Raw genomic sequence first — 60,948 nt, forward strand, 5'->3', positions numbered from 1 at the left:
TTGCATTAGCCATTAGCTGCCCCCTATAGGTTATAACTTTACATTTTCAATAAAAAAAAATGGGTGTTTAAATTGTAGTTTCCTTTACCCCATGCAAATAAGGAGAATGATGAGGTCTATACACAAGTCACTTTATTTCCTCAACCAGAAGTATGTGTAATTCTTATGTTGGTTTATAATTTTTTAGTGTTATATAATTCTAAGTGAAATTCTGATGTTTTTCTTCTTGGTATTACTTTTATTAGTGAGTTTTATAATCCTTATTACGGTTTAGGTGACTTGAATGGATTTGAGTGTAGGAGTGAAGTCTTAAACTGTTTGGAGAGGTGGAATTTGAAGAAGAAGAAGGAATAACTTGGAGAAGAAGAGGTCGATTAACGGGAGTTTACTGACACATCAGCAAAAACTAACGGATGGTAATTATAGGGACAAAAATGAAAACGAACTAAAATTTCGATGATTGTATTGCGAGTTACAAAAGTTGTGTGACCAAAATGTAAGCGCCCTAAAAGTTTGGGGACTATTTATATACTTTACCCTTTTAAAAATTAAAAAAAAAAACTAAAATTCTATCATTGATCGGCCACCGTTAGTCTTTAGTTGTTACCGCTAACACCATTAGAACCATCTCGTCGCCGAGACCAAAATCCAGTCCCCTACCCACCGTGAAACTGTGTCGATCATCATGAAAAGCTCCGTGAAGGGTCATCAATTTTTTAGGTTTTCCTTCGTTGTTTTTCTAATGATTCCAAGGTATTGTTGTTCAATCATTTCACAGTTGTCACCATTTAATTCCTCACCCTACTCCGAATAAAACACATCCAGTGGTGACCCTTCATCCTTTTTGGAGGTGAAGGGATGGGAGGAAGAAGGACAACGCGATGAGGGTGATTTTTTTATTTTTTTACAAAATAATATTTTTGTTATTAAAAATCAAAAAATATGACGGTAAGCACCTAAAAGTGTAACGGAGGAAACGTTAGACACCTTCTTTTAACGAAAAATTATGTATGCAATAAAAGTCAATTTGAGGTGTAATTAGGCAACTAAAAGTGTATATTTTCAAATTTTTTAAAATTTATATGCGTGACATATGTCAGATAACGGTAAAATTTAACGGCAATTGCAGTCTAGGCACCAAAAAGTGTAATGTTGGAAATATTAGGCACCTATTTTAGCAAAAAAAAAATTAGGCACAAAAATCAATTTGAAGTATAGTTTAGGCAACTAAAAGTGTCTTAAGCATAATATTTTTTAGAATTTTGAACTATTATAAATTTTCATTAAATTTATTGAAATATTGCAAAATAAACATTAAATTTTATTTAAATGTTACAAAACAGTCATTACATTTTATGAAAATATTACAAAATGCTCATTAAATTATCAATTTATTATAATGTTCTGCTTTATATTTTTTGAAAGTATAAAGGTAAAAATGATAATCTAAACTTAATTTACTGACTTCAGATGTACTTTACCCAAAAAGTTTAAGGTTACACTTGTCAGCCCATTTCTTGTCTCATTCATTAGAAGAGAAGCAAAGAAAAAAAAATGATGGTCAACAAGATTCACAGTTGGGCATAGCCAACCCAATTAATTATGGTTTTTTTTTTGTTTTTTTGTGAGTTTGGATTTAACTGCATATTATTAAATGTTAAAGATTTAATTTTTTTAAAATTATTTAATTAAATAAATTTAATGTTTGGAATTAATTTTTTTAATTGGAAATAAGTAATTATTTTTTAATAGTTTTTCATATTTATTATTATTAATAGCAACCATTTATGTTTATTCATTCAACAATTCAAAAGTTTTATATTTTATCAAGAGATCTCTACATTTTTTATTAAGTATAGATGTATTGCATTCTAGAAATTTTTACCTTTTATACATACATACATGCATACATATATATATATATATATATATATATACATACATACATACATACATACATACATACATATATATATATATATATATATATATATATATATATATATATATATATATATGTAACATTCATTGATACAATGTCAAACTTTTAAGTATTATATATTAACATGTCACCAAATTAATTGTTGGTGTTAAAAAATTAGGCTAAACTATATATTTAGTAACTCATTTATTCTTGTAGTTTCGTTTTGGTCATCTAACTATTTTTTCAAAATATATTTAACATTACATTTCTATTATATTTTGGTCATTCATCTTTAAAAAATAAATAGAATACTGATGTGGTAATTTTTTTTTAATAATGATGTGGTATTAGGTTATGGTGACAAGTTATCATCATCGTTAATTTTTTAACAAAGAATAATTACTTGACCAATTAGTTGATTTCTATGATTACATTTATTTTTTTATTAAGTAAAAATATATTATATTATTAAGATAAATATTGAAATTCAAATTTACACACAAATCCTCTATCGCTCGTACAATAAATTCACATGATGCGATTGGAGGACTGGGAAACTTTCATTCAGTGGATTCCTAGGGAAGCAAACAGTGCTGCGGATGCTATGACAAAGAAGGCGGGTAGACATGTTTTTTCCACGACAGTGTTTGAAGTTTCCCTTTTATATATGATACCTTTGATTATTTGGGACATACATTGCCCTTTTTATTTGAAGCTCGCCTTGTAATTCCTTAGCACTCTCTATCAATTTAAAAAAAAAAAGTTGTACATAATAAAACAACATGCCTTAATCATTCGATAATTAGTTGATTTCTACGCCTACACTTATTATATACACTTGCACTTATTACATAATTTGAAATTAAATAATATTTTTATTCAAATTTAAATATAATTATATAAATTATTTTTTGAGTAAAAGTGTGAAATTTCAGTCCCAGGCAAAAGTTAGGCAAGCGTAAGCTATAGTATGTGCTAAAGCAAAATAAAACATAAGCTATGAAAACAAAGTAGCTTCGTCTGAGGCGAGCAAGGGGGCTGCAAACGGAGGACTGCCAAACCAGCACATAGGAGAGACTAGTGATAAGCCTTCACGCGCAAACATATCAGCGACCCTATTACTATCCCGACCCACATGTTGCTAGAGCCCAGATCTGATCAATAATGCAACCAGGGTTGGAAACAAACCGAGTCGAGCTCGAAGTATTGCTGAGCTCGATTCGAACTCGAAAACTGTAAGAGTAAACTCGACTCGACTCAAAAACTCGCGAGCTTAAAATTATTAAGCTCAGCCCGAACTCGAAATATATTATTGAAACTCTACTCGAACTCGAAAAAGCTTGAATTCAAAAAAAAAATCAGGAGCTCGATTAAAACTCGAGACTCGAGCTCGAATTTGAGCTCGATTCAAGCTCAATTTTGAGCTTGATTCAAGCTCAACAGATTTTATTTTCATTTGCTGAAACACATCCCCTTTTATACACTCCACTTTACCCCTTATTCTCCAATAACCAACGATGTGGGATATAACTCACTGGAGAAAACACCGAAGGCATTCCAGGTCAAAGTCTACTGAGGGAAAACATCGTTCTGTGGATAATAAGAGGGGTTAAGTTCTCTAAGCCACTCAAAGTTAATCAAAAAAGCCCCTATATTATTATACAAGAATTGAAGGTGAAAACCTTCTTTGGCTTCTGGTTTTGATCCCACTTTTACTTGTGGCGGAGTGCTCCGGGATCATCTTGGCAATTGGATATTGGGTTTCTCCAAAGCTATTGGAGTATGTTCAACCATTGATGCTGAATTATGGGGTATTTTTATAGGGATTGAAGATGGCTCGGTCTTTGAATGTTCAACGTGTTTTGGTTGAAAGTGATTGTAGAGAAGCTTTATCTTGGATTCACAGGCCTCCGACGATGGGTGGGGTTCCTCCTTGATGCCCCATATTCGAGAATTAATGAAGCAAGATTGGAATGTGCGGCTCGCTTATGCTCCACGAGAATGCAATAGAATTGCGGATGATTTAGCAAGATTAGTCGGACCAAGCGATATGCATTGCCGAGTTTTCCAGGTACCACTGATCGTTTTGAAGCCATAATTGTAGAAGAAAGCCAGGAGTCGACCAGTATTGATGTTTTGAACTAGGCATAGTGGGGGTAGCCCGTGTTTTAGAAATGGAGTATTAGCGTTTTAGGACCTGTTATATTTGTAATCTTCTAATTTCGTCATTAATCAAGGCTTACGTTTTTATGATTCGGGTTGTTAATTTATTTTTATTTTATGTTTTCATCACCGTTTGTTTTGATAATGAACCTATTGATTGATTTGACCAAGTGTGATTTATTAGTTTATTTACATATAAACCCTTGTTAATTTCATTAATTTTATTTTGCATAATTTGTATGTTACCTTCATGTGCATAACTTAACCCCTATTATATAATCAGATTTAGGGTTTAGGACTTAGGACTTAGGGTTTAGGGGTTAGGGTTTATAGTTTAAGGTTTAGGGTTTAGGGTTTAGGACTTAGAACTTAGGGTTTAGGGTTTAAGGTTTATGATTTAGGGCTTAGGGCTTATGACTTAGAGTTTAGGGTTCAGCATTTATATTTTAGGATTTAGGGTTTAGGGTGTAATCTAACATGTGCTTAATTAAATGGGCTTTTATTTTTCTTTTAGTGATATACAATGTAACAATTGGACTTGGGTTGCTTAATTTAAAAAAATTAAAATTAGAGGGTAGTTGTATTTTAGAATTTTTAATATATTTTTAAAATTTTATAATTATCAATAATGTAGTTTTAATAAATTTTTATAATGTAACTTAAAAAATCTAAAATTATAATATAACTTTTTTTCGAGCTGCTCACGAGCTTTTCGAGTCGAATATCGAGTAGCTCGTTTCGGCTCGTTAAAAACTCGAGTCGAGCTCGAGCTCGAGTCGAGTCCATTCAATCCGAGTATTTATCGAGCCTTGATCGAGTCGATCTCGAGTAGCTCGCGATCTGTCTCGTCTTATTTACAGCCCTAAATGCATCCACCATAGGAATAGTAAACATGTGATGAAACAACTCTTGATATAATAGAACGTGAATCTCCTTCGACAATTATACTCTTGTAACCCAGACTCAATGCCAGTTTTAATCATTTCAAACGTGCTAAAGATTCCACGTGAAAAACGTCTATTGCATGATGAATCTCTCGCGAACAGCCTTCTAAGAATTGACCACTTGAATCTCGGAAAACACAGTCGATACCTCTCTTACCCAGGCCTTTGTCATACGAGCCATCAACATTAGCCTTGATTAAACCAGTCAAACGAATTTAACAAAGTCAAACAATCGAGACAAAAACTACATTCGGGCGTATCGATTATGAAGAAAGCTCCACTACGTACTTAGTCACAAACCCATGGATCTCCACATCCGATGAAATGTGGCTTTGGTAAAATTGGTGGTTCTGAGCACCCCAGAGAGACCAAAGAAATAGAAATAACTTGTGTATTAGGTAAGAACATATGAGGCAACACTGAAAACATCCATTCCTGGAAGTCCATTCCATGACCCTGAGTGAATTGCACCCTATTGGATTTCTCTACTTAAAATAACAGTATATTATTCATACATTCAACTCTACATCATCTACATAGGTAAGTCACTCTTATACACAATCTGAGTGCATGTAGTTAGTTCTAACAGATGCAGTTAACCCTAACAGAATATAACTGCTTCATTAACAACTCAGCAACAGCTCAGCACCTTCTTCACAACGACAAACCGTCTTTGATACATAAGCTCCACGTGTCAAAAATAATTACTCTAATATTCTCCCTGCTTCTTCCCCTTATGGTGATTAACATTGTTGCACACAAAATTTACCTCAAAAATCTTCAAACGTAGCTTTATAAAAGGGCTTTGTTAAGCCATCAGCCACCTGGTGCATGGCAGGAACATAGTTAACGCATAGTTGTCCAGCTGCAACATTTTCTCGGACAAAGTGTATGTCAAGCTCAACATGCTTCGATTGAGCATGATATACAGGGTTGGTACTCATGGCCACTATGCTGGTGTTGTCACACCAGATAATGGGTGTACAACCTTGCTGAACACCAAGGTCATTCAAAAGTGCAGTCACCCAGGTTACATCTGCAGTATCATCTGTAACACTTTTGTACTCAGCTCCCATAGTAGATTGTGAGACTGTTCTTTGTTTCTTCGAAGACCATGCAACTAAACACGATCCTAAAAACACTCCATACCCCGAGATGGATCGACGATCATCAAGACTGGAGCCCCAGTCAGCATCAACAAATGCAACTACATCCAAACTAGCTGCAATGGAAGAAAAAACAAGACCAAAATCCAGAGTAACAGCCAAGTATCTAAGGATTCTCTTAACATCTATAAAATGAGATTTTCTAGGAGAATTCATGAACTGTGCAACTTGTCCAACACTGAAGGAGATATCAGGCCGTGTGTGACAAACATAAAGAAGTGAGCCAACAATGTTGTGATATTCAGTTGCGTTTTGAATTAGAGCACCCTCCTTGTGTGAAAGCTTAGAAGACATGATCATTGGGGTACTGCAGCCAACATCATTCTTCATACCAGTGTTTTCCAAAAGCTCCATAACAAATTTCTTTTGACTCAAGATAATAGCATTGTTAGAACGTTTTACCTCAATACCTAAAAAATAACTTAATTCCCCCAGATCTTTTAGTGAGAATCTGTCCTTGAGCATGGACACAACTTCTTCAACATCAGATAATAATTGACCTGTAATAACAATGTCATCAACATACACTAGTATGTAAATGAATCCATGAGTTGTGTTCTTATGAAACAATGATGGATCAACACGAGAGACAACAAAATCCATTTGTAGCAAATTTTCTTTCAATTTTACATGCCAATTCATAGGTGCTTGGCGAAGCCCATATAGAGCATTCTGAAGTTTACACACAAATGGTTTCCCATGCTCATCCACCTTTTCAAACCCTAGAGGTTGCTGCATGTAGACATCCTCGAGCAGATCCCCGTTGATAAAGGCATTATTTATGTCAACATGTCTGAGGGCCTAGCTGTTGTAGACAACAATAGTAAGAATTGTATTAAAGGGCACCCTTTTGCAGGTATTTGTTAGAACCCTTTTACAACTAAATGTGTCTTATATCGTTGCACAAAACCATATGGATTATGCTTTACTTTGAAAATCCATTTTCACCCAACTGGAGTTCGTTCTTTAGGGAGGCTAATTAGGGTCCAAGTGTCATTTTTCAACAAGGCATCATATTCTTCTTGAGATGCCTTTTTCCAGTGTGCCATCTGAAAAGCATCATGAATCGAATTAGTAACATCATTTGTTCATGTAGCAGTATAAGCTTTTGGTTTGAACACACCACATCGACTGCAAGTTATCATGTGATGAACACACTGAGGAGCAGAAGACACATCGTCAGAAACAGGAACAACAACTTCAGGTGCTGAATTCAACTCAGTAATGACCATATTATCCTTATTATGAACCAGGTCAAAAGTACCATTTTTAGACTGAGATAAATTCTCAGACTACCATGAAGCACGAGAACCACCATTGCTCGAAGACTCCAAGGGCACAAATACCTCGGCACCATTTCTCATAACATTCGATATAGATTCATGCATTGGTTCACACGTGGACTGAAATAAAGGTTGCTTGGGTTAGCCATTATACTCAGAGATGGTGACACAGTTGAAGACACATTCCAAACACGCCCATCACTATTGTCAGCACCTGAAAAGAGAAAAAACATATTCATTAAAAACTACATGACGAGAAATATATACTCGACCATCTGGAACCAAGCATTAATAGCCTTTATGTTTTGGACTAACACCTAGGAACACACATGCTTGAGACCAAAATGCAAGCTTATGATTCTGAAAATGTCTTAGGTGAGGAAAACATTGTCAGCCAAATGCTTTCATTATGTTATAATCTGGCACTCTTTGCATGAGCTTTTCAAATGGTGAAATCCCTTTAAGAACCTTTGTAGGTAACATATTAATCAAATAAACATCATATACAACTGCATAAGACCAATATTTAATTGGCATAGCAGCTTGAGCAAGTAACACAAGTGCAAGCTTGACAACATAACGGTGCTTTCGTTCAACTACACCGTTTTGTTCAGAGGTATGTGGACAATTCAACCAATGAACAATACCATGCTTGGCCAAGAAGGGAGACAGAATGTGAAATTCACATCCCCAGTTAGTTTGAACAGCCTTGATCGAACAACCAAATTGTCTATTAACAAGCCTTTGGAATAAATCAAAAGCTAGAATAACATCATCCTTACTCTTCAAGAGATAAAGCCACGTATGTATAGTAAGCACATCAACAAAAAAAACATAGAAGCCATTGAAGGCAATATGAGGATGCCCCCATAAATCAGTAAACACAAGCTCAAATGGAGAAGAAAACACATTATTTGATTCAACAAAGGCATTTTGTGGCTCTTGCCCATGTAACAGGCAATACATTCTTTATTTACATCAAATTTAAACTTGACACCAAGTTCATGAGACAAACTGGCTAAAATACGAGTTGCATGATGTTCAAGACGCCTTTTCCAAAGCTCATCTAAGGAACCTTTCATGGAGGCAGTATAAACCTCAACCACATTAACAGTAGAAACATTATTATCCATTGCAAAGGAATAAAGACCGTCATTCTCTTCACCTTGAAGTAAAATATTATTAGTCTTCTCATCACGAACACATCAACGATTAGCATGAAACTCTAGAAACACATCATTGTCCCTAGCAAGCTTGGAGACCGAAAGCAAGTTCTTAGTGATTTGAGGCACATGCAATAAATCATTCAACAAAAAAACTTGAGAGGAAGAAGAAACAGAAGACCAACCAACCATATTAACACTAAAAGGCATACTATTGCCAACAATCAATTTACCTAGACCATGGAAATCAGATTGATCCAGAACATTCGATGCTTCAGAGGTAACATGATGTGTTCCCCAGAATTTACCACCCACCGATCAGAGCCATTAGCAGCATTGACATCATTTGCTTGAGGCATCCCTGAGGAGGCAGAATGCCCTTTACCACAATAGTCACACGCATTGGCAGAAGAGGTATACTAGTCACCTCTATAAGGAACCCGATTATCAGATGTAACACAAGATAACTCTTTATCAAACATGTTCCAACAACGATCAACTATATGTCCAATCTTGCCACATAGTTGGCACTGAACACGCGATCGACCTCTACCTCTGCCACCACTTCGAGACTCGGTCAAATAATTTAACCACTAATCCGTACGAGTATTTGAGAATGAGGAACCACGCCCCTCTCCCTGAGCAACATGAGCACTCATAGGTAGCACCTCATTTTGCTCATCAAACCCAGCATCTGTGTTCCAAAAATCTACATTGTCTTTAAGGACTACAATTTAGGATACTAGCAATACACTTTAGGATAGTATATATGTTATCAAGAGTCAAGGTTTCTTTCATGGTGGTTATAACTGCCACAAAGGACTAATACTCCCGAGGCAGACCCTTTAGGATACTAGCAATACGTTTAACAGAAGAAACCGAGCTTCCTCACGACTCCAATGCATCACATACTTCTTTAACACGTGTAAGATAAACCCTCATAGTGTCACCACCTTTCTTTAAGGACTACAATTTGTAATGGAGGCTCATGACAACAGTCTTTGAACGAGCAGAGAAGAACTGCAAAACAATGTTCCAGACTGCGGACGCAGTCTCAACACCAACGAATTGAGAAAGGAGAGGAGCATTAATGGTGGAAATGAGCCAAGAAGCAAGTACACTGTCTTGCGTTACAAACTCCTCATAATCTTCATTAACTCGAATAGTACCGTTATCATCAACAATCGTTTCTGGTGGCGTGGGAACTGCACCAGTGAGCAGCCACTCCAACCGATGACTGCGAAGAGTCAACAACTCCAACTACTTCCAAAGAATGAAGTTCATTTAATCGAGCATAACATTGTCTTTGAACTATGCGTGGGAAACTCCATAACCATGAACCTTATACAGATGAAGCCAAACAAATGAGACCAGGACCACCAACGATTGATACCATATTGGATTTCTCTAATCAAAATAACAGTATATTATTGATACATTCAACTCTACATCATCTACACAGGTAAGTCACTCTTATACACAATCTGAGTGCATGTAGGTAGTTCTAACAGATGCAATTAACCCTAACAGAATATAACTGCTTCATCAATAACTCAACAACAGCTCAGCACCTTCTTCACAATGATAAACCGTCTTTGATACGTAAGCTCCACGTGTTACAAATAATTACTCTAATACTCCCAACCAAACAGCCCCCACGGTGAATGTAACTGAGAGCAACCATTGAGAGCATGCAAGAAAGACACTCGACTCCATACCGAAAGCAAAGAGGGTCAGAGACAACATGCTTCTGGTATAGGTTGACATAGCAAGGAAGTAGATTACAGAAAGCCCTCATATAAAAATCGAACCTTCTGAGAGAGGGATTGTTACCAAAATATTCTGTAGAAACCAATATCCCTAGCATCTGTGTTCGTTCGTTGTAAGTTTAAACGGATAAGGAAATTGTATACACTTATGACCGTGAAGCGTCCGTGAGGCTCTAACCTCTAAACCATACGATCTGACCAGCGATCTATAGGTAAGGGGATCGATAATATGACTATAGCCACTGATGCCTGAAAGAGAGCCCGAACCACTTCAACCCACCATATTCCCAAAAGAAGAGTCTATCAGATCAAAAACAATTGACAAGCTGCTAGGATCTACACAAGAGTTAAATGGTGAATATCGAGGGGCCTAATGCTCCATGAAGACTGGAATAGTAGTTTCATCTCCTCTTGTGCTCGTAGACAATGTTTTATCATCCCTTTAACTGACCAAATATTGTCCCAAGAAAATGACAGTTATGCCCTTAAGTCAGTTGTGAGGAAATACCTATTCGGATAATACTCGGCATTAAGCACCCGAGCAACCAAGGTATTAGAGTCATTAAGTAATCTCAACCCTTGTTTACACATAAATGCTTGATTGAAAACTTCCAAATCCCTGATACCTAAGCCTCTAATTGATTTTGGTAGTCGCATATTTGACATACAAATCTAATGGACCGCCCTCACGGATGCATCAGAACGCCAACATAACGTACGATGTCAGAATTCAAATCACGGTAAAGCGAGGTAGGGAGAGTATACAAACTTATTTGGTACGTTGGAAGAGACAGTAGTACAACTTTAATAAACACCAACATCCCACCCCTTGACAGAGTACACACCGAAGATTGGCTGATCTAAGACATCATTGATTCCTTCAGGAACCTGAAAGTGACTTGTCTATTTCTACTCAGGAACGATGGGAAGCCAAGATAACGTTCAAAGTTAGTCACTATTGGAACCCTAAAATAATATATCATAAAAGTACAACAATCAAAACGAGTGTTAGAGCTGAAAAAAATTCAACTTACTAAAGTTCACTCGTTACCCTAAATTGTTCTCAAAACACCAGATGATACAAGACAACGCTATAACAAATGGTGGAATGAAGGCCCCTCTTGATAAACTGATTCCCGGAAACTACCTTTTTCATAAGCTTGGAGCAACAAAGAAGACAACACCTCCATACAAAAAAAAACAAGTATGGGGAAGAGGGTCCCCTGGCGGAGGCCACAATTTGGGGAAATGACCTTGAAAAGTTGGTTGTTCACATGAACCCAGTAACTCATTGAATAGAGATATATCTCATCATAAGGGACACCCATTGATCATGAAAACCAAACTGAAGCAGAACGTGTTCCAAAAAATCCATCTGACACAATCATACGTCTTACTCATGTCAAGTTTTAGCTTAAATCATCCTCGTCAACCAGAGCGATGGCAACGGAATATGTGTAAAGTCTCAGCTGCAAGAAGGGCATTATCCGTAATCAATCTGCCCAGTATGAATGCAATCTGACATTGATCGATATAGGCACTCAACGCAAATTTAAATCGGTTTACTATCATTCGAGTCATAATCTTATAAAGGACATTGCATAAGTTAATCGGCTGATAATCTGGGAGAATTTGGGATCAAAGCAATTATTGTCTCATTAACGGAAGACATCACAGCATGCTCGTTCAAGACTTAAAGACAGAAAGTAGTCACCTCAACCCCCATTGTGTCCCAAAAAGTCTAATAAAATGAAGCTTTAAACCCAGGAGCCTCGGAGCCTTGAGAGAAGGGATTTGAAACACTGATGTCTTCACTTTGGTAGCCGTGACAGGTAACAGAAGAGCAGCGTTCTGGGAGGCTATTATGCACAGGTTAATACCGTTAAGCACATGCTGGCAATCAGCTAGGGGAACCCCACCAAACAACTCACTAAAATATCCATAAAAAATTGTAATAACTCCGCTTGGTTAACCATAGAATGGCCACCCGATTCGATGATACTGAAGATGGTGTTACTGCGTCGACATATCGAAGAGTATGTATGAAAATATACAGTATTTTATGTCCCCCAAACGTAGCCAATTCATGCGGCCCTTCTGACCCCTATACACCTTTTTCTTCTCCCATAATTTGTTTAGCTCGAATCGAAAATGATTAATATCAGCTAAGACATTGTCCGACACTGGTAAATTACGAAGCATAGAAAGACGGCGAGTCAAGTACCTCTTGGTCTAAACTTGCTCATAATCATGCAATCTACTCCATGTGCCAAGTGACTTACCCAAGCGACCAAGGTGAGCGGGTAACGATTCAGTAGATGATGACCAAGTAGTGTGAACTAGCTACACAAATTCTAGTTCACTAGCATTATTTTCATTATAGCGAAAGAATGTAGGTCGCCTGCCTGTCTGCCCTGATTGAACAACCCCCAGCGTATCAACTAAGAGGGGACAGTGGTCGGAAGCCGTAGAAACCAAATGAAACACAGTTGTAGTAGGGAAAGCTTGTTTCCAGGAAATATAGCCAACTGTCTGATCTAACATTTCTCTAATATTTGTATGTAGAGTTCGTCCTCGCTCCCAAGTATACCAAGAGTCAGAGAAACCAAGATCGGCTAAACCACAATCAATTAAGCAATCTTGAAACCCCCTCATTTGACATTCACTCCTTATGTAGGACTTTATTTTTCACGAGTCCACATAATCTCATTAAATTCTCTCACACAGCCATGAGAGTGCATAAGAGCGGGATAAGTGGCGGTGCAAATCCCATGATTGGGTCCAACGAGCAATAAAGGGGTTCCCATAAAAACTCGTTAGACGCCCCTGTGTAGTCACATTAATCATCATATCAATGTGGTGGGTAGGGCTATAAAAAGTTGACCCTACTTGCAAAATTTACTAAAATCGACTCGAGTTAAAATTATTTTTAACCTACGCTGTAGCGAATCGAAATCGATTCGAGTCGAAACTGGTGTTAACTTGAACTCAAGTTGGACTTGGAAATTGTGAATCTGAATCAGACCTGCACGGCTGCACCCAACCTGAGAACGACCTAAACCCGAATTGAACTGAAAAAATGATACCTGACCTGCATCCGACTGATATAAACCCGAACCCGAGATTGACCTGGTAAATAACTGGTATTACCCGACCTGTTTTCAACCTGACATGTGATGAACATGACCTGTTTTAACTTGACATGTAAATGATCCGACTTGTTATTGATCTGATCTGATATTTATCTGACTTGACATTTACCTGACTTATATATTACCATTGATGAAATTATAAGATTTTAATAAAATTGTGAGTTTTTGAGTTTATGATATAATTAATAAATTAATATGATTAATTTTTAAATGTTATAATAAAATATTTATTATGATAATTAAATTAATAAATAGACTTATTATATAAATTATTTAATAAAATTATTTAAATGTAAATTATATAAAGCATGATTAATAAAATTATTGGCATTGAACAATGATTAAATGTAAATTAATATAGTTTAATTTATGTAAATTATATAGTTTAATTTATGTAAAGAAAAAATAATATTAATAATGTAAGAATTTATTATGTAATTTATATTGGCGTTTAACATGATTAATACAATTAATTTTGGCATTGAAATGATAATTAATTTGATAATAAATGAATATTGGTATTGAATGTGATTAATTCTCCAAAATATAAATGTAAATTATACAGTTTAATTTATGTAAAGGAAAATTATCTAACAATTATAACATACATAAAACATAATATAAAAGATAAATTTAATTGATATTGATAATGTAAATAACATTTGATCTAAAATTTGAATAACATTTGAGTTAAAGTTGAATACAGTAAAATGAACAAAAACAATGTTTTCTTAAACTCTCGGATCTTATAACAAAAGTTTTATAAGACTAAAAGCCTAACTTTGCTACTAGAAATTTCTTCATCGAGCTTTTGTATCAAAATATCTAGCTGCCAACATTGTTAAATTACGGGCAACTTTTAAAGCAACCAACATAATTTAACATGAGTAGCTATTTAGAAAAAAAATGACAAGTTACAACAATCTATTTAAGTCAGACCAACAAAAGCAACAGGCAACATGTAACATTTTTGCATTAAACAAACATGCAGTCAGCGGTAAAGCCAAAGGGAATACGATGGCCAATAGTGCCAAACATTTCCGACTTTACCAAACCCTTACAAAATCAAGCATTCTACATTATTTATAATAACACAAATATCAAGCAGAATCAGGATGTGTTACTTTGGACATAAGCATCCTACAAAAAACAAAAGCATCAATAAAAATTGGTTTTGTTATTGTTAAACATAATAAATATAATAAGTCTTTAATAAATAAAAGTTACATGTAAAGGGAAGAAACAAGACATAATCTCCCATTCCAATGGTTTCACTTAACGTTAAACACCCTAAAATTAAAATTAAAATTAAAATAATTAATAAACAATTTGAAATATTGAGATTAACATAAAAAATAAAACAATTCTATCATACCTTTACATAGCAGACTCATTAACCACGGTAAGGTAGTCTTCATCCTTATTCTCCGGCTCAAAACCATACAACCAATTACGGGTTGTTACAAAAATCTCAACATTTTTTTGTAAGAGTGAAGCTCTTAATTTTTTTAAAAATTCTACCCCCATACTAAAGGACGATTCAGATGCAACTGAAGTAATTGGAATAGTCAATATATCTCTCGCCATGCGAGAAAGAACAGGATATGAGACACTTTGATTTTTCCAATACTCCAAAATATCAAAGTCAAGTTCTCTAATACGAGAGACAAGGGGCAAACTGATGTAAGAGTCAACATCAGATCGTCCATTCCTTGAAGCAACCACATTGGTATCAAAATTCTGAAAAACAAAAGACAAGAAATTAGTAAATTAAAACAGGAAATAAATAAGTTAAAATTCAACTAGAATTTATACTAACTAACCTGAAATAAATCTGATTTTCTAAATGTTTGAAGCCGATTGGAACTTGAGCCACTTCTGTCCAAGGATGTGCTACTTTGGATAGAAGAAGAAGAGGAAAAATCACAAGGTGCATTTTTTGAATAAAATACATATAACTCAAGAAACTCATCATAAATGAGACTTACCCTCCGTTGAACCTCATCCTCAACATAAAGAACATTGTATAACTCGTTCAGAAGTTGTAATTTATATTGAGGATCAAGTAAAACAGTAAAAGACAGAACCATAGAGTGATCAGACCAATATTTCTCATATAATTCAAGCATGGGTCCTGCCATTGCAGAAATACCTTCACAATGATCATTATGAGCATCACACAACAATTTCTCAATTACAACAACGTTATCCAAATACAAGTTAGAAGTGGGATACTTAGAACCAGAGAACAGAGTAGTAATTTCATAAAAAGGCTCAAGAAAATCACAGATTGTTTGAATTGTTTCCCATTCATGATCAGTAATGATATCTAACTCATTTTCCTTATTAACAAGTCAATTGCTAATCTAGCCTCAAGTGCCCTATGAATCATTAAGTAAGTAGAATTCCAACGAGTAGGAACATCCAATACTAACTTACCAGAGAAAGAAGAATCATAGTCTTTAACAGCTAATTCAAAGGCACAAAGTAGAGAGTCGGAAGAATCAATAAACTTAACAATCTAACGTAATATAATAACAGAAGAATTATTACCTTCAAACCTTTTTGAACTATCAAGTTCAAAATGTGGGCAACACACCTTATATGGAAGTACTTACCATTGTAAGGAAGAGGAGAAATGACATTCAAATAATCTTCCAGTCTCTTAACCATTCTATCATTTGCAGAAGCATTATCAAGTGTAATGGTAAATGTTTTTTTTAAGACCTCACTCACATATCATCATTTTCACAAACTTAAAGATAGACTCACCATTACGAGAAGGAGGAAAACGACAAAAATTGAGTATTGTAGACTGAAGTTTCCAGTTATTATCAACATAATGAGCAGTAAGGGCAAAATAAGAACGTGAAGTGCATACAGACCAACCATCACATGTAAAACAAACACGACTTGAGACTGAATGCATTGAATCAAGCATTAATGTTTTATGTTTTTCATGCTCCAACATGCAATACTTAGTAACAATATACTTAGATATATCATTAATAGAAAAATTAAGGTAATGATGTAAATCCCTAAGTTTTTCATGCTCAACAATACTATATGCATAACCATGACATAGAATAGCCTCAGCAAACAATTCACAATATTTGTTTTGATCAAAAGAAGCTACACTACTAGAATTTTCAGCAAGAAAATTCTTATAAGCTTGGAATTTCTCAGTATGCCTTCTAGGGTTAGATGTACCAATATAAGAATCCGCTTTATACCTTTTCACTTTGCAATACTTACACTCAACATAAACAGGACCATCATCAGATTTAGTGAATTTGTAGTGGTCCCAAACATAAGAGGCTCTTCTCCCAAATTCGGATGAACTAGTGGACTTCCTCTTAGAGGATTTATTCAGATCAAATGCTTCAGACAGTATATCATTTACATCCCTTGTAAAAATAACTAGGGTTAGTATTAAGGTAAAAATTAATCCTTTTTTTGGGTTAAATTACTAAATTTCATTAACCCAAAGAAAGTATAATTCTGCTACAGAGGAAACAAAGAAACACTAGCTACAAACAAAGGCAACTAACAACCTTATACAACTAATCCCAATGAACAACCAAAAGCTACACAAACAAAGATTAAAGAGGAAACAAATAAACACTAGTTGCTAACAAGGCAACTAACGACCCTATACAACCATTCCCAATGAACAACCATCAATTATACAAATAAGGAATTATAACAAACAAACAATATTAAAATAAACAAAATGAATTAATAGTATATATTAATTCACAATGATCATTTACCTCTTTCAGAATGTTCTTCATTCTGATTTGTTGTGTTTTCTCCTACAAAAGAAATGAACAATATATTAATGAACAAAATTAAAATAAAAAATAAAAAATTAAATAATAAAAAATTAAATATACCTAGATAATTCAACTAGTAAGTAATACTACTCATGAAACCCTTGAAAAAAAATAAAGGTTTCGAATATCAACAGAGGCGGAAGAAGAGGAAGAACATGATGAACAGTCGCGGTTACAAAAGATGAAAAGATACAGAAAGTGAAGAGGCTTAGTTAGAGCTTTTTAGGGTCGGGTTTGGATTTGGGTTCGGGTTCGGATTTGGTTTGGATTTGATTTGGGTTTGGGTTCAGGTTTGGGTTTAGGTTCGGGTTCAGGTTCAGGTTCGGGTTTAGGTTATAGAAGATGAACTGGTGTTAGGGTTTGATCTAAGAAAACATGTTTATTTTTACTCTTGGGTGTTTGTAAGGATCACAGAATAGTTTGGGAAAGAACAAGGATGAATTGTTGTTTGGGTTTGGGGTTTGATCAAAAAAAATAGGAAATGATATGTGTTTTGGTGTTTGTGAAGATCAACGGACGATTTTTGTGAAGAACAATGATGAACTGGGATGAATACGGATGAACAGGGGAGAAAATTTTGGGTGTTTAATTGAAAAAGAATAAATCATATGGGTTTTGGTGTTTATGAAGATCAAATGAGGGTTTTGGTATGAACTCGGATGAACGAGTTAAGAATTTTCGTGTGTTTGATCAAAAAAATAGAAAAATATTTGGGATTTGGTGTTTTTGAAGATCAAATGAAGGTTTTTTCAAAGAACAATGAAGAACACGGATGAATTACTAGAGAGAAAGCAGAGAATTTTGAGAGAATCGGAGAGTTAGAGAGAGAGCAAAATGGGAGAATTAATCGAAAAGGAGAAAATGAGGGAAAAAACAAAAAAAAACATTTACCTTATATATTACGCTCCGTTCGGGTCGGGTTCAAGATCCGCGTGTTTTTTAACTTCATTTGGCATTGTAGCGTTATCCCCTTATTTTGATTTTATTCAATTTAGTCCAACTTTAACGATTCAATTTAATCATTATATTTTAAATTCTTTCAATTTCATCCATGTATAATTTATATTAATAAACTATAATTTATATTATTTAATTATTTAATTAATAGAGTTAATATAAACTATCATTTATAATTAATATTAATATAAACTATATATTATAATTAATATTAATATTAACCTATATGAATATAATGTAGTTTATAATTTTTAATTATTATTAATATAAAATATAGTTTATAAAATTAATATTAATATAAACTATATTTTATAAATTATATAGTATAGTTTATAAAATATAGTTAATATAATTAATATTAATATAGTACATGTTTTATAGACTAATTAATATTAATACTATATATTATATTAATTTAAACTATAGTTAATATGTTAATATTAATGTAAACTATAGTTTATAAACTATCTACTACATTAATACAAATTATAGTTTATAAACTATATACTATATTAATATAAATTATAGTTAAGAAAATTAACATTAATATAAACTATATAGTACATTAATATAAACTATAGGTTATGAACTATATAGTACACTAATATAAACTATTGTTTATAAACTATAGGTTACATGTATAGTTTATATAAACTATATATAGATTGTATATATACATAATATATATTCTATAGGTTACATATACACATAATACATATTCTATAGGTTACATATATAGTTTACAAATAAATAGATTATATATATACATATCTTATAGGTTATATATATATAGTTTATATATACTATACATAGTTTATACATACATGTACTATAAGTTACATATATAGTTTACATGTATACATATACTATAGGTTACATATATTAACTATTGTTTATAGACTATAGGTTAAAGTTACATATATAATTTATATAAACTATATATCGATTATCAATTGTGTCTATATATATATAGTTTATATAAATTATATATCAACTATTGTTTATAGACTATAGGTTATATATATAGTTTATATAAATTATATATAAACTATAAATTACATATATATATATATATATATATATAGTTTATAATAACTATATAGTTTATACATAAATATAGTATATTAATATAAATTATATTTTATAAACTATATACTTTATATAGTTTATATATATAATTTATATATACTATACATATTTTATACATACATGTACTATAAGTTACATATATAGTTTACATGTATACATATACTATAGGTTACATATATTAACTATTGTTTATAGACTATAGGTTAAAGTTACATATATAATTTATATAAACTATTATTTATATAAACTATATATCGATTATCAACTGTGTCTATATATATATATATATAGTTTATATAAATTATATATCAACTATTGTTTATAGACTATAGGTTATATATATAGTTTATATAAATTATATATAAACTATTTTTTATAAACTATAAATTACATATATATATATATATATATATAGTTTATAATAACTATATATAGTTTATACATAAATATAGTATATTAATATAAATTATATTTTATAAACTATATACTTTATATAGTTTATATATATAGTTTATATAAACTATTTATATAGTAATATATGTACTTAATATACTATATATATAAAATATAGGCATGAATCTTATATATTTATATATATAAATTACATAATTTATTAATAAACTAGGTGTAAACTACATATAAACTACATATATTATATATTTTTCTTTATATATATATATATATATATATATATATATATATATATATATATATATAATAAGTGTTTCATTTTTTTCAATTTTTTAAATGAATGCAATTTACTCTATTTTTCATTATTTCTTCACATTTTTCATTTATTTCGATTTCATCCTTTTGTTTTTTTAATTTATTTCAATTGTAAGTCTTTCACTTTTATATGTATTCAATTTAGTCCCTAAATTTATATTTGCATCTTAATTTGGCCCATTGTTATTTATTATTTATATTTCTGTAACTGGCCCATAACTTTTTAAATGGGTATAATTTAGTCATTTTTTATTTTAATTTAAACCTCACATTTTAAATTTATTTCAATTTGGTCCCTTACCTATGTGTGTTGTTTAATTTATTTAAAATTTTATTTCTAATTTTACATTTCTTCAATTCAGTCCTAAAATTTATATTTTTTACAAAATTGATCAATGATTATTATTTTTTTTAATTTACTTGAAATCATATACAATCACAACTTGCAATTCAACAATCACGAAAGATGACAATAATTAATCCAAAAATAAAAACGAACCCAACCTAAACTCAATCCGTATCAGGTAAACATCCGACCTGAATTTTATCTGTCAATGATATGACTCGATCTGAACGAGATCCGACTGAAGTCCACCCAAACCTGAATTAACCTGGTCTTTATCTGCTTCGAACCTGAACTATTTTGACTTGAATTGACATCGATCCGAACTAAAAATGACTCGACCTGAACCCGATCTGGATATGGTATCAAATCAACTTGAAAATGAACCGAACTGATTTGACATGTACTCGACTTTATCCGAGTCAAACCATCAAATTGATCTGACTTGACTTGTATCCGATTTTACGCGACCTGTCAGAATCTGACTGAAACCTGATCGATTACCTGATTTTACAGCCATAGTGGTGGGATGAGTACGACTAAAGAGATAAGTCCAAACCACTCAGCCAAAACATTGTCAAACCACCTCGAGAACCATCAGCACTAACACCAAAATAATGCTGCATCCGTAATAAGTAACGTAGATCGCGAATGTTTGATTCATGTGGTTTCGTCTCAATCAGCAAAACAACATGAGGATTTTTATCATTGATGAGGCGCAAAAGACACCGAACTGACCGTGGGTTCCCAAGCCCGTGGTATTTCAAACTAATAGCCTCATAATGTCGGGCAAGACTTAGAACCAGTCACCCGCCGAGTCAGTCAGAGTAGATGAGGGGAGGGTAGACTTAAATTTACGGATCCCAGAAGAACGAGGCGAAAAAGAAACGAATTTTCACTTCATAAAGATTGATAAGGGAAGATTCACAGATTTGGCCGACACATATGCTTCTCCCCGCTCAAGAGTACCGGATGGAACAACCTCTAATGTCACAGGACGTGGAACAGGCAAAACCTGATCACAACGCCATTGCTCGCATTTTTTGGACAATGCCCGTTTCATGGGCAATACCCGTAGCCATTCCCCATGATAGATAGTTTGAATAAACCGTTGTAGATGTTGGCGTGTCACAAGCCAATTCTATATGTCCAAGCACACCACAAGTGTAACAAAAATCAGGAATTCGTTCATAACGGAGCATTTTTTCAAAACCCAACTATCAGGACCACAAGTGATAAACCGAAGCAGCGGCCGTGAGACCTCAATCTCAATCCGGATTCTAATAAATTGCCCCCAACCAACCCCCAAAAGCGCTTCGTTAATCGATAATATAGTTCTCAAACTTGCTCCAATAGATAGTGTAAAAGGGAGGTTACAGCATGCCAAAGGGAGACCATAGACCTGGACCCAGACCGAAACCACAGAAAAACTATAGTCGCCAGGGCGCAAGTTGGCATTAGACAGGGCAAAGAGGACCAAGTGTTTGTCGAAAGACCATGGACGGTCTTCCTCGACCCTTAGCCTTTCATGATCGGAACGAAACTTGATCACAGAAATATTATCATCCTAAGGAACAATAGAAATAGACCTAGGCAACTTGCATACAGTGACAAGTGTTTGTATCATCGCGTCACGGTTCATTGGACATTTAGAAAGGAGACGCATGACAAACCAATGTGATGAATCAGACTCATCCGGCAGAGGGCACATCGGAGCTTCAATAACCGTCGCCTCTGCCTTAGTCAATGTGAGATTCTGCCATTCATTTAAAAGATTGTCAACCATTACAAAGAAAACAAAAGATAACCACCACTACGAACAACAAGACCCAGAAATATAAGGGAGAAACTTGCACTCAGAGTCGAGGAAAAACTTCCATATAAAACTGCTAGGAAGAAGTTAACCAACAAATTTTTTCAAAAGATATATATTTAATCTATTAATGATATAAACATTAGTAAATTAAATAATAATATATTATCATAAAAAATATTTAATTATTTTGTATGATATATTTTAATTTTATTTGCGGCTAATTTCAAATTAGAGTGTTTTAAACAAAAATATTTTTAAAAAATAATGTGTTATAATTTATTTTAGACACGAAATATAAGTTTTAAAATTTCTATAAACGGCGGCTTTTGAGCATAAACAGAGAATTTGTGAATTAAACCATTCGTGGGGCCGGGGGCCACTGTGAAGGGATGGTGAGAGGTCCCACCCTCCCCAGGTAATAAAAAATCTGGAAACGCTTCAGGTTCATGCACCTTCTTTCATTTCCAATTCAAGCAAACGTATTTCAGTAATAATGTTGTTTATTTATTTACTTTTCTTTTGATTTTTCCCCTAATTTATTTTCTTCTAGTTCTCTCACAATATATAAACCACTTATTTGCTTGCTTCTCCAAATTGAACTACACCAACAGCAATCAAATCCCTCAAGGAATTCCCTTCATTTATCATTTCCTTTTGTTCAACTTTCCGTTTTGTTTTTGTTTTTGTGTCAAAGCAATAAGCTTTAGGTTAGTGAAACTCTCAGCTTTCATCATTTCTCCAAATTTTCCAGTTTCCCCCTTATGTTTCGATCTGTTCTTTTTCTAGATTGAATATGCATTACGTAGATTTAAAGATTTTGTTTTGTTTTAATGCATTATGATTCCTTTTTTCTGGGTCTTGCTTGTTTGGGCTGAAAAGTTAATCTGAACATATGGGAATTGAACTTAGATTAGTGTTTTCGAGTAGTTTGAATTCATGAATGTTAGGTAGAGAATGTGGTAGTAAGAAAGCTATATTTTGCTGTAATAATAATGGAGCAGTTTAGTGTTTAAATATGATTATTTTGGCTGATGGAACGGGATCTGATGCACTGAAAATTGAATGCATGCTATGAAGTAGATTATATTATTTGGATAATTGTAGATATTGATATGTTTGTTTTTACCCCTTTCTGCTCTTTGATATTTTCCCAGAACCCAGGTGATCATTTTAAAGAAAGGATTTCAGAATTTAGGAATTGAATGAATTTTCATTTAGGCTATAGATTGTTTTTCGGTTATTGATGGACTGTAAGTTTACACGAAGATTCGATATGTATGCTTAGATTCTATGTTATTCAGCGCCCGTTATCCGGAGTTGGATATGCGTCAACAACGGGTTCGATTAAAAGCTTTTTCCATGTATTCGGAGATAGTCATATATATCTAATTTTGACCTTCTTTCTAAGGTAACATTGGTTCTTTTTGTAGAATGATACTATCATCTGTATGAGTAGATTGTTGCCATCATCTTCTGAGAGTGCCACTTGAAATAGTGAATTAGTGATAGTTCATCATCGAGAACTTCAACGATCCGTATGTCACGAGGAAGACTTCCTATAATGGATTTAAAACAAGCTTATGATGTTGAACTTATGAGTTCTACTTCTAAAATTCAGCATGAACTGTGGCCATTAGATGAAATTGATTCAAGGAATGCAAAGTTCCCTTGCTGTCTAGTTTGGACTCCTCTCCCTGTTGTCTCATGGTTGGCACCCTTCATTGGACATCTTGGCATTTGCAGGGAGGATGGAGCTATTCTCGACTTTTCAGGATCGAATTTTGTGAATGTTGATGAATTCTCTTTCGGTGTCACAGCTCGATATGTTCAACTTGATAGAGAAAAGGTATAGTTTTATGCAGACACGAGTCAAACCTTTTTTACGTCTCTTGATGCACACAAAGACAGATTGTTTTGTGAGTTAATTTTTGTCATTAACTACTTTTATTGTTGAATCAGTGTTGCTTTCCTCTGAACATGTCCGGGCACACATGCAAGCAAGGTTACCAGCATTCCGAGTACGGGACAGCGATCACATGGGACGATGCGTTGCGGTCGAGTGTGCGCTACTTTGAGCACAAGAGCTACAACCTCTTCACATGCAACTCTCACTCATTCGTCGCCAATTGTCTCAACCGACTCTGCTACAACGGCTCTGTCATAACCATTTTTAGATAAAACAATTAAATATTATTTTAAAAACGATTATGACTTTAATAAAAAAAATTGGTGATTATGGATTAATTAAAATTAAATTGAAAATGAGTCGCCATCGACCTTTGGGTTAGGTAGGTCGAATACCTAAAAACGTCTTTTAAAACAATTTTAAGAAAAATAGTTTTATAAGACAAAAATTTGATCTACGTTACCAAAGATTCATTTAAAACAGGTTCGGGAGTCGGTTACATGTGGGGAAGGATAAACACCCCTCACAACGCCCAAAATCGGTACTTAGTCGCTTATATATCGTCGTAAATGATAGAATTTAAAGTTTGAATCAGAAGTAAAAATATGATTTATTTATTGAATATTTGTTAAAATAATAGAAATACTTCACTTGGTAAGAAATCTCAAGATTTGCAATCCTCCAACGGGAAAGCTATCTCATCTATTTCTCATCTATAAAGTATATTCTATCTTTGAATTACTACCAAATAATATCGACAAGAGTATAAAATAAATTATACTTAATTTATCTAAAACATGTATTGTTAATATTAACATAGAGATCATTAATACAATAAGAATTATAAAAATGATATATCAACTAAGATCTATTCGTTGAATATTAGTTAAAATAAAAGAAAAAAAACCCTTTTCTCGACAAGAAATCCCGAGATTTGCAATCCTCCGTCGGGAAAGCTACCTCGTCTATTTCTTATTTGTAAAGAATATTTTCTCTTTAAATAAAAAATAATATCAAAAATTGACATAAAATGCATCATATTTTATTTTTCCAAAACATACATCACTCATATTAAGATTTAATGAAGAAATAATAATAAAGATTAAAATTTAAATATTAAACAATATGAACATCAAATAAAATAACAAAAAAAGGAATAACAATAAAAATAATTTTTATAAGCTCGTAAAAGGAAGAATTTGCGTTTTTTTTTTTTTTATATCATATTCTGTTTGAACGTCGTATAGGATTGCATCACTTCGACCAAGCGATGCTTTCCACACCCATTCTACAAATCGTTGTTCTTGAAAATATTCTAGTGAAATTAAGTAGTGAATAAATAATAACCAATCAATAAATAAATAGGCTAAGATTAGAAACGATGACATACATGTGTGTACAAGCATTAAAAGTACTTAGTAAATAAATTTATTTTTGATACAATATGTAATTTACATACAAATAATACTAGACAAATACAAACATAAATATGGCAAAGTGAAATAAATCATAACATGAAAATAATAAGCAAAACTAATAAAGAGGTGACCAGAATAAAAAATAACAACAGTCGGAACAAATCAAAACAAGTAAATAATATATATAGCGAGTGACCAAATTAAAGATAATAAAACTAAAGTGCCAAAAATGAAATAAACAGAACAAAGGAAACCGGGGAACTAAAATGTGAGACACGATAATGTATTAGGGGTTTAACGTAATTTTGCCCAAACAAATCAATGACCAGTTTATAGAAACGCTCAAATGTACAGGGGCCTAAGCGTGATTAACTGCACAAATTTGGTGACTGATCTAAAAAATGAGATAATGAAGTGGCTTAAACATAAATAAACTAAAACTTTTATAGACCAATATAAAGAATGGCAAGAAGATAAGTGACGCTATGTGTGATTAAACCAAAATTGATACAAAAACAATTCCTTTTCCCCTGATTCAATTTATGCGAGACTTTAACATTCCCTGCTTATCTTCTTCCTCTCACAACACACATCTCCTTGGCTTCTCTTCCACTCACGGTTGGGGACCTTGAAGTCCCAAAACCCGCGCCACCTCGGCCACCCTAATGGGTGGCCACTCTACTTCAACCGAGACCTACAAGGTATGGGAACACCACTAAGACAGCCCCTAATCTCAACTCACTCCACCCCCCTCGATCGAGAACTAAACAACGAACCAACACCTTACGCGGTGGCTCCGACCAACAAACCATGCCACCCTCTCTCCGATGACACCAATTTCCCGACGAACACCAAAACAAGGTAACCTAACTCTCTATCTATCTTAATTAATTTTTAAACGTATAAATACATGAAAATAAAGAACAAAATTACAATCTAAACTATATTTGGTTACATTGCATGAATTTAACAGATAAACAAGCATGTAAAGAAAAGGGCTAGAATACCTTTGCTTGCTTGAAGATTTCGATCTGTTTTTTTTTTGATTTTCTGTTCTGCTTTCGATTACTAAAAAAGGGTTCTTGTTACAGCTTTCTTTTAATCGATTTTTCCCCCTCCCTGTACATAGTTTGGTTGGGTTCTTTTATATACCCATTACAAATACTAATATAAATTTGATGTTGCTTCTTGTTGATGTGTTTGGTGCCATGATTTAAGGGAGCTGACATGTTGCAGTAAATGTAGCAGGGCATGGGTGAGGTGTGGTGTTGGCGTGGGGTGCTGTGGAGCATGGCATGGGTTGTGCATGGGGGACATCAATGTATGGAAGCTATGTAGGGACCAAAAATTGGTTACTACAGCTGCCCCTCTTTGCTCATTGCTGTGAGAACAGGAATAGAGCAAAGACATAAAATACCAATTTTTGGATTGTCAACAAGTCTCAAGCTCTTCTTTGATCGGCTCTCATTTCTTCGATTAATCGTTGTTTATTGATGACACATTCTTTTTGGAGGTAATTTGTTGCTGAAGACGACACTGCTCATCCGCGATGATTAGATCGTGTCGTTTTCGATTACGATGTTGTTCCTTTGTGATGAGGAAGTCAGATTGTCTGAGGGTGACACTGCTCCTTCGTGATGAAGAGATCTGGTATGTTTGATGTTGAAGACGACACTGCTCATCCGCGATGAAGAGAATCTTGGCCATCTTTAGGAAAGATGATAACATGGTTCCACTCTGCTGGGGACGGCTGGTTATCTGAGGTTGACACGGCTCATACGTGATGAAGAGTTCTGGTCAGGGGATGACATTACTCATACATGATGAAGAGTTCTTGGCCATCTAAAGGTGATAACACGGTTCCTACGTGATGAGGACGGCTGGTTATCTAAGGGTGACACGGTTCCTACGTGATGAGGAAATCTGGTCGAAGGATGACACGACTCATGCGTGATGAAGAGTTCTTGGCCATCTTTAGGAAGGGTGATAACTTGGTTCCTACGCGATGAGGATGGCTGGTTATCTAATGTTGACGTTGCTCCTACGTGATGAGGAGATCTGGTCAGCTGATGTTGACTGATTCATTGCTTTGCTAATGAAATAGATCTTGAAAACCCTGTTAAAAAAATGGTCATATGACATGATTTCGTGCTGTCAATATGCTCTAAGAATGATCTAAATGAATGTTTAAAGGGTTATGCTCAGTTCGATCCTGGCATTGGGAATCTCTCATACTCTTTGACCGGAATATGCGATATTTATGTGTTTGTCCATGCCTGGTTACTTCCTTGACCTCTCATTAAATATTCTTTGACTTGGGTCCTTCTGATCTACCCCGAGAGAGTTTATCTTGCCTCTTCGATTCTTTGGTCATTGATTGATTTTTTCAGAGAAAATTCATTCAGAATGGCCTTTCCTTGTTGCATGCCTTTAAATTGGGACTTCTTTGCTTGGGAAAAGTATGATTATGTTGAAACTGATTTCTTTAATTTAAACCCTCTTTTTTTCTCAATGATTTGTTTAATGATTGATGGGAGCGTGTCTTTGTATGTGCTCTCTGGCGAACACCTGTTTCAAAATCCCCATACTCTGACACTTTTCAGAGTAAGGCATAATAACCGATGTTATTGATTAGTAATTTGGTGAATATATGCGAGGACATTGAATCAAATTCAAAAATTTCACTGAAGATAAGTAATGAGAAAGTACAATCTTTTGGGACAAGAAAACAAGTATATACAAAGGAAGAACAATGGACAAATATAGTGAATATCAAATGATGAATCCTTTTACTTCTTCACTCCAAATCTTTCTTGAAAGTTGACATGTGTTTCGAAGATTCAGATCGTACAAAAGATGTGTGAGCATGAAAGTCTTTCCCTGAACTGTCAAGCTTCCGAGGGAATCCGCCATTTCAACTCGAATCCTCCTTTGGTTTCAAGATGCCCATTTTGGGTTTTCATCTTGAACCCTCCTTTATTTATTTTTTCTTCTTTTTCATTTTTCATTTTTTTCATTCCCTTTTTTTTTAAGTGTAATATCGTTTGACCGAATCTGAATTCACGGGATTAGGCAAATCTTCTCCATCCATTTCTGTTAACACCAAAGCTCCTCCTGAGAATGCCTTTTTTACAACATAGGGACCTTCCCAGTTTGGCATCCACTTCCCTCGAAAGTCTTTTTGCATAGGTAGGATCTTTTTTAGTACCAAATCGCCTTCACGAAATTCTCGAGGTCTGACTTTCTTGTCATATGCTCGTATCATCCTTTTCTGGTACATTTGGCCATGGCAGATAGCTCTCAGCCTTTTCTCCTCAATCAAATTTAATTGATCAAACCTACTTTGTACCCAATCAGCCTCGTCCAGTTTCAACTCCATCAATACTCTCAAAGAAGGTATTTCCACCTCAACAGGTAAAACTGCTTCCATCCCATATACCAAAGAGAATGGTGTTACCCCAGTAGATGTACGAACGGACGTGCGATAAGCAAGCAACGCAAAAGGTAATTTTTCATGCCAGTCCCTATATGTTTCAGTTGCTTTTGTGATGATCTTCTTGATGTTTTTATTCGCTGCCTCTACTGCCCCATTCATTTTTGGGCGATAAGGAGCCGAATTGTGATGTTTGATCTTTAACTTTGTGCAAACTTCCTTCATTAAATCGTTGTTCAAATTCAATGCATTATCTGTGATGATCCTTTCAGGTGTTCCATATCTACAAATGATTTCTCTTTTTAGAAATCTGCATACTGCTCCTTTTGTGACATTAGCATAAGAGGCAGCTTCAACCCATTTGGTGAAGTAGTCTATAGCCACTAAGATAAAACGATGTCCATTTGAGGCCTTCGGTGAAATTGCCCCAATGACATCGATGCCCCACATTGAAAATGGCCAAGGTGCGTTCATTACATGGAGTGGTGAAGGAGGAACATGTATTTGGTTATCATGAATCTGGCATTTATGACATCTTCGAGCAAATCTGATACAATCCCTTTCCATAGTGGACCAATAGTACCCAAACCTCATGATTTTCCTAACCATTGTGAATCCATTAGCATGTGTTCCACAAACTCCTTCATGGACTTCCTCAAGTATTTTCTTGGCCTCAATTCTATCCACACATCTCAAAAGCACCTGATCCTTGCCTTTTTTATACAATATATCTCCATCAAGGACATACCCCATTGCTAATCTTCTTAAGGTCCGTTTATCATTCTCAGTTGCCTCCGCTGGGTAAGCCCGATACTTCACATACTGGAGAATATCATAATACCATGGGAGACTATCATCCTCTTCTTCCTCTATGTTGCAACAATGAGCTGGCATTTCTCTTATACTCATCCGAATAGGCATCATTCGAGATTGATCATCGGCCTTAAACATAGCTGCCAACGTAGCCAAGGCATCTGCCATTTGATTTTCTTCACGAGGAAGATAAGTAAAAGAAATTTCTTCAAACTCTTTGATCAACTCCATCACCAAGTTCTTGTATTCTATCAACTTGGAGTCTCGAGTCATCCATTCCCCGCGAAGCTGATAAATAACCAGAGCAGAATCGCCGAATACTTCCAGGCTTTTAACTTTGTGCTCAATTGCAGCTTGAATACCCAAGATACATGCTTCATATTCTGCCATATTGTTAGTGCATTCAAAGGCGAGCCTACTAGTAAAAGGATAATGATCTCCCTCAGGTGAAACTAGTATTGCCCCAATTCCATGTCCCACAGCATTAGAAGCGCCATCGAAGTTCATTTTCCATGCTTCATTTTTCGGAGTATCTTCTTCAGTAACAAATATACTCATCAAGTCCTCATTCGGAAAATCAAATTTTACTGGCTCATAGTCTTCTAATGCTCTGCTTGCCAGGAAATCTGCAATAGCACTTCCTTTAACTGATTTCTGGTTCATGTAGACTATATCAAATTCGGACAACAACATTTGCCATCTCGCCATCCTTCCAGTTAGAGCCATTGATTCCATCAAGTACTTTAACGGATCCAGTCTTGATATCAACCAGGTAGTATGATACAACAAATACTGTCCCACCCTCCCCAGGTAATAAAAAATCTGGAAACGCTTCAGGTTCATGCACCTTCTTTCATTTCCAATTCAAGCAAACGTATTTCAGTAATAATGTTGTTTATTTATTTACTTTTCTTTTGATTTTTCCCCTAATTTATTTTCTTCTAGTTCTCTCACAATATATAAACCACTTATTTGCTTGCTTCTCCAAATTGAACTACACCAACAGCAATCAAATCCCTCAAGGAATTCCCTTCATTTATCATTTCCTTTTGTTCAACTTTCCGTTTTGTTTTTGTTTTTGTGTCAAAGCAATAAGCTTTAGGTTAGTGAAACTCTCAGCTTTCATCATTTCTCCAAATTTTCCAGTTTCCCCCTTATGTTTCGATCTGTTCTTTTTCTAGATTGAATATGCATTACGTAGATTTAAAGATTTTGTTTTGTTTTAATGCATTATGATTCCTTTTTTCTGGGTCTTGCTTGTTTGGGCTGAAAAGTTAATCTGAACATATGGGAATTGAACTTAGATTAGTGTTTTCGAGTAGTTTGAATTCATGAATGTTAGGTAGAGAATGTGGTAGTAAGAAAGCTATATTTTGCTGTAATAATAATGGAGCAGTTTAGTGTTTAAATATGATTATTTTGGCTGATGGAACGGGATCTGATGCACTGAAAATTGAATGCATGCTATGAAGTAGATTATATTATTTGGATAATTGTAGATATTGATATGTTTGTTTTTACCCCTTTCTGCTCTTTGATATTTTCCCAGAACCCAGGTGATCATTTTAAAGAAAGGATTTCAGAATTTAGGAATTGAATGAATTTTCATTTAGGCTATAGATTGTTTTTCGGTTATTGATGGACTGTAAGTTTACACGAAGATTCGATATGTATGCTTAGATTCTATGTTATTCAGCGCCCGTTATCCGGAGTTGGATATGCGTCAACAACGGGTTCGATTAAAAGCTTTTTCCATGTATTCGGAGATAGTCATATATATCTAATTTTGACCTTCTTTCTAAGGTAACATTGGTTCTTTTTGTAGAATGATACTATCATCTGTATGAGTAGATTGTTGCCATCATCTTCTGAGAGTGCCACTTGAAATAGTGAATTAGTGATAGTTCATCATCGAGAACTTCAACGATCCGTATGTCACGAGGAAGACTTCCTATAATGGATTTAAAACAAGCTTATGATGTTGAACTTATGAGTTCTACTTCTAAAATTCAGCATGAACTGTGGCCATTAGATGAAATTGATTCAAGGAATGCAAAGTTCCCTTGCTGTCTAGTTTGGACTCCTCTCCCTGTTGTCTCATGGTTGGCACCCTTCATTGGACATCTTGGCATTTGCAGGGAGGATGGAGCTATTCTCGACTTTTCAGGATCGAATTTTGTGAATGTTGATGAATTCTCTTTCGGTGTCACAGCTCGATATGTTCAACTTGATAGAGAAAAGGTATAGTTTTATGCAGACACGAGTCAAACCTTTTTTACGTCTCTTGATGCACACAAAGACAGATTGTTTTGTGAGTTAATTTTTGTCATTAACTACTTTTATTGTTGAATCAGTGTTGCTTTCCTCTGAACATGTCCGGGCACACATGCAAGCAAGGTTACCAGCATTCCGAGTACGGGACAGCGATCACATGGGACGATGCGTTGCGGTCGAGTGTGCGCTACTTTGAGCACAAGAGCTACAACCTCTTCACATGCAACTCTCACTCATTCGTCGCCAATTGTCTCAACCGACTCTGCTACAACGGCTCTGTCATAACCATTTTTAGATAAAACAATTAAATATTATTTTAAAAACGATTATGACTTTAATAAAAAAATTGGTGATTATGGATTAATTAAAATTAAATTGAAAATGAGTCGCCATCGACCTTTGGGTTAGGTAGGTCGAATACCTAAAAACGTCTTTTAAAACAATTTTAAGAAAAATAGTTTTATAAGACAAAAATTTGATCTACGTTACCAAAGATTCATTTAAAACAGGTTCGGGAGTCGGTTACATGTGGGGAAGGATAAACACCCCTCACAACGCCCAAAATCGGTACTTAGTCGCTTATATATCGTCGTAAATGATAGAATTTAAAGTTTGAATCAGAAGTAAAAATATGATTTATTTATTGAATATTTGTTAAAATAATAGAAATACTTCACTTGGTAAGAAATCTCAAGATTTGCAATCCTCCAACGGGAAAGCTATCTCATCTATTTCTCATCTATAAAGTATATTCTATCTTTGAATTACTACCAAATAATATCGACAAGAGTATAAAATAAATTATACTTAATTTATCTAAAACATGTATTGTTAATATTAACATAGAGATCATTAATACAATAAGAATTATAAAAATGATATATCAACTAAGATCTATTCGTTGAATATTAGTTAAAATAAAAGAAAAAAAACCCTTTTCTCGACAAGAAATCCGAGATTTGCAATCCTCCGTCGGGAAAGCTACCTCGTCTATTTCTTATTTGTAAAGAATATTTTCTCTTTAAATAAAAAATAATATCAAAAATTGACATAAAATGCATCATATTTTATTTTTCCAAAACATACATCACTCATATTAAGATTTAATGAAGAAATAATAATAAAGATTAAAATTTAAATATTAAACAATATGAACATCAAATAAAATAACAAAAAAAGGAATAACAATAAAAATAATTTTTATAAGCTCGTAAAAGGAAGAATTTGCGTTTTTTTTTTTTTTTATATCATATTCTGTTTGAACGTCGTATAGGATTGCATCACTTCGACCAAGCGATGCTTTCCACACCCATTCTACAAATCGTTGTTCTTGAAAATATTCTAGTGAAATTAAGTAGTGAATAAATAATAACCAATCAATAAATAAATAGGCTAAGATTAGAAACGATGACATACATGTGTGTACAAGCATTAAAAGTACTTAGTAAATAAATTTATTTTTGATACAATATGTAATTTACATACAAATAATACTAGACAAATACAAACATAAATATGGCAAAGTGAAATAAATCATAACATGAAAATAATAAGCAAAACTAATAAAGAGGTGACCAGAATAAAAATAATAACAACAGTCGGAATAAATCAAAACAAGTAAATAATATATAGCGAGTGACCAAATTAAAGATAATAAAACTAAAGTGCCAAAAATGAAATAAACAGAACAAAGGAAACCGGGGAACTAAAATGTGAGACACGATAATGTATTAGGGGTTTAACGTAATTTTGCCCAAACAAATCAATGACCAGTTTATAGAAACGCTCAAATGTACAGGGGCCTAAGCGTGATTAACTGCACAAATTTGGTGACTGATCTAAAAAATGAGATAATGAAGTGGCTTAAACATAAATAAACTAAAACTTTTATAGACCAATATAAAGAATGGCAAGAAGATAAGTGACGCTATGTGTGATTAAACCAAAATTGATACAAAAACAATTCCTTTTCCCCTGATTCAATTTATGCGAGACTTTAACATTCCCTGCTTATCTTCTTCCTCTCACAACACACATCTCCTTGGCTTCTCTTCCACTCACGGTTGGGGACCTTGAAGTCCCAAAACCCGCGCCACCTCGGCCACCCTAATGGGTGGCCACTCTACTTCAACCGAGACCTACAAGGTATGGGAACACCACTAAGACAGCCCCTAATCTCAACTCACTCCACCCCCCTCGATCGAGAACTAAACAACGAACCAACACCTTACGCGGTGGCTCCGACCAACAAACCATGCCACCCTCTCTCCGATGACACCAATTTCCCGACGAACACCAAAACAAGGTAACCTAACTCTCTATCTATCTTAATTAATTTTTAAACGTATAAATACATGAAAATAAAGAACAAAATTACAATCTAAACTATATTTGGTTACATTGCATGAATTTAACAGATAAACAAGCATGTAAAGAAAAGGGCTAGAATACCTTTGCTTGCTTGAAGATTTCGATCTGTTTTTTTTTGATTTTCTGTTCTGCTTTCGATTACTAAAAAGGGTTCTTGTTACAGCTTTCTTTTAATCGATTTTTCCCCCTCCCTGTACATAGTTTGGTTGGGTTCTTTTATATACCCATTACAAATACTAATATAAATTTGATGTTGCTTCTTGTTGATGTGTTTGGTGCCATGATTTAAGGGAGCTGACATGTTGCAGTAAATGTAGCAGGGCATGGGTGAGGTGTGGTGTTGGCGTGGGGTGCTGTGGAGCAGGGCATGGGTTGTGCATGGGGGACATCAATGTATGGAAGCTATGTAGGGACCAAAAATTGGTTACTACAGCTGCCCCTCTTTGCTCATTGCTGTGAGAACAGGAATAGAGCAAAGACATAAAATACCAATTTTTGGATTGTCAACAAGTCTCAAGCTCTTCTTTGATCGGCTCTCATTTCTTCGATTAATCGTTGTTTATTGATGACACATTCTTTTGGAGGTAATTTGTTGCTGAAGACGACACTGCTCATCCGCGATGATTAGATCGTGTCGTTTTCGATTACGATGTTGTTCCTTTGTGATGAGGAAGTCAGATTGTCTGAGGGTGACACTGCTCCTTCGTGATGAAGAGATCTGGTATGTTTGATGTTGAAGACGACACTGCTCATCCGCGATGAAGAGAATCTTGGCCATCTTTAGGAAAGATGATAACATGGTTCCACTCTGCTGGGGACGGCTGGTTATCTGAGGTTGACACGGCTCATACGTGATGAAGAGTTCTGGTCAGGGGATGACATTACTCATACATGATGAAGAGTTCTTGGCCATCTAAAGGTGATAACACGGTTCCTACGTGATGAGGACGGCTGGTTATCTAAGGGTGACACGGTTCCTACGTGATGAGGAAATCTGGTCGAAGGATGACACGACTCATGCGTGATGAAGAGTTCTTGGCCATCTTTAGGAAGGGTGATAACTTGGTTCCTACGCGATGAGGATGGCTGGTTATCTAATGTTGACGTTGCTCCTACGTGATGAGGAGATCTGGTCAGCTGATGTTGACTGATTCATTGCTTTGCTAATGAAATAGATCTTGAAAACCCTGTTAAAAAAATGGTCATATGACATGATTTCGTGCTGTCAATATGCTCTAAGAATGATCTAAATGAATGTTTAAAGGGTTATGCTCAGTTCGATCCTGGCATTGGGAATCTCTCATACTCTTTGACCGGAATATGCGATATTTATGTGTTTGTCCATGCCTGGTTACTTCCTTGACCTCTCATTAAATATTCTTTGACTTGGGTCCTTCTGATCTACCCCGAGAGAGTTTATCTTGCCTCTTCGATTCTTTGGTCATTGATTGATTTTTTCAGAGAAAATTCATTCAGAATGGCCTTTCCTTGTTGCATGCCTTTAAATTGGGACTTCTTTGCTTGGGAAAAGTATGATTATGTTGAAACTGATTTCTTTAATTTAAACCCTCTTTTTTTCTCAATGATTTGTTTAATGATTGATGGGAGCGTGTCTTTGTATGTGCTCTCTGGCGAACACCTGTTTCAAAATCCCCATACTCTGACACTTTTCAGAGTAAGGCATAATAACCGATGTTATTGATTAGTAATTTGGTGAATATATGCGAGGACATTGAATCAAATTCAAAAATTTCACTGAAGATAAGTAATGAGAAAGTACAATCTTTTGGGACAAGAAAACAAGTATATACAAAGGAAGAACAATGGACAAATATAGTGAATATCAAATGATGAATCCTTTTACTTCTTCACTCCAAATCTTTCTTGAAAGTTGACATGTGTTTCGAAGATTCAGATCGTACAAAAGATGTGTGAGCATGAAAGTCTTTCCCTGAACTGTCAAGCTTCCGAGGGAATCCGCCATTTCAACTCGAATCCTCCTTTGGTTTCAAGATGCCCATTTTGGGTTTTCATCTTGAACCCTCCTTTATTTATTTTTTCTTCTTTTTCATTTTTCATTTTTTTCATTCCCTTTTTTTTTTAAGTGTAATATCGTTTGACCGAATCTGAATTCACGGGATTAGGCAAATCTTCTCCATCCATTTCTGTTAACACCAAAGCTCCTCCTGAGAATGCCTTTTTTACAACATAGGGACCTTCCCAGTTCGGCATCCACTTCCCTCGAAAGTCTTTTTGCATAGGTAGGATCTTTTTTAGTACCAAATCGCCTTCACGAAATTCTCGAGGTCTGACTTTCTTGTCATATGCTCGTATCATCCTTTTCTGGTACATTTGGCCATGGCAGATAGCTCTCAGCCTTTTCTCCTCAATCAAATTTAATTGATCAAACCTACTTTGTACCCAATCAGCCTCGTCCAGTTTCAACTCCATCAATACTCTCAAAGAAGGTATTTCCACCTCAACAGGTAAAACTGCTTCCATCCCATATACCAAAGAGAATGGTGTTACCCCAGTAGATGTACGAACGGACGTGCGATAAGCAAGCAACGCAAAAGGTAATTTTTCATGCCAGTCCCTATATGTTTCAGTTGCTTTTGTGATGATCTTCTTGATGTTTTTATTCGCTGCCTCTACTGCCCCATTCATTTTTGGGCGATAAGGAGCCGAATTGTGATGTTTGATCTTTAACTTTGTGCAAACTTCCTTCATTAAATCGTTGTTCAAATTCAATGCATTATCTGTGATGATCCTTTCAGGTGTTCCATATCTACAAATGATTTCTCTTTTTAGAAATCTGCATACTGCTCCTTTTGTGACATTAGCATAAGAGGCAGCTTCAACCCATTTGGTGAAGTAGTCTATAGCCACTAAGATAAAACGATGTCCATTTGAGGCCTTCGGTGAAATTGCCCCAATGACATCGATGCCCCACATTGAAAATGGCCAAGGTGCGTTCATTACATGGAGTGGTGAAGGAGGAACATGTATTTGGTTATCATGAATCTGGCATTTATGGCATCTTCGAGCAAATCTGATACAATCCCTTTCCATAGTGGACCAATAGTACCCAAACCTCATGATTTTCCTAACCATTGTGAATCCATTAGCATGTGTTCCACAAACTCCTTCATGGACTTCCTCAAGTATTTTCTTGGCCTCAATTCTATCCACACATCTCAAAAGCACCTGATCCTTGCCTTTTTTATACAATATATCTCCATCAAGGACATACCCCATTGCTAATCTTCTTAAGGTCCGTTTATCATTCTCAGTTGCCTCCGCTGGGTAAGCCCGATACTTCACATACTGGAGAATATCATAATACCATGGGAGACTATCATCCTCTTCTTCCTCTATGTTGCAACAATGAGCTGGCATTTCTCTTATACTCATCCGAATAGGCATCATTCGAGATTGATCATCGGCCTTAAACATAGCTGCCAACGTAGCCAAGGCATCTGCCATTTGATTTTCTTCACGAGGAAGATAAGTAAAAGAAATTTCTTCAAACTCTTTGATCAACTCCATCACCAAGTTCTTGTATTCTATCAACTTGGAGTCTCGAGTCATCCATTCCCCGCGAAGCTGATAAATAACCAGAGCAGAATCGCCGAATACTTCCAGGCTTTTAACTTTGTGCTCAATTGCAGCTTGAATACCCAAGATACATGCTTCATATTCTGCCATATTGTTAGTGCATTCAAAGGCGAGCCTACTAGTAAAAGGATAATGATCTCCCTCAGGTGAAACTAGTATTGCCCCAATTCCATGTCCCACAGCATTAGAAGCGCCATCGAAGTTCATTTTCCATGCTTCATTTTTCGGAGTATCTTCTTCAGTAACAAATATACTCATCAAGTCCTCATTCGGAAAATCAAATTTTACTGGCTCATAGTCTTCTAATGCTCTGCTTGCCAGGAAATCTGCAATAGCACTTCCTTTAACTGATTTCTGGTTCATGTAGACTATATCAAATTCGGACAACAACATTTGCCATCTCGCCATCCTTCCAGTTAGAGCCATTGATTCCATCAAGTACTTTAACGGATCCAGTCTTGATATCAACCAGGTAGTATGATACAACAAATACTGTCTCAGCCTCTTAGTAGTCCATACTAAAGCACAACACAACTTTTCGATAGAGGAGTATCGAGTCTCACAGTCAGTGAATTTCTTACTAAGATAGTAAATAGCTCGTTCTCTTCTTCCAGTTTCGTCATGTTGGGCCAACACGCATCCCATTGACTTCTCAAAGACAGTCAAATATAAAATCAATGGTTTGTTTGGGATTGGTGGCATCAAGACAGGAGCATTAATTAAGTAACCCTTAATTCTATCGAAGCATTCTTGGCAACTATCATCCCATTCTCCTGGGTTTCGCTTTCTTAGTAATCGGAATATTGGATCACATTTCTCGGTCAACTGAGAGATGAATCTGGCAATATAATTTAACCTTCCCAGAAAACCTCGTACTTCCTTTTGCGTTCTAGGGGGAGGTAATTCCAAAATTGCTTTGACTTTACCAGGATCTATTTCTATCCCATTCTCACTGACTACAAATCCCAATAACTTCCCTGAAGTAACTCCAAATGTGCACTTGGCCGGGTTAAGCTTGAGCTGGTATTTCCTTAATCTTAAAAATAGCTTCCTTAAGACTTTTACATGTTCTTCTCCGGTTTGTGATTTGGCAATCATATCATCCACGTACACTTCTATCTCCTTATGCATCATATCGTGGAACAACGTAACCATGGCTCTTTGATATGTTGCCCCGGCGTTCTTAAGTCCAAAGGGCATCACCTTGTAACAAAACGTACCCCACATTGTCACAAAAGTTGTCTTTTCCTTGTCTTTTGGGTCCATCTTGATTTGATTGTAACCTGAGAAACCATCCATGAAAGAGAAAAGAGCATGACCAGCCGTATTGTCAACCAAAGTATCGATATGTGGGAGTGGAAAATTATCTTTGGGGCTCGCTCGATTGAGATCCCGGTAGTCAACACACATCCGAACTTTGCCATCTTTCTTTGGAACTGGCACTATGTTTGCTACCCATTCAGGGTACTTGGCCACTTGTAAAAATCCAGCATCGAATTGTTTCTTCACTTCTTCCTTGATTTTTAATAGCATATCTGGTCTCATCCTTCGAAGTTTTTGCTGAACAGGCTTGTATTCCGGCTTTATTGGTAGCTTGTGCATCACAATGTCAGTCTCCAACCCCGGCATATCTTGATAAGACCAAGCAAACACATCCCTATATTCCCGAAGAAGGCTTATAAGACCATCTCTTATTTTTGGTGAGAGTGAAGTACCAATTTTAACTTCCTTTATATCCTCTTCTGTTCCCAAATTTATTGTTTCAGTTGTCTCTTTGTGGGGCAATATTTGTCTATCTTCTTGCTCCATCATTCTAACAAGCTCAGAGTTTAACTCACATTCCTCTTCTTCTTTATAACCCTCAGATTCTTTGAGACACATGTCATTTTCAAAATCAATTTGTGGTTCAAAAGTACCGTTACTCGAACAGTTGATATCTGAAGACCTGCGAATCAAAAAGGAGTATATTTGGCTGTGGACAAGAATTTTATCTAATATTTACCAAGAGAATAATTATCAATAAAGAATAAAGAATACTCAAGAAATGAATAAAATACTTGCTAAGATTAGAATGAAAGAAGAACACTGTTTCATTAAAGCAATGACAAATAACAATTTGTCTTTTACAAAAGCCCTATTATATTTGGGTCAAAAGGAGACAGATTTGTTATTATGCATTACTTTGAAGAGTGCTTATAGAACACAGGGAGTTCTTCAACAGTGTAATTGTTCAAAACATAGCCAGGAGGACATGGACGGATTGATGCCAATGAGCATTCTCCAGTAGAATCATCTGTGATAACGTTGATGCTCAGGCTTCCCAATAAATCTTCAACAAATTTTATATCTTCACTATCCCATGACTGTTTCAGCGTGTCAATCACAAATCCTCCAGACACAAAAGATTTGGAGAGAGGCGGAATGACCATGGGTCCCCAAACAAGGTCTTCTCTCTTTACTCTTGCCTTCCTCCTTTCTTTAAGCTTTTGTGCATCTTTGACTTTATCATGGTACGTTGGTTTGTATCCGAGACCAAAATAATTTCTTTTAGGAACTGGAGTCGGCCCTTCAGTGATGCCTTGCAGTTTCTTTCCCAAGCCTTTCCCTACCTTTGCTCCTCTAGCTAATGTCTCCTTTAATTGCATCTTTGTATTTTTTGAAAGATGAGGACTGGGAATTCTTTTGCCTTCAGAGATAAAAGTAGCATTAACAAATTCCAAGGACTGGAAAGAGGACTCTAGTGCATTTTCATCTACCCCTACATATGGTGCATCTGTAGTGATAGAGCCAATGATGTCTTCTTCCGCCTTGATGGTCACCAGAGTCCCATCAACAATGAATCGGAGCTTTTGGTGAAGGGAGGAAGGAACTGCCCCAGCCATGTGAATCCAGGGTCTCCCCAGCAAGCAACTATAACTCGGATGGATATCCATGACAACAAAATCTACTTCAAATGTTGTAGGGCCAATTCTGATAGGGATAATCATCTTCCCCATTATTTTGCGTTCTGTCCCATCAAATGCCCTTACAGCATTGCCACAAACCCTCATTTGTGATACATCCACAGGAAGTCTATTTAGAGTGGCGAATGGCATAACATTCAAGGCCGATCCGTTGTCAATTAACACCCCTGAGACGATGACTCCTTTGCAATGAGCCGTAATGTGTAAAGCCTTGCCCCTGCCTTTTCCTTCTTCAGGTATTTCGTCATCATAAAAATAAATAAAATTATCTGCATTAATATGATTTACCATCCTGTCCACACGTTCCACTGGTATATCCTTCCCTACAAAAGTTTCATTCAGCACTTTGATCAGAGTATTTCGATGTACTTCCGAATGCAACAGTAGAGATAACATTGAAATCCGCGCTGGGATCTTATGAAGCTGTTCCACAATATTATACTCGCTGTGTTTCAGAAACTTTAAAAATTCCTGAGCCTCCTCAATCTTAACAGGCTCATTCAATTTATCATCAGGATCTTTAATAACCACATCTCTTGCTTTATCAGCCTTTCCAGGAGCATAGCATCTTCCACTCCTGGTGAAAAATCCAACTTCAGCAACCTCTTCCTTCTTACTCTCAGGAGTATTAATTTGGCATGTATAGTCCCAGGGAACACTCTTGTTACTCTTGTAGGCAAAAGGCGCAGGGGTTTTGATCACCACCCTAGATGTTATACTTCCACTGCTGGCCTCGTAATTTGGTTTCGATATGATCAGGACAGGCTTTTTTAAATTCTTTTCAGCTTCCCTTGAATTTTCTTCAGAAGCGCAAATATATCTTTCATTCTCACTCATTATTTCTTCATAGAACTGCAACTCCTGCTTGTTCATTAATTCTTGGACTATTTGCCTGAATTCTTGACAGTCCTGAATTTGATGACCATTTTCACCATGGTATTCACAAAAGTTCTCTGTCTTTTCCGTTGAGCATTCATTTCTAGGGCTCAACAACCCTCTCTCCTTTATTTGAGCATATACCCATTTCAGTGGTGTTCTTATTTCTTCAATTCTCCTTTTAATTTGCTGATTTTTCTCAATAGCGTTTACTCCCTGATTCTGATGATTTGGAAGCGGGTTCGCAGCAACACAGGGTGCTTCAGAATCATTAAAGGACACCACCTTTCTCTTGATTAGATCTTCAACCACTCTTTTGAAAGCGAGACACTTTTCAATGTTATGTCCTTTGAGATTTGCATGATATTCACATGTCTCATTTTCGTTGAACCATTTTGGATAAGGTGGTTTAATTGGATCAATGAATTTTGGTGACACTACGTGAGCTTGGACTAATCCATGGAAGAGCTCACTGTAAGTCATCGGTATGGGAGTGAACGTCATCCTTTCATTGTTATGCTCGCGCTTAGTCTCTCCTTGGGATGAAGAATTTCCCATCTTCGGCTTACTCACAGAGAAATTTACATTATTCACCTCTCCTTCTTTCCTTTTCACATAGGGTTTCTTTGCAGGAGTTTGGCTACCGACAATCTGCCCCTTCTTTAATGCTCTCTCGATCATCTCTCCGCACATCACGATATCAGAGAAGCTCTTAGTTGCCACCCCTAACATATGATCAATATAAGGAGATTTTAACGTATCTATAAACATGGTTATAAACTCCCTCTCAATAAGTGGTGGGTGTACTTGAGCAGCAATATCCCTCCAGCGCTGAGCGTACTGTCGGAAGGTCTCATTATGCTTCATCTCCATATTTTGGAGAGTAACACGATCAGGCATCATATCGGTAACGTGTTGATATTGTTCTTTAAACGCATTGGCCAAATCCTTCCAAGACCCTATTTTAGCTCGGGTTAATTGGTTATACCATCTGACAGCTGACCCCGTCAAGCTGGCCTGGAAACAGTGAATTAATAGCCCATCATCCTTCACAAATCCTGTCATTCTTCGACAAAACATGGTCAAGTGAGCAACAGGACAAGTTTTCCCATCATACTTTTCAAATTCTGGCATTTTGAACTTTGGTGGTAATACTAGGTCTGGCACAAGACTCAATTCCTCTGCATTCATTCCGTCTTGAGAACCCTGCTTTCCCATTTCTTTAAAAAACCCTTTGCACCAGTCCTTTAAATGCTCTGGTACTTCCGTTTTAGGTTTCTCCATTTCCTCAGGATCTACATCAATATACTCATAAGGACTGTTTTGAGGGTTAGTCGTGGCCATTTGAACCTTTACCGCTGAAGACCCTGCAGGATGCTCAACTAGCTTTTCAGGTGAGATAACTAGTCTCGGGGTAGACTCCTGCCTAGAAACTTCAACAGGGGCAGTGCTTGGTTCTTTAACTGTTTCAGTACGTAACCCAGACATCTTGGTCATCATCTCATTCATCATATTAGCCTAGCTTTGCAGGATTTGATCTATAATTGACTTTTGTGACTGATCCATCTTTGCCTGCCATTCTTGTTGTATTCTTAGTAAATCTTCTTGCATTTCCTTCTTTAATTGATCAAGCTTGGCATCCATGGCTCTACTTCGCGTGTGATAAGGATTGGAGTTTTTACTTGCCAGAATCGTCTGTCACATAACCCTTCGGAAATTAATTTTATTGTTCTTTTAAATTCGAATGTATATTATTGGTAATGTGCTATAAATGATACATTTTATTGGTGATGCTTTATAAATGATGAATTTACTTATGCATAATGAATGATGCAAGTATGAAATGCAAATAAAAGGCGTTGACCCAAGCAGTAACCATTCGGAAATACTTTCATTGGATAAAAAGTTCCACTCATTACAAAGGAGTTCTATTACATATAAGGCCTAGCCCTCAGACTCAGCTCTACAATTTCATTCATAATGGCGATGATCTCCCTTGTATATTCAGAAACCGGATTTGTGCGCAGTTGGATGATCTCCGCTCTATTGGCTAATTCATTCATGTACCGAGCCACTTCACCCATTTGAGCAATAGCTTCCCCCATCATGCGCTCGCGTTCTTCTACCAAGGATCGATAATGCTCATATGTATTTTCCCATCCTTTATTGATGCGCTTGATTTCTTTTTCTAGACTGGTAATATGAATTCGACATTTCTGGAGTTCACCTTTCAATTCTCTGATTTCCTTCTGGAAGGATTTGTTTTCTTCGAGAGCAACTCTTAGGTCCACTGAAGCGGGAGGAACTTGCACTTGCAGAAGGGATTGCTCAAGGTTTGATACATGACTTTTGAGCTCATCATTCATAGCTTGAGATTGGTTCATCTCCTGTTCGAATCTCATCTGTAATTCTCCCATTTCCCCCGTGAGCTCATCTACTTGCTGACTTTTTGTAGAGAATCTCTGCATCCACGATCCAATCTCTGCCTGCTTTCTATCGAGGATTCGATTCCATCCCTGTCTCTCAGACCACATCTCTTCTTTCTTTCGCTTTCTATCTTCTTCGAGCTCTAAAATTCTTCGATCTTTGTCCTCAAAGTCCTCAATTATACTGTTCATCTCAGTTTTTAACCCCTGGACTTGATTCTTTTCTTCTTCTAATTCTTTCAGGCTGACTTCTTTTTCTTCATGGAGTTTTTGAACTCTACGAGCCTCAACTTTATACTGCTTGATCAATTCCTTTTTATCGGCCTCTAGCTCGCATACTTTTGCTTTTCCAGCTTCTATCTTCTTGATCTGACACTTGTTCTCAATTTCCAGACTTTTGATTCGCCGTCTTGCAGCTGCTAATTCTCTGGATCCAAGTCTCTTTCTCACTTGCTGTACCATTTGATAATCCTTTTTTAAATCTTCTAAATCGGCTTCCACCTCCTCTTTCCGTTCTCTCATCATTATAAACTGTCTGGCATGAAATTCAGCCTCGATAGTCAACATGAAGTTTTCTCTCTCCATCTCTTCTATTTTCTTGGAATCTTTAGCCTTTTCCATTTCAAACTCAATTCTTTGGATTTCCAAATTCGAAGGGATATTTCTGATTTGTTCTTCTATCGACCTTGATCCCTCTCCAGATGTTAAACGTATCTTATCATTTACCCTCCTGATTCTCCAGGCTTCATAATCAGGCGTCAAGATAACATCTGCTCCAATTACTTTAGTCCTAAAAGTCATCCTCCAGGAATCAGCCACATCTTTGATTTTCTTTCTATAATTGCCTTCTTTATAATAAAATTCAGCACCAGTCAACCCACGAGTCACAGGAACAAACTGTCGGGCACCGTACTGTCTCAATATCAACAAAGGAGCGTATCCCACTCCTCCCCATAGTCCCAGTAATATAATCCAGTCCAAATCTCCACACTTGAACAAGATTTGTGTATGCATCAGCCACGGTGTTCGCCATGCTATGTTTTGACTCTGTAGATTCCGGAAGAAATCAATCCATTGATCTTTCTGAGATACTTCAGGCCACTCCTTCGTAAGGTACTCAGCAACAGGAGAATAATCTTTCAAAAAACGATTATAGTTGACCTTTTCCTCCTTCCAGAAATGGCTTCTGATCCACACAGTAAGCAATTGAGCACAGCCCATAAAACGACCTCCCCCTAACCTTCTACATATATTCAAAGATCGAAAAGTTTCAGCAAGAATCGCATGGACTGGATTCACCTCTCTTCCTAACTTCTCAACCAAATCGACTACTGCTAGCTCGATCAGCCCCAAACATTTTGGAAAGATTACCAAACCATATATACCCAAAGCAAATACATCTCTACGCACGTTTTCATCTACGTGTGCTTCAGCTATCTTTTGTAAGTGAGACCACGGCACTCCCTCACTTTCTCCCTTGCGTTGCAAGCGATCATTTACCCATTTGTCGCTTGTGCCCGAGATCTTTGCAAGCTTTGACTTAAAAGAAGGCCCTTTTATCGATCGGGAGTAAACTTTGTCTACTTTAACGCTTGGCAAATTCAACAGAAATTGGTATTCCTCGAGGGTTGGAGTCATGTCCTCTCGGTTGAATGTGAAACAACTATAGGCCGGATTCCAAAACTGTATTATGCTTCGTATGAGAACCGGATCTACCTTCACGTATATCAGATGAAATATATCCCCATAAGTCTGCTGAAAAGCTTGCCTCTCAATAAGATTCCAACTTTCCCAAATTGTTTTCAATCCCTGAAGCTCATTCTGTTTTAAAGAAGCTGGTATATAATCAGACAGATCTGACACGTAGTTCCCTGATAGACTATCTCCCTGCTCTTTCTGCTTGGCTTCGGACCAGTTCCTTACATCTGATGGATTCACTTCTTTGTTTAGGAAACTCCTTTCCATCGTGAAAGTCTTTCCACTTTATCGATACTCACAGATCAATCGCCTTTTCTAATGATATGTCTATGCAGTATGAAAAAATAAACAAAACAAACAAAACAGTTAGTCAAAACAATTGTATAAATTTAACATAAAAAGATATATAAAACAGGAAATAAATCTATTCTATTTATGTATTATCTACCCGAATAATATTCCTCAAAAAGGGTCCTACCCGAACATGCTCTCTACCCTCCTAAATTAATTAAATTCTAACTGCACCTAAATTCTATTTCACATGCTTTAACAGAATAAATCTATTCTACACACTCAAAAATAAATAAATAAAATAAAATAAAAAGGTTAGAGGGTTTCTCCATTGTGTACGCTTATTTTGGGTACCTATTGACGGACAGAGGTTCAGTATGACTCTACCTAGTGTGACCGTTCTATGGTTCACTATATGCATGGTTTCAGCTCTAACAGGAAAAAAGGGACTCGAATTGTCCTTGATGTCGGTGCCCCCTTGGGCTACCAAACCCTCAATCCTCACCCATTACAGGTTTCAAACGGACCGAGTTCAATTCGAGGGGATTCACTGCCTTATACCCATACGAGGAATAAATTCCTACGAAGGTATAAGGTATGTATCCCATGGGTTGTTTGCTAAAACTCATACGAAGAATAAATTCTTACGAGAGTAAAGCAAACACCCTAACTAATTTGGATCGAAGCTCATGTCTAGAGCTCGTGTTATGCTAATGAAAGTGATGTGTGTGAGGAGAAACAAACAAACCTTTGACTAAAAAAAAAACAGGGAAAATAAAAAAAAATAACACCCAACGAGAACTAAGAAATATCTGGAAAAAAACAATTAAAATGTTAGTATATAAAAATAAAGAGATAAAATAATAAATAAAAATTCAATACATAGATCATAGTTTTACTAAAGATTCGAACTTATAATTTCCACCATAACGACCATATATAAGCGACCGACAGCCTGACTCTCTAGTAGTCCCCAGCAGAGTCGCCAAGCTGTCATAACCATTTTTAGGTAAAACAATTAAATATTATTTTAAAAACGATTATGACTTTAATAAAAAAAATTGGTGATTATGGATTAATTAAAATTAAATTGAAAATGAGTCGCCATCGACCTTTGGGTTAGGTAGGTCGAATACCTAAAAACGTCTTTTAAAACAATTTTAAGAAAAATAGTTTTATAAGACAAAAATTTGATCTACGTTACCAAAGATTCATTTAAAACAGGTTCGGGAGTCGGTTACATGTGGGGAAGGATAAACACCCCTCACAACGCCCAAAATCGGTACTTAGTCGCTTATATATCGTCGTAAATGATAGAATTTAAAGTTTGAATCAGAAGTAAAAATATGATTTATTTATTGAATATTTGTTAAAATAATAGAAATACTTCACTTGGTAAGAAATCTCAAGATTTGCAATCCTCCAACGGGAAAGCTATCTCATCTATTTCTCATCTATAAAGTATATTCTATCTTTGAATTACTACCAAATAATATCGACAAGAGTATAAAATAAATTATACTTAATTTATCTAAAACATGTATTGTTAATATTAACATAGAGATCATTAATACAATAAGAATTATAAAAATGATATATCAACTAAGATCTATTCGTTGAATATTAGTTAAAATAAAAGAAAAAAAAACCCTTTTCTCGACAAGAAATCCCGAGATTTGCAATCCTCCGTCGGGAAAGCTACCTCGTCTATTTCTTATTTGTAAAGAATATTTTCTCTTTAAATAAAAAATAATATCAAAAATTGACATAAAATGCATCATATTTTATTTTTCCAAAACATACATCACTCATATTAAGATTTAATGAAGAAATAATAATAAAGATTAAAATTTAAATATTAAACAATATGAACATCAAATAAAATAACAAAAAAAGGAATAACAATAAAAATAATTTTTATAAGCTCGTAAAAGGAAGAATTTGCGTTTTTTTTTTTTTTATATCATATTCTGTTTGAACGTCGTATAGGATTGCATCACTTCGACCAAGCGATGCTTTCCACACCCATTCTACAAATCGTTGTTCTTGAAAATATTCTAGTGAAATTAAGTAGTGAATAAATAATAACCAATCAATAAATAAATAGGCTAAGATTAGAAACGATGACATACATGTGTGTACAAGCATTAAAAGTACTTAGTAAATAAATTTATTTTTGATACAATATGTAATTTACATACAAATAATACTAGACAAATACAAACATAAATATGGCAAAGTGAAATAAATCATAACATGAAAATAATAAGCAAAACTAATAAAGAGGTGACCAGAATAAAAATAATAACAACAGTCGGAACAAATCAAAACAAGTAAATAATATATATAGCGAGTGACCAAATTAAAGATAATAAAACTAAAGTGCCAAAATGAAATAAACAGAACAAAGGAAACCGGGGAACTAAAATGTGAGACACGATAATGTATTAGGGGTTTAACGTAATTTTGCCCAAACAAATCAATGACCAGTTTATAGAAACGCTCAAATGTACAGGGGCCTAAGCGTGATTAACTGCACAAATTTGGTGACTGATCTAAAAAATGAGATAATGAAGTGGCTTAAACATAAATAAACTAAAACTTTTATAGACCAATATAAAGAATGGCAAGAAGATAAGTGACGCTATGTGTGATTAAACCAAAATTGATACAAAAACAATTCCTTTTCCCCTGATTCAATTTATGCGAGACTTTAACATTCCCTGCTTATCTTCTTCCTCTCACAACACACATCTCCTTGGCTTCTCTTCCACTCACGGTTGGGGACCTTGAAGTCCCAAAACCCGCGCCACCTCGGCCACCCTAATGGGTGGCCACTCTACTTCAACCGAGACCTACAAGGTATGGGAACACCACTAAGACAGCCCCTAATCTCAACTCACTCCACCCCCCTCGATCGAGAACTAAACAACGAACCAACACCTTACGCGGTGGCTCCGACCAACAAACCATGCCACCCTCTCTCCGATGACACCAATTTCCCGACGAACACCAAAGCAAGGTAACCTAACTCTCTATCTATCTTAATTAATTTTTAAACGTATAAATACATGAAAATAAAGAACAAAATTACAATCTAAACTATATTTGGTTACATTGCATGAATTTAACAGATAAACAAGCATGTAAAGAAAAGGGCTAGAATACCTTTGCTTGCTTGAAGATTTCGATCTGTTTTTTTTTTGATTTTCTGTTCTGCTTTCGATTACTAAAAAAGGGTTCTTGTTACAGCTTTCTTTTAATCGGTTTTTCCCCCTCCCTGTACATAGTTTGGTTGGGTTCTTTTATATACCCATTACAAATACTAATATAAATTTGATGTTGCTTCTTGTTGATGTGTTTGGTGCCATGATTTAAGGGAGCTGACATGTTGCAGTAAATGTAGCAGGGCATGGGTGAGGTGTGGTGTTGGCGTGGGGTGCTGTGGAGCAGGGCATGGGTTGTGCATGGGGGACATCAATGTATGGAAGCTATGTAGGGACCAAAAATTGGTTACTACAGGCTCAATGGATTGGAACATGCTAACCGTGGCTTCCCTAATACTATTCAAGGGTCATTGGGTTGACAACATGTCGATAATAAGATCTTTCCTCCCTTCCATGGTGGTGCTCTGCCTCGGTTTAGTATTGGTTGGCTGGCCATTCTTGGTTGGACTGTTCTCATTCTCTCTGCTCCTTATGGGGTGGTTTGTGTTGGCAACTTTCTGTCTCAAAACCATTTTGGAATGCTAGAGCCTAGAGCTATTGTTCAAAGTTGAAGGTTACTTGATACAATAATTTTTTTTTTTTTTTGAAAAATGTTAACTTTGCAGACTAATCTGATCCATAAGGTGAAAGCTAAAGATCACAGGAGAGGGGAAGTTTGTTAGATTTGTCACATGAAATCCTCGAATCTGCAGTATATTTTGCCTTTAAAACAGTGGACCACAACAACTCCCCACCCCCAGCATGTTCCTATCATTTAACTGGTAATCACAAGTTTATTATATATGTAAACACTCGTGGATATATGTGCTTCAGTTGAGTTTGTAAGATGTATAATATTAATCGATTAATAAAATTTTTAAATAAATATTACGATGTAATTTCTATATTATTAAAAAAATTATATAATATTAGTGAGGTATTGACTAATCCATTTTTTTTGTCATCTTTCCAAAAGAGCAAAACCCCAATCACAATGAATACAATCTCAAGGAAGCTAAAGACAAAGTCCTTACCAAATATAGCATCCCCCCCCCCCCCCACTTGTATAATTTAGAAGTAAGCACATTTTTTGAGGAAAGGACAAAACTCACACTACTCGTCCAATGTCCCCAAAGGGCATATAAGATATGGGTCAAACTTTGATTTTGGTCCTACTTTGTTCGAACTCTATGATTTTGTAATGTCACTGGTTAACTTAAAATGTTAACATAATTTTTTTATCTTAAACATACTACTTCATACACAAAAAATCATTGTTAACATAATGATCTATAGCTTGTGTTTTCCGAGTAAAATCACATTATTAGGGTTAAGCAAAAAATCAACTTGAAAAACTGAATTTTTTTATTCCACTCAAAGTAAAAAAAAATCGACTGAATTCATAATTTTTTAAACTCGACTCAATTAAAAAAAATCCAAATAAAGTTTAAGTTGTACAATAATACTCGAATAACTCAAAATTGTTAGTAATTAATTGATTGATTTTTAAGTTTGAGTTGAGCTTTTTAACTCTGTATGATATATATCACATATAAAAAATATATATAAATCGTATATAGTTATAGAAAACCTTTCAAATTAGAATAAATTAGTATTATAACATATAAATATTTAAGATTAAATTTTAAACAAAAACTCGAGCAACTCAACTTTCAGAAACTCAACTCGAACACATTTTAAATATAGTTTGAGTTATAAAATATAACTCATCAACTCAATTATCTCACTTTTTTTTGCTTAACTCGACTCGATCGAATACTCAGCCTACACACTATCAACTACTTTGAATAGCCAAGTATAGGATAAATTATAAATTTAATGATAGTATGGGACCAAGACCACAATTTAAGCTATACAAAAGTACGCGCGTGTGTATATAAACCCATTTAACCCATGCTCCAAGCTTTTATCATTTGGTTCTTTTCCTTGCATAAACTCATTAGCCATGGACTCAACGGAAACGCCCCCTCAAGGCCTATCCAAAGAAGAATATTCGGAGCTGAAACCCCTCATTCAAACATACCACAAATTCGAGCCCATCCCCAACACATGTACGTCGCTGATAACGCAACGCATCGACGCCCCGGTTCGAACCGTGTGGCCATTCATCCGGAGCTTCGAAAAGCCCCAGAAATACAAGCACTTCATCAAGAGCTGCAACATGTGCGGCGACGGCGGCGTCGGTAGCATCAGGGAAGTCACCGTCATCTCGGGCCTCCCCGCGTCGACGAGCACCGAGAGGCTCGAGATTCTGGACGACGAAAAGCACATATTAAGCTTTCGGGTGGTGGGAGGCGAGCACAGGCTGAGGAACTACAGGTCGGTCACCTCGGTGAATGAGTTCCATAAAGAAGGGAAAGCGTACACCATTGTTTTGGAGTCTTATATAGTGGATATACCAGAAGGGAACACTGGGGAAGATACAAAGATGTTTGTGGACACTGTTGTCAAGTTGAATCTGCAGAAGCTTGCAGCTATTGCAATGGCTTCTCTTCATGGACATGATTGATTATTAGATATAGATGATGGGTAAGATTCTCTTTGGAAACGATGATTTTCAGAAGTTGGATTTGTTTTTTGTTATTTGATTATTACTGGGGATTGGTTTGTATATCACAGTTTCTGTTGGGAGATGAATATTTGAGCTATATTATCGTGGCGTTTTGTTTTAATATCTATAATAATCTGTTAAAGAAGCCATTCATCTTTCATTTTTGTTATAATTAATCGAGAAGAAAAGATGAAATTTCGTCCTCAAAATTATATAATAAAAATAATATTGGTGTATGAGAGTCTATTCTAATTACATTTTCATTAGCTCTATCTCATATTTATAATACTTTGATAATAAAATGGGTTGACGATTTCAACTATATATTATGTATTATCTACTTTGGCAGACATGTTGTATATTAAGGGATATATAATTCTTCCTTTAATATACCCTAATATGGATTTGAGACGGGCCAAAGCTTATTTGAAGAGCTTGAGATAAAATAGAAAAACACATTCTATTTCTTATAATAGATATATAAAAATAAAGTAAAAATGTTATATAAAATTGAATCAATGTCAATATGTCATAGATTTGATATTTAATCATTTTTTTTCAAAATATGTTTTAATGTTTATGTGAATTTAAAGTAATGCCAATTCATTCAATTAAAACTATATTTTATTATTTATTATTTTTTCAAATATGAAAACATTTTTTTATTTTATAATTTTTATACACTTTCATTAATAACTTTTTTTTAATTAAATACATTTTCTTTCATGTTTTTCATATTTTAATAAAATGAAAATGACATACGAAGTCAAATTTTCAGATATTAAAACAAGTTATCACCATTTATAAGTTAACTATATATTCATGAAGGGAGGGATGATACATGTTTTGTCCATGGATCAAATTTAAAGCTAACATCAATTAAACATATAATATCAAGTTCTTTACAACTCTATAGGAGATTCGATTAACAATTTAAATAATTGTTAAATAACTCATGAGGTTAGAGGGAGGGGTTTCAACTTGTAAGAAGAAAACAAGTTGTTCATTGTTTTATTTGAAATTTTTTTATTACGTAAGATATGGTCTTTCAAATATATAAAAATATATTGATTTAAGGGATGATTGTTATTTGTAAAGGTTTTGAGTTGGAGTACGATGTTGTATAAATATTTAAGCATTCATTGCGAAATCAAACGGATAACACCTTGACCGCATACTAATAAAAAAATTATCACACACTTTGATTTCAAATAACATGTAGCTGTAATTGGTTGTATACACTAAAACCAATGAATCATGTGCTGGTTTTTCTTGAAAATGATAGAAAATCTTGAAGATCATGGGTCATGGGTTTAAAGAAGAGAAAGGTAAAGAACACATGGTCGTGTGGTTCCAATGTCATAGAGAAGAAAGTCATATATATCAACTTTCCTGCCTGCAAAGATTTGAGCGAACTCGAAGGGACATGTGATGATTTTCTTTTTTCTCAAACCACAATCTTACCCAATTACAACTATTCATATACGTGTGTCAATACCACAAATAATGCTTGTGATTGTATTCCAGATATGAAATCCCTAACCCTTTCTTCTCCGTGATCATATCCCTTTAATTTGATAAGGGAAACTCTAGAAAAGGAGTGGATATATATAAGCTTATCTTTTCTTCCTTTTTCTTTATTTGCCCCCAAAAATAATACACAGAAGAATAATAAATTAACTTATCACACAAGATTGCATGTGTTGATCATGCGGGTCGGCTAGCAGGTTATTATTTGTTGGCCGCTCCACCTTAATCAAATAGGCTTATTTTGTAGTAATTGGGCCTTGGACTAATAAAGTATTGTATTGTCCATTATCTCTTCCCTTCTTCATGTGAAGCCTAATGATTCAATCCCTGTTTGGTGATACTTGTATAAGATGGGTTGGGAACAATTTAAAGAAAAAAATTTGTAAGCTATGTTGGACAAGAAACTTGCTTACTAAATTTCATAGAAAAATTTAAAACATTTGATGCTCCAAAGAAATTGTTCTCTGATAATATTATTTTTCTCTAATGGTGTTTTTTTTTCATGAATTTATTAAATTGTTGATGAGAACTCAATTAAATCACTCCACCTATTACATGGATAAAATTTCTCTATTTTAACGTGAGAAAATTTCTTTTCGTTCAATGAATTTCTGTCAATTACTTTCTTAGCAAAAATGTCGTCACCATAATCTTTAAGCTAATAGGGGAAGACAATATTGTGATTTCGCATACCCAAAGACAGATAAGTTTGAGGTGACTGAGTTGGAGATTTTTCTCAGTAAAAAGGGTAACGATTATATTAATTACTGCAAAAACAAGGATCATCTGTTGTAGTGAAGGGTTGGAGTATCAGTAAAAAAATCATTCACGACCAATCAGTGTACGAGGCTATATTGCGTGAAAAAACAGTGACAGATTAGAGGGATTAATGCACCATATTTGTATTATGTCACGCTCAATAGAGATTGTTAATTATGAACCGATTTGTTATAAATCAATAATGTTAATGATTAAATTGTCAGTTTCAAAACATTAGTAGAAAAATAAAATTTACTCAAACAATAATGACCATTTAATGTAGATTGCCCCTAGCCTTTTTATTGACACTTATTATATTCGCTCTCTCAATCAGTTTATTCTATCTGGGGTTTCTCGTTCATGTTCACTCACGGCACTGTCGAGGTCTGGAAGCCAGCCGCAAGGAATGCAAATACGATGACCAGGTATCGCCGTCTTCGGTTATAGATTGCCAAACAGTGAGTCCATCCATCGTCTCCTCGGCGGTGAACCTAAGCGTCCTTGGTTCGGAAACGGCTTTTCAGGTGCTTTCTAATTCACTATTGTTCTTTCTATTTTTCTTCATTTCCTCGTTATGGAAATTGATAGATGTGGATATGATGGCTTAATAGTAAAAGGTCTGAGAAGCTTATAGTGGTAGTCTGATAATGGTGTCAAAGGGAGAAAGGGAGAGGGCCCCAGTCCTTGTTTCAAGTCATTGTATTGCGGACTCTCGCAACCTCTCCTACAACAATCAAAGTTTCTGCTTTTAATGAGCATTGGCTGCGGGTTGAAATAAAAGGCGTGGGCTGCGCTTTTAGTATTAAACGCTGGCCTAGACTTCACCCAACATTTCTTTACTTTCCCTTTTGGCTTTAACATTTGTCAGCTGCCCTATTGCTCCCTTGCGTTGATCAAACCTTCTTTGCTGATCCATTCTATTTCTTTACTTATTTGCTCCTTGTTGACGATTTGAACTTATTATGATGAGCATGTTTTCTTAATTCGATGTGTAGACACCCGTTTATGTCCGGGTCGAAAAAATATTAATTATTATTATTATTATTATTATTATTAATTAAATATTTTACATTTTGCAGGCCAACCAAAGCCCATTATAGCAAGACCCAACTCTGACCCAGTTACAACCCAATCCAGCAAACCCGGATCTAGACCCGAGGCCCAGGACCCGAACCGGCCCATGTGATATCCTAACAATTTAGGGTTTCTAAAACCTTAAACCAAAGCAAGCCGCCGCAACTATTCAGCTTCCATTGGAGCGTGGACTACACCAACCATTCCCAATAGCGCGTGAGCTGGTCGCCGAGCCACCAACGAGCCGTTGCCGAGTCACCGAGCCACCACCGACAGTCCTTGTCATCATCCACCTACGAACAGTGCACCCAAATCATTCAACATCCACTGAATCATCACTAAAGTCAAAAGAGAAAAGAAAAGTGATCTAAATCCCGGAAAATCCGGATTAGATTTCACCTAATCCACCGCTACATCCAATCATAAAGAGGGGGGATTAGGGAAAGAAAAAAACATTTCGGAGGGAAAAAAAGAGCATTCGGGGAGGAAAAATTCGGTGAAAGAACAAAGAGAAAAAAGAGGGAAACATCGAACAAAACACCGAACAAAATACCGAAAAAATAAAGAAAATAAGAGAAGAGAGAAAGAGCATAACTCGTCGAACTCCGATGAAGGCTTAGGTCACCGGAGATGAAGAGGTTTCTTCTTAGATTCGTGGTGATTGGGCCACTTTTAGGCCAAAAGGGGCCCAGATCCTTGCTCTGGGCCACGAAATGCTTCGGGTCATACCATCTTTTCTCCCATCTGACACCGGCGTACGGTGGCGGACGCCGACAAATGGCGGCCGATGCGGCGGAGTAACGCCAGATTCTGGGAATCCTTAGATCCCGATAAGAGCTCTCGGGAGCTCTTTATTTATCTCTTTCCTTCACTCAGACAAAAGATAAACAAATGAGGGATGGGTATATTTTAGGCGTGTTTTCCAGCTCTTATATTCGACCCCAAACGACGTCATTTCAAAGGGGACCAGTGCAATATTTTCTCCTGTGGGTAAACCCTATTTATGGTCCTTTTGAGTTTGTATCATTTTATTTCAATAATTAATGGATGTTTTATTTTGAGCACTTGTTTTATGATTGTTGCAATTTGGTCCTTATTAGCTTTTAAACACGTGTATGTATATATTTGTACTTAGGTCATTATACTTTAATGTTATTTGTACTTAAGCAATTTATTTTATTATTTATTTTATTTTAGTCTAAAGTGTTATTTAAGGGTTATTTACATTTTCTAGTGTCGATATTATTTAATATTTGCTATCTGGATTCTAGTTTATTTGTAATTGCTATTCTGATCCTTTAAATTTTTGTTTTTTCTATTTTTTCTATTTTAGTCCCTTAAATCTCTTTTTTTTATTTTGGTCCTTTAAGTTTATGTAATTACTGTTTGAGGACTTTATGTTTACATTTTTACTGTTTTAGTTCTTTAACTTTCTATTATTGATATTTTGGCTCTTTAACTTTCTAACTTTGCAATTTAGTCTTGAATAAATACTTTTATTAGTATTTTAGTTTATCATGTTAGCAAATGTGTATTTTGAGACAGATTTGTAATTTTGATGTTTATCAATCATTATAATTTCACATATGTTTGCACGTAAATCATGTGATTGTTGATTGTGTTCTTTGTATGAAATTTTATTTCCACTTTGTTTATAAATCATCTTGGTTTTAATATACAAAAATATAAATAAATTTCAATATGAGGAAAAAATATCTCTCAATTAAAGGGAATGCATCTTTTTGAGAATTTTTCGCATAAATTGTTATTTTATTATTTTTTCTTAAAAATTGTGAAATAACATCGTTTGTGAGGAATCTATGAGAAAATCTCCTAACTGCAAAGGAAGTGTTTTCCCGAAGATTGTTCATACAGAAGGGCATTAATCATTCGAAATTTGACACTTTTTAAATAAAGTCATATAAATAAAAGGATATTAATTTAAATATATTTTCGAGTTTGTAATTCCTAATATTTAAACACTGTATAATCGTTTAGGTACCAAAATTTGGGCGCTGTGGGGTGCTAATCCTTCCCCACTCGTAACTGACTCCCGAATCCCTTTAATCGAATCTTTGGTGATGCAGGCCGGTTTTTTGTCTTAAAAATAATTTTTCTTAAATTTTTTTTAAAAAATGTTTTTAGGTATTCAACATTCGTAATCTAAAGGTTGATGGCGACTCTATCCAATTTAATTCAAAATCACCAATTTTTTCAAAATTAAAGTCGTAACTATTTTTTAAACAATAAAAAATTGTTTCACCTAAAAAAATGGTTATGACAGCTTGGCGACCATGTTGGGGACTTTGAGAGTCAAACCATGAACGATTATACGTTGCTTAGTATTTGGGAAATACAAACTTAAATTCTATTTAATTTCCGATCCTTTTATTTATTGTGGGTTTCGACATATCATGCCTTATCATATTTTTAACTAATTGATTTTTTTATTTCAGTGGTCTTCAGATTTAATCAGAATTTTGGAATTGGTGCAAGTGTTCTCTTTTGTTGTGTTTGCAAAAGTTTGTGAGTTTCTCCTCACACACAACACGTGCATTTTCATAACATAAGCTCACTTATGAGCTTTGTCATTTTTAAGTTGAGGTGAAAGCTTAGCCTACGTGAGATAAATTGTTTCTCCGCACGGGTTTTAGTAAGTAATCTTTGCGGTTTATATACCTTATGTCTACGTGAGATAAATTGTTTCTCCGCATGGACATAAGAGAATGTATACTCTCGAATTGAACTCGATCCACACGAACCTATAATAAGGCAGGATTGAGGGTTTGGTATCCCAAGGGGGCACCGATATTAAGGACAATTCGGGTACTTTTTTTCCCGTCAGAGCCAAAACCATGCATATAGTGAGCCTTAGAATAGTCACTCTAAATATAGTCATATCAAACCTCTATCCATCAGTAGGTACCAAAATTAAGTGTACACAAAGGTCTGATTTCTTTTTGCTTTAAATTTTCTTTTCGAATAAAAGCTTGTGAACTAGATACCATGCGGTTAGGATCATTTCATTGAAAATAATTATTTTGGGTAGAAAGCATGTTTGGGTAGGATTGCTAACTAATAAAAGCATGTTCGGGTAGATATCATGATTAGGCATGTGTTATATTTATCTTTAAATAGCATCTTTTAATTTTATTGATTATTTTACCCACACTAACTTATCTTGTTTCTTTTGCTTGTCATTTTTCGTCCCTTTACATTGCATTTTAGAGTATTATCAATTTTGCATATGCATTTGCATCTTCGTATTCTGCATGATGCATTGCATTTCAGAGGATCATCATTTTTGCATCTGTATTTGCATCTTCACATTCTGCATGATCATCATAAATAAAAGAAAGGTGTTGATTAACCAAGTAATCATCATATTATAAGAGTGACCATTAAAATGGAAAAGAGTTTTCAAAACAAGGAAGAACCCGATCCGGCGACTCGAGATTAGTCTGAAGAAACACAAAGGACGAAAGAAGATAGTTTTCCTGGGGATTATGTATCATAGATGTCCACAGATGTCAATGTCAGTTTCAAACAGAATGATCTACAACAACTGATAGATATTTGGGAAGTAGTTACCAAGGAGAAATTTCACAAGAAATATGGTGATATGGTCTATCTCCTCTGTGTAAAGATAGATGAACCATTACTTAAAGCTCTGGTCCGATGCCAGAATTTTGCATACAACTGCTTCATTTTCAACAGACAAGATTTAACACCAACAATAAAAGAGTATATTGCTCTATTGAATTTCGAGAGCCTTCAGGTGGATAGAATTCATTCCAGACTTCTGAAAGTCCGATCCTTCAAAAGTGAGCTTGCGAAGATTACAAGTAGAGTTGAAGATTGGATAGAAGAGCACATCCAACAAAAGCAAGTGTCTTTTTGTGACATTGTCTCAAGAAGATTTCTTTGACAAGTTGGATAGAGAGTCGTTTTTGGAATGAAGAGAAAGTTATTGGGGTCATGACTAAGATCATGAAACTAAAGAAAAGGGCCAAATCGCATTCGTAGATTGATCTCTCTTGTAAAGATGAAAGCTCTTTCGTAGGAATGAAACTCTTTCTAAGATTTGATACTTTTGTAAATCGATACCTTTTGCATTTACATTATGCATTGCATTCATTCAAGCATTTTTGCATACATCATTTATAAAAACATGTAATTAATCTGTGGAGGATTCGATGAAGTGGTACTAACCATGTGATACCACATGGAAGCAAAAAGCTAAAATCAGTATAGTTGGAGCTTGTTCAACTGGTTGTAGGACTGAGCCTTCCATAATGATCTGATAAAAGAGTCCCCATATCCCGAGGGCTACGATGTTGATCTCGTGTACAGTTACCACATAGGAAGCTCCAGATATTTCTCTGAGAACTGTAAGGCACTGCAGCGTAAGATCTAGAACCTTATATATTCAGGGGCATGGACATTCGAAAAATGATAGGGGCATGGTATCTACCACGTTGCATTGAGAGAATTGTGTTGCTTGAAATCGTTTTTGTTTTGTCTTTTATATTTGTTTAATCTTTTAAACGACTGAACTTATTCTATCTTCTAAGGTTGAATAATTGAGCGATTTTTAAATCTTTAGTTCTTTGAATATCAAATGAATTACAAATTCTTTTAATTCTTCAAGAATTATAGATTTTTGACATATGGCAAGATTAGACCTTTCTTATCCTGTCTAAAACCAAAAATAAAATCTCTCGATTCTTTACACAAAATCATTCATGGTCACTACCAAAGAATCAAATTTTGACATTCTCTCTCTTTCAGACCTCGAAACATTCTTTTCGACCTTGAAACATTTATTTTATCCTTTTCATGACACAAGAAGTCATACACATACCATTTTTTGAGCCGATAAAATCACACCAACATTTTTTCTAATAAAACCTAAAGGCATTGAGTACAATATGTTTACTTGAACATAAACCTTCATACTAGAATAAACAATATGGGGCATCTCGTATCAATCCAATCCCAATGACGTATGAGGAATTGCTTCCAATGCTAGTTGAGAAGAACCTTGCGACTCTAGTTCAATCCAAACCAATAGAGGCCCATATCCTGAAGGCCATGATATTAATGCCATATGCAGCTATCGTATTGGGAGCTCAGGGCACATCACTAAGAACTGTGGGACATTGAAGCGCAAGGTCCAAGATCTGATCGATTCAGTGGCATTAACGTTCAATGTGTAATGGGGCATTCTGATCTGGAGTCGGCTGGGGCATCCATCAGTAGTTTTTGTTGCATGTCATCTTGTTTGAACTTGTTTTTCTTTTTTTCATCTTATGTGTCAATGTTTCTAAGTTATTTGACGTTCAAACATTTTCAATAAAATGCTTTCTTCTTAGGAAAAGAAAAATGAG

General features: G+C 35.2%; 3 protein-coding genes across 3 annotated transcripts; all 3 read left to right on the top strand.

Annotated features, from left to right (window-relative positions):
- The first annotated feature begins 22,956 nt into the window (after positions 1–22,956).
- On the top strand, positions 22,957–24,509 carry LOC120144741 (protein REVERSION-TO-ETHYLENE SENSITIVITY1-like). Its single transcript, XM_039158732.1, has 3 exons — positions 22,957–23,038; positions 23,762–24,177; positions 24,291–24,509. The coding sequence occupies exons 2-3, from the start codon at positions 23,869–23,871 to the stop codon at positions 24,507–24,509; spliced, it is 528 nt and encodes a 175-aa protein (XP_039014663.1). The 5' UTR covers positions 22,957–23,038; positions 23,762–23,868.
- A 6,407-nt stretch (positions 24,510–30,916) lies between these two features.
- On the top strand, positions 30,917–50,411 carry LOC120144809 (protein REVERSION-TO-ETHYLENE SENSITIVITY1-like). The gene is made up of 4 exons (XM_039158771.1): positions 30,917–31,003; positions 31,727–32,142; positions 32,256–32,448; positions 49,940–50,411. The coding sequence occupies exons 2-4, from the start codon at positions 31,834–31,836 to the stop codon at positions 50,167–50,169; spliced, it is 732 nt and encodes a 243-aa protein (XP_039014702.1). The 5' UTR covers positions 30,917–31,003; positions 31,727–31,833; the 3' UTR covers positions 50,170–50,411.
- A 1,149-nt stretch (positions 50,412–51,560) lies between these two features.
- LOC120144502 (abscisic acid receptor PYL2-like) lies at positions 51,561–52,199 on the top strand. Its single transcript, XM_039158541.1, has one exon. It carries the CDS (start codon positions 51,590–51,592, stop codon positions 52,151–52,153), a length of 564 nt encoding a protein of 187 aa, XP_039014472.1. The 5' UTR covers positions 51,561–51,589; the 3' UTR covers positions 52,154–52,199.
- Positions 52,200–60,948: the final 8,749 nt, after the last annotated feature.

The sequence above is a fragment of the Hibiscus syriacus genome, unplaced genomic scaffold, assembly GCF_006381635.1.
Source record: "Hibiscus syriacus cultivar Baekdansim isolate YM2019G1 unplaced genomic scaffold, ASM638163v2 tig00110890_pilon, whole genome shotgun sequence".
In the NCBI taxonomy this organism is placed as follows: Eukaryota; Viridiplantae; Streptophyta; class Magnoliopsida; order Malvales; family Malvaceae; genus Hibiscus; species Hibiscus syriacus.

What these genes read in the sequence shown, in the direction of transcription:
- LOC120144809 (XM_039158771.1), top strand. Translation starts at nt 31,834, where the DNA reads ATGTCACGAGGAAGACTTCCTATAATGGATTTAAAACAAGCTTATGAT. An exon ending in TTCAACTTGATAGAGAAAAG is followed by an intron (nt 32,143 to 32,255) that starts GTATAGTTTTAT and finishes TTGTTGAATCAG; the next exon opens with TGTTGCTTTCCTCTGAACAT. An exon ending in CAACCGACTCTGCTACAACG is followed by an intron (nt 32,449 to 49,939) that starts GCTCTGTCATAA and finishes TGGTTACTACAG; the next exon opens with GCTCAATGGATTGGAACATG.
- LOC120144502 (XM_039158541.1), top strand. Translation starts at nt 51,590, where the DNA reads ATGGACTCAACGGAAACGCCCCCTCAAGGCCTATCCAAAGAAGAATAT.
- LOC120144741 (XM_039158732.1), top strand. Translation starts at nt 23,869, where the DNA reads ATGTCACGAGGAAGACTTCCTATAATGGATTTAAAACAAGCTTATGAT. An exon ending in TTCAACTTGATAGAGAAAAG is followed by an intron (nt 24,178 to 24,290) that starts GTATAGTTTTAT and finishes TTGTTGAATCAG; the next exon opens with TGTTGCTTTCCTCTGAACAT.